The sequence below is a fragment of the Patiria miniata genome, unplaced genomic scaffold (genome assembly GCF_015706575.1).
Source record: "Patiria miniata isolate m_02_andy unplaced genomic scaffold, ASM1570657v1 HiC_scaffold_10, whole genome shotgun sequence".
NCBI lineage: Eukaryota > Metazoa > Echinodermata > Asteroidea > Valvatida > Asterinidae > Patiria > Patiria miniata.
In genome coordinates this window covers 8,266,917-8,329,477 of record NW_024037048.1, presented here as the reverse complement: position 1 = coordinate 8,329,477, position 62,561 = coordinate 8,266,917, and the positions used below count along the sequence as shown (strand labels likewise).

The 62,561-nt window shown below is 40.4% G+C and overlaps 5 protein-coding genes across 6 annotated transcripts; 2 read left to right on the top strand and 3 right to left on the bottom strand.

Annotated features, from left to right (window-relative positions):
• The first annotated feature begins 4,353 nt into the window (after positions 1 to 4,353).
• Positions 4,354 to 5,568, top strand: LOC119740548 (beta-3 adrenergic receptor-like). The gene has a single exon (XM_038215897.1). It carries the CDS (start codon positions 4,354 to 4,356, stop codon positions 5,566 to 5,568), a length of 1,215 nt encoding a protein of 404 aa, XP_038071825.1.
• A 9,781-nt stretch (positions 5,569 to 15,349) lies between these two features.
• Positions 15,350 to 23,393, bottom strand: LOC119736929 (transmembrane protein 87A-like). The gene is made up of 6 exons (XM_038210970.1): positions 23,272 to 23,393; positions 21,516 to 21,581; positions 19,844 to 20,011; positions 18,404 to 18,584; positions 17,425 to 17,545; positions 15,350 to 15,510 (listed from the first exon to the last, which is right to left on the bottom strand). Exons 1-6 carry the CDS (start codon positions 23,293 to 23,295, stop codon positions 15,456 to 15,458), a joined length of 615 nt encoding a protein of 204 aa, XP_038066898.1. The 5' UTR covers positions 23,296 to 23,393; the 3' UTR covers positions 15,350 to 15,455.
• A 2,634-nt stretch (positions 23,394 to 26,027) lies between these two features.
• Positions 26,028 to 36,096, bottom strand: LOC119736919 (transmembrane protein 87A-like). Of its 2 annotated transcripts, none has more exons than XM_038210957.1 (9): positions 35,903 to 36,096; positions 35,141 to 35,201; positions 33,044 to 33,117; positions 32,584 to 32,724; positions 31,604 to 31,774; positions 29,498 to 29,606; positions 29,224 to 29,285; positions 27,665 to 27,785; positions 26,028 to 26,295 (listed from the first exon to the last, which is right to left on the bottom strand). In XM_038210957.1, exons 1-9 carry the CDS (start codon positions 36,020 to 36,022, stop codon positions 26,108 to 26,110), a joined length of 1,047 nt encoding a protein of 348 aa, XP_038066885.1. In that variant the 5' UTR covers positions 36,023 to 36,096; the 3' UTR covers positions 26,028 to 26,107. The 2 variants fall into 2 exon arrangements, with proteins under 2 accessions (XP_038066885.1, XP_038066877.1); XM_038210949.1 differs by having other exon boundaries at positions 26,029 to 26,295; positions 33,044 to 33,120.
• Positions 36,097 to 36,279: 183 nt separating this feature from the next.
• Positions 36,280 to 43,693, top strand: LOC119736909 (26S proteasome non-ATPase regulatory subunit 8-like). Its single transcript, XM_038210938.1, has 7 exons — positions 36,280 to 36,432; positions 38,006 to 38,078; positions 39,056 to 39,158; positions 39,839 to 39,932; positions 41,135 to 41,233; positions 42,440 to 42,625; positions 43,417 to 43,693. Exons 1-7 carry the CDS (start codon positions 36,280 to 36,282, stop codon positions 43,546 to 43,548), a joined length of 840 nt encoding a protein of 279 aa, XP_038066866.1. The 3' UTR covers positions 43,549 to 43,693.
• Positions 43,694 to 46,426: 2,733 nt separating this feature from the next.
• On the bottom strand, positions 46,427 to 60,051 carry LOC119736900 (26S proteasome regulatory subunit 10B). Its single transcript, XM_038210926.1, has 12 exons — positions 59,927 to 60,051; positions 57,742 to 57,821; positions 57,040 to 57,079; positions 56,164 to 56,284; positions 54,908 to 55,022; positions 53,329 to 53,416; positions 53,096 to 53,157; positions 52,222 to 52,407; positions 50,588 to 50,708; positions 48,318 to 48,398; positions 47,683 to 47,754; positions 46,427 to 47,057 (listed from the first exon to the last, which is right to left on the bottom strand). Exons 1-12 carry the CDS (start codon positions 60,009 to 60,011, stop codon positions 46,939 to 46,941), a joined length of 1,170 nt encoding a protein of 389 aa, XP_038066854.1. The 5' UTR covers positions 60,012 to 60,051; the 3' UTR covers positions 46,427 to 46,938.
• Between the last annotated feature and the right edge of the window lie 2,510 nt (positions 60,052 to 62,561).

Below are 62,561 nucleotides of genomic sequence, written 5' to 3'. Positions count from 1 at the left end.
GACTTCTGAATCACTGAGAGGCAAACTAAACAAAAATGCTCCAACTTTTGGCTTCATATCAACCGATTGTATGTTCCTGAAGCATAACAGGCACCAAAATGTATAGCTGGAGTTCCAGAAGTTGGGACCTAAACTCTCCTTCAAAGCAAAACTATAGACGAAGCCAAATCCAGCCGAGTCGTTTCGAAAATGCTATTGTAAGTTTCTTGGTTTTGAATAGTGTCAGTGAGACGACCGCCTTGATTTTGGTTTTAAAATCAACGAAAATAAATAACAGAAAACGGAATCTCTTTGTTTAATGGGACACTGTTTGATGTGCACAACTCTCATTATACAACACTCGCGGAGTCGCGGGTACGGGTACGGTGGAGAGAGGTGCTATTGTATTTTTACGTATGTGTCTTGCCCAAGAACATTATAAGCATAACTTTTTTTATTCTCTAAAAATTCCGCAGATGCAGCGAATATTTTTTGGTTTAGCCTAATATTTTGGTGTGCAAGGAGCGGATCCAGGAATTTTTGCAAGGAGGGATCACTAACGGTTCCTAAACAAATTGAATGTTCGATTGTTGCGGACAGGCACCAGGAGGATATAATAACTTGTTTGTGTGTTAGAGCAGGGGTGTGGGCCCGTCTGAACCGGCGCCTGTGTGCCTTTCATTATTATGTATAAAGACATGAACTTTTGGACTTGAATTATTGTTAATCGTAAAAAGGTCACTAAAAAGGATCATTTTAAGCGAACATTTTACTATCAAAAAGCTTTACATCTGAATTAAAGATCAAACTGGTACTAAACACCCCGTGAAATGTAAAATCATCAAGAAATATGCTATGTGATTTCCAACGATGTTTTGTGATCATAAAGTTGTGCATGGTTTTCACTATTAGTTTAGTCGGAAAAGGGGGGTATCGTGCACCCTCGGAAATCAATTTCTAATCAACGTTTTTAGGTCAGAAAAAATGCGTAGAAAACGATTTGCTATGTTAAAAAATTCAAAAAATGTCCCACGTATTGTTTTTATGCAAATTAGTGCCGCCATTACCGAAAAATCTATTTTAAATTATATCTCAGCCAATATTGCAGATAACTGAACGAACTAGGTGTCTAAACCCATGTTTTCAAGGTCAGAGATCACAATAAAACTGTTCTGGAAGTAACCACATGTGTCTGTGGCATAGGAATATGCAAATTAGTGCCGCTAATACCGGATAATCATGTTTTTGGCATATCTCGGCCAATATAGCACATAACTACACCAGTAAGGTGTCTAAACCCATGTTTTGAGGGTCAAGTATCATTAGAAGACCATTCACGAAGTAACTATGTGTGTCTTTGGCATGAAAATATGTAAATTATAAAGTGTCGGTTTATCAGATATTTGATTTTTAGCCAATATCTCGGCCAATATTGCACTTAACTACACAAGTAAGGTGTCTAAACCCATGTTATGAGGGTCAGGTATCATTAGAAGACCATTTACGAAGTAACTATGTGTGTCTTTGGCATGAAAATATGTAAATTCTAAATTGCCGGTTTATCAAAAAATTGATTTTCAGCCAATATTATATTCAATTTCAGCCAATATTACAGTTTATTTTGAATATGATGGCTTAAAATAAACTTTGATCATTATTGCTTATCAAAAACCCTTCTGTCAACATTAGCAGCAATATTGGCCGAGATATTGGCTAAAAATCAAATTTCTGATAAATCGACAATTTAGAATTTACATATTTACCTGCCAAGGACACACATAGTTACTTCGTGAATGGTCTTCTTATGATACCTGACCCTCAAAACATGGGTTTAGACACCTTACTTGTGTAGTTATGTGCAATATTGGCCGAGATATTGGCTAAAAATCAAATATCTGATAAACCGACACTTTATAATTTACATATTTTCATGCCAAAGACACACATAGTTACTTCGTGAATGGTCTTCTAATGATACTTGACCCTCAAAACATGGGTTTAGACACCTTACTGGTGTAGTTATGTGCAATATTGGCCGAGATATGCCAAAAACATGACTTTCCGGTATTTGCGGCACTAATTTGCATATTCCTATGCCACAGACACATGTGGTCACTTCCAGAATAATTTTATTGCGATCTCTGACCTTGAAAACATGGGTTTAGACACCTAGTTTGTTCAGTTATCTGCAATATTGGCTGAGATATAATTAAAAATAGATTTTTCGGTAATGGCGGCACTAATTTGCATAAAAACAATACGTGGGACATTTTTTGAATTTTTTAACATAGCAAACCGTTTTCTACGCATTTTTTCTGACCTAGAAACGTTGATTAGAAATTGATTTCCGAGGGTGCACGATACCCCCCTTTTCCGACTGAACTATATTGTCTATTTGTAATATTAAGGTTGAGGCTGAGCTAGCTGAACCTTCATTAGGTTAGGTTTTGAGCCTTCTTTTGAGATTGAGCAGAGCCGTAGCCAGCGGGGGAGGGGGATTTACCCCCCCCCCCCATTACCCCCAAATATTTTGTAACGACTGCCCTTTTTTATTCGAGTCCCCTTTTTTCAACTGCTTCCCCCCCCCCCCCCTCCCCAATCGTCCGGTTTAAACAGCGCCCCCATTGGAAGATGGTTCCCCCACCTTTTTTTTTTAATAAGCTAGCTACGCCTCTGTTGAGTGGTGTTGTTATTGGGGAAAAAAAACTATTTTGGAACAAAATCATGAAGAGCAAATGATCCTGTATGCCTTTAGTGCGGTTGACGAACTTAATTTAAATGCATGATTTATTTCCTCGTCACATGCACGCAACACCAGCCGCCCGACCACCAAAACAATAAACATCAGGAACATGACTCTAAAAAAAGAATGTGCGATTTGCATTTAGAACGAAACGCGTAATACTTTGATACCCAGTGCTCATCTTCCAGGCGCGTCTAGTTTCACCGTCCCGATTTTCCTTCTATCGACTTTGCTGTTAAAGAGGTTGTGGAATACTCGAAGACATTTCCGTCATCTTCGGGTATATGTAGCCAAAGATGTGATGAAATAAAAACATGCCGTTGCAATCTGCCACTCGGAACAGTTTCGCGCAATCAAGGCTAACTCTATGTATAAATGTGCTGCATAGCAGTGCTTGTGGATATACGATGTACAAGTTCAAGCCCGGATTGGGCATGCACTGTCCCTAGGGCTTACGAAAAATTCGGTGGCCTACGAAAAATTGCCGAAAATAGCTGATTCAATTACTCCAAACTCGAAAATGATGTTTAAATGGTGATCTTTTTGGATAAAGAGTGGTCAGAAATTGCCCCAAGATCGCATTACAGAGCATCTACAATTCATTTTTTTTTTCGGGGCCCTCAAGCGCCCCGAATCCCATGCCGTACGTTAGGCTTCGCACTCGCATTAGTTCTGATCAAGATACACATGTAGGCAAGCGATTGACGCCCTTGGTGCCAACAGGCTTTTAGAGCTAGGACCTATACCAGTTTGCCCTCGCTTGATTTGTACAGTGCTTTGTACTTTAATAGCATGAATTTTGTGCCGGTGCCTATAGGGTGGAGTATAGGGCCTACGGAACACATGGTGCCTAGGGCCTAAGTAACATGACACTTAACCCGGGCCTGTACAAGTTATACTCTTTTGCAGTCATTTCAACTTCTTAATATCTTAAAACTTAATATCGCCCCACACTTTTTGACCGGGGGATGGGCAATTAAATCCCTCCCCCCCCCCCACACACACACACATACTTTTTCGTGATGAGAAACAAAAAGATTCGGATTTCGAGGTATTTCTCGAACTTCCCAACAACCAATGTAATCAATAGCTCTGAAAAATGGAGGGAAAAAGTTCAAAAGCTTAAACTGCGCGTACTGATGCAACCAGAGTAAGCTATATATGCATAAAGATGTACAAGTGTATCATGAGCAGCGCCCCCTAGTGTAATGCGGTGTCCACCCCCCCCCCCCCATCTCCGCTTTTGAATTTCCACGACCGGGCAATTGTTGGATTTTGATCACCCCCCCCCCCTAAGTCGCTGTCACAAACTTACGCCATAGTATCAAACGCCAAAGGGAAAAGAATAGCAGTCTAAATGACTGTGATTCGCGACGCTTCTTTTAGTCCCACTGCGATGATTGTGTTCCTCATTGCACTGTCCCTTCATTGGCGATTCCACCCACCTACCTTGTGATGATTCCAGGTCAAGTTGGATAACATGCAGTCCATCAATCGGGACGCTGTGCTAGCTGCTTCTTGATCATTCAACTTTTACCGATGGTGACTCTGCACGGACGAGGCTGGATCGAATTTTTACGCAGTTTATACCGCTCATCGCCCGAGTTGACAAAACTCCCTCTAAAGCCACGATGTCTGACGCTACTCCGACCGGCGAAGGTCTCTCGATTTCGTCTGTTTACGACAGTTATACGGAGAAGCAGTTGTTAGCAGCTTTGTACGGTCTGATCTTTGTCGCCGGTGTGCTAGGCAACAGCTCTGTCTTGCTGGCCGTGGTTCTCTCCCGTAAACCTCGCACAACCACCAACGTTTTCGTGGTCAACTTGGCCGTGGCGGACCTCATCACCTGCCTGAGTTTGCCCATTATGATCCTGGCAGTTCTGAGCGAGAACAGGGAGAAGCTGCTCGTTTCCAACAATCTCTGCTCTTTTCAGGGATTCGTTCTCATCGTCTGCATCGGCTGTAGCTTTAATAACATCGCGTCGATCGCCGTCTACCGCGCCATGATCACTCGTCAGAGGAATCGAAGCCGTCTAATCTGGTTGTTCAACCGTCGGTGTGTGGCTGCTATGGTCGCTATCAACTGGCTAATTCCCTTCGCCGTCGGCATCCTGCCCGTCGTATCCGAGTTTGGCTCGTATGAATACGATGATAAACTGAACACCTGTTCCTTCAACCCGACAGACCAGGGCTCCGGTACGTTCTCCATAATCCTGGTGGCCATCTTCTACCCTGTGCAGCTCTTGGCCACTTTCCTGAGTTATTCGTTCATCCTATTCACGGTGAAAAATTACTTCAGAAGAGTCAACGTCCTCTCTGATGAGCCGCCCTTGGCCGTCGTAGGTGGGGTCATGAGACCACCTTCACATTCACAACCAGGAACATCCCAACAGCATCATTTATCAGGCTCAGCCCGCGAAGCCTTTTCAGCAAGCAACCAGGAGTTGCCGTTAACTGCTCCAATACTTTGGGGAGGTAGACACAGATATTTACCCGCCAATCGTCCGCCTTCACACGCTGCCGCTGCCAGACAGCCAGCTCGAGCCAGGCCCCGATTTCGTCGCAACCTGGACGTCACCTTCAGTTTATTTCTCGTTGTCTTCTTCTTCATACTGTGCTGTACCCCCTACTCGGTACTGATCGCGCTTCTCGAGGACAAGTCTCAAAAGTATGTCCCCTTTCTGGGCGCGCTTCTTGTCAGCAATAGCTGCATAAACCCAGTGATTTATACGGCCCGGCACCCAGACTTCAAGGCAGTTATTCGCTGTATCATGCTCTGTAGATTCCCCAAGATACCCATGAAATCGGCCTTTCTCTTACGTTTGCTCCGGTTTCAGAGAAGGTGAGATCACGTAAAGGGAAAACGAAACACAATTTTCTCTCTCGAACTGGACGCCATGTGCGGGGGGGGGGGGGGGGGGGGGGATAGAGGACGTCAGCGAAAGAGATGAACAGGTGAGCTGCAACAGTACGATACTGAGTAATGCATTGACACCTCTACACAATTGTCCTCCATTGGAAGCTTATAAACGATTGAGCAAAATATCTATGTCTGTATAAAATAATAACACGAAACGGAACTACATAGAGTCCATGTGAATTTGGTTATACATTGCTGAATCGAATTCAAGGCACGGCCAGCAACAACATTTAATGCTCAATTGTTTCCCCCTCCTCCCCTCCTCGGGGCCCCCGGGCTGCCCCATCCAAGACGTGGGTGACAAATCCCCACCCCTCGGGCAAACTTTTAGTGAAAATCTCCGACAAACATAATTGGGGCGCACATGGTTGCCTTTTCATGTAGTGCGCCAATGTTAACAATGTTTTTGAATAAGCAAAATCAAAAATCCTTTACTTTAAAAACAATTATCAATGTTCCTTGCTTTTCATTAAGTGGAAATAAATTTAAATGAGTTTGAATTGTTTCAGCGCAACGTCCCTTTTCCACAGGGGCGGCGGAACCGGAGGGGGGCGGACACTTGCCCCCCCCCCCCATTTTCCCATACAGGCCAACAAAAGTGCCCCCCCCCCCCCGGAGGAAAACAAAACTGCCCCCCCCCAACTCAACGTATTCATATGATCGCGCTACTAATAAAAAAATTCTCCTCCCTTGCAATGCAAAACTGCCCCTCAACTTGAACACAAGTATACCCCTCTTGCATTAACAAGATTGTGGCCCTTCTACAGATGGAAAATCCTCGAAAGCACAAATACCCGTCTCGCAATAACAAAAATTGTGCCCCTCTCGGGATGGAGAATTGGCCATCAAAACAATAGTGCTGCACCTCCCGCGATAGCTTCTCGAAATGGAAAACGGCCCCTCAAAAGCACTCAATAGTGCCCCGCTCGCAACCGTGAAATTGTCCTCTCTCAAGATGGGAAACTGGCTCCTAAAAAAATAACAGTGCTCTTCACGCGAATGAAATGGTCACTGACCTGGCCATCAAAAGCAACAGTTCAATGTTCAAAGCCTAGTGATTAACGTTTCAGCTCAGCTCAGTGGACACGTTTCGACAAAAAAGTCAAAAACCATGCGCAACCTTTTCATCACGAAACACGATTTCGTCTACAGCACGTACTCTTTATTTGCAAGAATCAGTCAAAATGACTGATCGTTGGCAATCATCAAGTTGATTTCTGCTAAATTACACATTATGTCGCGCGATGTGTGACAAAGGGAACCCTTCTTTTTTAATTGGTCATTGTGTTACTAGAATCTCAGGAATTCTTTTGAGATTTCTAGGGGGATGTGTAAGGAAACAATAGTCTAGGGTGTGTACAGACCTTTATCATGCTGCCACCATTCCAGTCTTGTTCCCTGCATCCAATAACAGTACTGAATGATAATGTTTTTGTGCAAAAAGGAACCAGACTATTTTCCCGTCCAGCCTCGCTTTGGTTACGTTGATTTGAATGGGAAAAATCAAGATGGCCGCAACATGATAATGGTCTATAGGGCATAAGGAGATTTGGGGGTACACCTCTGCTATGTCCCAATCGTGCTAGGTATAAAATTACAGCAAGTGAGCTGAATTCACGTGGGTTTTTTGTTTAGTACCATACAGTCTTTGATCCAAGTAAATCTAGGTCACTTTTGGGATAAAATTGAATGCATGTAAATGATCCAATGCCTACAAAACATAACCTGTGGAGTTCATCTATTTAAACGACAACCCTTTAGTATCATAACATTTAATTAAGATGTATTTGATATTCCTTCCCATTAAGGGGTGGAGCTTAATAAGCCTATAATTTCGGATGGCCTGTAGAACCTTCACATCCAGCTGGTATGATTTTGTGGTGTTTTTGTTGTTTCAATATATACTGTAACAATTAATGCAAAATGGATCTACTCATTCTATCCTAAATGGAACCTTTGGGGTGTGCGTTTTGTTCCTCTAGGACTGCGCGTGAGTACGAGTAGATCTATTTTGCATTAATTGTTACAGTGTACATTAAAACAACAACAACACCTCGAAGATAATGACGTCACATCCTACAGATTACCACGAGCATCGGCATTTTGGGCGTCAAACTTACGTGACGCTCAGCTCGATAACAGCATAGTGTGAAGATCGGAGGGTGTGAGTTCGAAACCACGTTTTTCCGATTCCATTTTATTTTATTTTCTAATTTGCGGCTTGTGGAGGATTTATTTTAAAGGGAAATAAAGTCCGAAATTCATAACGTTCGAATTCATTTCTGTTTTTTTTCTTGTTTTACATATTCTCATGTTTAGGGAAGTAAAGAGTCCAAAACCTCATAGCGTAGGGCCCGACACCCCATTCGCTTATGTCGTTTGGGAAAAACAATTCGCGGCCAGGTTTAATGCAAAGGATCTGTACATGTATTTCAATTTCAGCACGTACTACGCACGTATAAACATTTGTATAATTTATGCCGAAGTGTACGATGTGAAATATCTGTCCCTGGCCCTTGCGTGATATATTAGCGTCGGAATACCCGGAAATGGTCTCAGTGTAGTGGAAAATCTAAAAAGAATCTGTTTACGAATACGACGCGGTAATGGACACGATCATTGACCAGGCCTCGGCGTCATTTTTAATGCCGGGTTGCAGACTGTTTAGTAATTAATTCCACGTATTTTTGGCGTGTGTATTGTGACATCGAGTATGCAGGAAATCGCTGTGGGAGTTTACGGCAAAAATCACTTCAACTGATTCGATGAAAACCTCTTTAGCTACTGTAAGTGAAGTTGTAATAGGATTTGGGCTTGATTACGTGCATGTCATGTATCCGGATCAACAATTATACACTCTCAGATCACGGAAGGCGCCCTATTATGCACTCTAATCATGCCGGAAGGCAACGGAAGATATATCTACAGGGCGAGTCCCAAAAAACAACCACCCAAATGTCGGGACTATTGTTTTAGTGAAGTTCTGCATGTAGCACTTTCAAAATCTAGGATACAAAAGCCCAATTTATAAGCTTTCTTTTGGTACAAGAATCATTCAAATCACTCGTGTACTTTTTAAGTTACGGGATTTTATAACACAGCCGCCGTTTTAAAGTTCTGTCCACGGATTACAAAAACGTGCGCGTTCTTTCAGCAAAACGAAAACAATTCACACACATCCCGATGTGATTTGTTTTAACTGAAATAACACTTATGCCTTTTTGTGATCCGTGGACAGAACTTTAAAACGGTGGTTATGTTAAAATCCTGTAACTTGAAAATTATGATTTGAATGATTCTTGTACTAAAAGAAAGCTCAATAGGAATTGGACGTTCATATCCTAGATTTTGAAAGTGCTACATGCAAGACTTCAGTAAAACAATAGCAGTCGGATTTTTACTCACCCTGTACTCTGTAACTCTTTCCTTTCTTCTTTGTCGACTTATCTTTTTGTATAAGAGAAAAACGGGCTTTCAAATAATTGACCTGGAATTCTCATATTTCCAACGTGTCATATTATACTGCCGATGTTTCTCAGTTTGTACAAACATAATAAGAGGTCCGATGCCTCATAGCTCCGACGCCTCGTAGGTCCAACAAATTAAACGCCTCGTTTTTCCGACGTCGGACTTATGAGGCGTCTGACTTATGAGGCGTCGGACCTATGAGGCGGAATAAATAAATTTTATGTCTCATTAGTCCGACGCCTCATAAGTCCAAAATGTCGGACTTATAAGGCGTCGGACCTATGAGGCGTCGGACTTATGATACGGCCCCGTGGCAAGGATACTTGACGATGAAGTCTATTAAAAGTCTTTTGTTCTAATTTGAACTGAGCGGCTCTCCATCGGCGACTTTAGTTTGAAAAAAATAAATAAAATGCTTTAGATCGACTCTTAGGATTTTTGAAAACTTAATTTCACTGGCCGATTTAGTGTGCTGTGTCTCATTTGAAAGTTTGTAAAACAAGTATCTAATGAGGCATTTCAACGATTTTGTGCTAATCTCCTCATACGGAAATTGGTGCGCGCCGACGGGGGCGCGTACTGCGCGAAGTGGTGCAGAACGCAGCGGTGTTAATACCGGCGGTTTGAGTAATTTTTCTTCCCAGGATGAATAATTCAGTAGTTTCGATCGGGCCATGTGTTTATTCATGAGAACAGAACAGCGATATCAAGAGCGTTGTTGTTATTTCGTCAATCAGTTACGTTAAATCATTTTAGTCGCCTAGTGGATAGCGTGATGAGCTGTGGATTCAAAGATCCCTGGTTCGAATCCACGTCGTCGCTGCTCACTTTCACCGTTTATTTTTCTTCTCTAAATTGATCGTTGAGATCATTTTAATTTAAGGGAAAAAAGAGAACGAGAACCTAAGTGTCTTGCAATGATTCAAAGGAAAAACTGAATTATGCATGACATCACCCCCAACCCTCCTAGGACAAAAAAAAATCGCCGGTGGTTTATAATGTGACGGGCTCTCAGCTAATTGATTAGAATGGGTGAACTGTATCAGGTATTTATGAATGATTAAAAATATAAAAGCTTTAAGAGACGTTAACATTGCGGTCATTTGATTAAACAAAAGCAGTCTAGTTCCGGTTATGATGTTTAGCATAAATTTGCCTTTAATATAAAACCCAGAATCAATTACCATCAGGCTATATAAGCATTTTGTTTGTTACAAAGTTTTCTCTCTTTTCATAATAGCTCATAATTATTAAAAAACAAGTGAAAATAAAATTAAAACAAGTTGGTACAGCTGTCCAACTATTTCAATTTGCCGATCATGCCCCAATTCCTGACATGCACCAATGAGTATCACCCGTTATCCACGGAGCCAAGTCTCCTGTATAACGTCAGATAATGTCAAAGCATGCAGGTTTATGCGATCTCGCGCCTCAGAAAATCGATTTTACTAAATGGTGACGTCATTTCATTCCCAAATCCGGACTAAACGTATGATAGGTCAATTAGAATGCAGTGTTTTGTAATACAACAACAGCTGGGCGCGTATCGCGTAATAATGCAGAGCGCGTGATGTCTAAAGGGTATTTTTTTATCCATGTCTATGACGGACAACGGTGAATGACCAAAGACCCGATATAGAAAGCGCCCGCTGATTGGTCAAAATCTAGAGGCCAAGATGCGGTTGTCTTGCAGCGGATCAGCGGATCTGCATGCTCAAATGTTATAAACCATGGCTTAATAGACTACCATTTATATTGTTACTGACCAATGGCACCTTGCATTGAAACGTATTTCTTGTGAAAATAGTTGATTTAGGCTTTCAGTAGTGAAATGGATAAACGGCGTCGGGACCGAACAACGGCTCTTAAAAAGTGTTCTAGAATTTCGGTCAATTTTTGATGACCAGTTGCTGATAAAATAGGCCTAGGCCTATGCAAAACACGTCTTGGCAATCATCGGTATAGTGCCCACGCACTCCCTGTGCACGAGATCAGTCACAATAGTCCCACTGTTGACTACAAAAGGTACTAATGCATAATTATACAAAATGCACTTATGCATAATTATAGGGCCTTCAATTTGACATTTCCGTTCAAACAGTCTTTTGTGTGATACAGCTTTCAACTAAATCCACACGGGATTCGCTATGGCGCCCGATGATGTGGCAATGTGATCTTATCACTTCAACATCCAAGCCAGCCACTTATAAGTAGATTCATCGATTGTATTCGACCATTCCAAATTTAAATTGAACCTGCAGGGCCTGTAACTGCAATATAGTAAGGCTGATGTTCGCTGGTCAAGAAAAACGACTTGAATTTTTGAAGTCATTATTTTGCCTCTTTGATTAAAGTGATACAGATCCGGGAGGGGGGGGGGGGGGTTCGCCCCCCCCCATGCTCTGACACCAAAAATTTAATAATAATTATAACAACAAGTGCACATCAGTAATGTGCTGCATGACATATATGTCCGCCTGTCCGCAAAAATCGGACGTATACAAAAATCAGACCGGCCCGACACCTAGTCCAAGTATCACCCGTTATCCAAGGAACCAAGTCTCCTGTATAACGTCTGATATGTCTAAACATGCAGATATATGCAAGCCGCGCGCCAGCCAATCGGAGTCGACTTTACTAAATTGTGACGTCATTTCATTCCCAAATCAGGACTAAATGGTTTGATTGGTCAATTCGAATGCAGTGTTTTGTAATACAACAGCCGGGAGCATATCGCGTAACATGATACAGAGTGCGTGACACAGTTTTTTTTTATCCATGTCTATGATGCGCAACGGGTGAATGACCGAAGACCCGATATAGAAAGCGCCCACTGATTGGTCAAGATCTAGAGGTAAGGATTCGGTTGTCTTGCATATTTCGCCATGGTCTATTGCATAGACTACCTGACACCCCCCGCCCCTGCAAAATTTCCTGGATCCGTCCCTGTAATACTGTTAAACGATACTGCAAAATGATCAATCGCAGTGCACTATGATCATGAATTCATGAATTTATTAACAGCAATCTCATATTTCAGTTTTTTTTCTGCATACATTAAGAGTCTAAAATACATACTATAAATTCTAGCTTAACGCACGTTATGGTTAGATCAATGTTTCAGAATTCCTATTTACATTAATGGACAAGTTATGAATACAATCCATGAAATGTGACCAGACTGTAACTAACTTGAAAGTACGTGGGATGATAATTTTTTTGGGGTGCGTTTTGTATGTTTGAAGTAACAGACAAAATTGCTTTAAAAAACCTGACTCCATCTTCAGCTTTAATAAAAAAAATGCGAGACGTTATTTGAAGTTCCCCTTACCCAAACCTTTTAAATCAGTTACAATCTTAAACACCAAATTTTGGTAAGCTCTGGGCCGTGTGTACCATTAAGGTTCTTAGGATGTTGAGTCACACAACAGCATACGCAGACGCCCAACTTGTAGTGATAGCGAGTACCGTGTAATGAGACTGTTATAATACAAGTTATGGGGGTTGAGACAAAAACAATTTGTTGAAAAGTAGCCAGGAATTATTTTACGGTCAGTCAGCCGTCACAAAATCTAGAACTTGGGGGGGGGGGGGGTAGTACTGGATACGATCTTACTAAGGCTGTAAAGGCCGACTGAGAGAAAATATTGGGGAGAGGGAAGAGGTGGTATCCAGTGAGAAATCCAAGGCTGAAGGTTTTGCACCATATTCCCTGAAATCCACAAATCTAGCCATAGCTGGCATCAACTAATAAACGTCTATTTTTGGCCCAAAACTTCCTGAAATTTGGTCAAACGTTCAGAAAAGGTGCACAGAGGCCAGGAATGAATCCCCTCAAATAACATTTGAAGGTTTGCATGGTGAAGGTAGCAATAACATGAAGACTTACGCTGGCACCATGTGACAAATCTCTTTTGTGGGTTTGTGGGGTTCTGAAAAGATCCGGTGGGAAAACTCAACGTTTTAGACAGTATACTCTGATCTTCTGACGACGGGCAGAGCATATACCCGAAGTTTTGAGTCCCGCCCCCGGTCGTTTTCACATCCTCACAACTCATAAAAGAGATTTGTCACACGGTGCTACCGTAAATCTGCATCTTATTGAACCCCCTCAAGATTTCGGCTCAATACGGTGGGTATCCACCGAGACTGAAGGTTTTGTAATACATGCACTGAAATCCAAAATTTTCGCCATAGCCGGCGTCATCCAAAAAAGTCAATTTTTTGGCGCCGTCTGGCTTCGCCCCTGGAAGTGGTTGTCAAACTAAAATCAACATCTTGTGACCGGACAAAACACATTTACTGGTACACTTTTCAAGCGAATAGCATTTTTTTTTTTTTACAAATTTGCACAATGAAAATCAATACAGTGAACCCCTCCACCCATATAATATATCTGTATCATTAAGATACAAAACTGAGTAAAACGTATCAAACAAAAAATGACGGGCAGTATATGGTATTTATATGCATACAGGGCGCATAAAAAAAGGGATCCGGAGTAAATAATTTTTTTCTCAAAAGCAATATGTCTTAAAAAGGAGCATGTTTGTCCACTCATATGGGAAAAAAAGGATGACTGAAATTGATCCAAGCCATCAGAAGTTATGCATGTTTTACTAAAAGAACCCATTTTGACAGCTGTCCATGGAACGCCATTAAATTGGAAGCTAGTGCAGATGCAGATTACACACAAGCATTCAAATACGTATTTTAATAATTGAAATCTAGACTGAAACATTATTTTTACAGTCAGATTTGTGTTTTGAGTTATGAGGAACAAGTCAAGTATTTTTCTGAAATATTCATGACAATTTTTGTATGTTTTCCTTTGCAACTTCTCGTTCGTTCATCGAGGTGGGAAAACGTCCATGTTTCATTGTACTCAATGGGTATTCATTAGTTGTAGAACAGTAAATGATGGACAGCCGAGTTTGTGATCTTTTTATTGAAATAGACATAACTTGGGAATACAGTAGGCAATTTACGTGAAATTTTCACAGTTACAAGTCAATAATAAGTACTTTATCCCTTGTTTTTTCTATGCAATGGAGCAAGCCAAATATTTTAAAAATATTTTTCAGATTCAGTCACTTTCTTTTTGACTCGCCCTGTATAAGCGCTTTTGCTGCATAAGTACATTCATCAATAACCAAAACAATAACAACATTGTCGGATTTAATCCTTTCGATATAAAAAGGCACAGGAAAGATTTCCATATACGAAGTTCACTCAACACCCTGTGTACAAACCCTATGAGATTGGACTGACATTTTTTTAAGTGTTTTCTAAAAAAATGCTTGTATTTTCTCACTGCTCAAATTGACTTTGATGACATGAAATTGCTATCTGGGGGCTTGTTAGTCAATACAGAGGAAAATTAGTGAACTTCGCATATGGAAATCTTTCCAAGGCACAAAACATAATACAACTGACAAACTGACCACAATAAAATGTTAAAACTGAATAACATGAAATGAAAGAGTATGCTCTTTTGACTGCATATGATCATATCTGAAATACTAAACAAATCACTATAAAAATATAATTCTTAAAGTTGCCGTTTTTGATTTTCATCTCGAAAAAATAGATTTCTTTTCTAAATTGCTATTTTTCTAGCAACACAAACCTTATTCAATTTTGAACGACCGAACAAAAATCGGCCCACGTTTAGTTATTGAATGATTACTTTACAATTTGGAATTATTGGCTGCCAGACAATAATTCCATTCTCGTGGGGGAGGCTGGTTCCCGCCCCACAATCAGCATCGATATTGTATGGACCGGGAGCCAGTCTGCCCACTAAGCGGTCAGTTTGCGCCAAAAACAAGAAGGTTGCAAATGTCAAAAAAGGGGGAGAAAAACACGGAGGTTTTCTTTTTGAATAAAACATACAACTTAAAACTTTATTAATAGAAAAAAAAATCAGATTTGTTAAAGAAGTTGTATAATGCTCGAAGACATTTCCGTCATTTTTCGGGTATATGTAGCCTAAGGTGTGATGAAATAAAAACGACTATTGTGTCTGTCATGAAATGAGTACAAAAGGTACTTTTGAGAGCTGTTTTTCAGGTCCTGTTCCGACCTGAACGTGCAATTTGTGTAAAAGTTGTCGTTGGGGGCAGCAAACAAAACATAGTAAATCGTGACGTAATAAACGGGACTCGTTTATACCACGCTGCATCGGGAGTCCTGTTTATTACGTCACGATTTACTATGTTTTGTTTGCTGCCCCCAACGACGACTTTTACACAAATTGCACGTTCGGGTCGAAACAGGACCTGAAAAACAGAATCTTTCATAATTTAATCTGACAAGAAAGACCTTTCTCCATTTTCTACCCAGCTAGAGGGATAAGGAGTAGCCAAGATCATCGTCCTCACCTTTATCTACCAAGACACTGGAATTAATGAAAGAAAAGCATTCTGCTTGGTCACTGACAATCACTGACTATTCGTAAGATGGAATCTGTGTGGGGGTGATATTAATTCAATATGGGTTTTTACCCAGCACTTACGCATTTTATACACTGTATACTCAGTGTCTATCCTTATGAAAATGTGTAAGTTTGGTTGCGGTACCCGCTGCAATATCAAATTCGAACCAGCCAGCCGAGACTGGCAAGGTCGGTGGTCAAGTGGTCAGACATCTGCACTAGTAAGCAGGAGGTCGTGGGTTCGAGTCCCACCCGAGTGGTTTGTGAATTTCATTTCTCACAAGCCGTCAGACAACACCGAGTATATACAGTGTTTATAAAATATGTGAATATAAACCTATTTTGAAAACTACACGTGTGTTTGTAGGTATTAACACAGAGCTGATCTGATACACCGTGCCCTCTGGAGACACGCACACAATAGGGAACAAAAGATTGTACACATCTCCACAGGGCAATTTCTATAGATGAATACGTCTCCACAAGGTTTTCACGAAATAGATATATGGATTTTACTCGAAAACTAGGAATTTCCAAGGTGGGTTGATCCGTTGCAAATGGAAGAGTTTTAGAAAAGGAATATTAAGTCCGAATTTCAGCCAAGGAAATTGATTCTGGTTAAAATAAGAGCATTTTGAAACTACACTTTCAAACTCGAAAACTTTACTACACGAGAACAAAGAAATGTCTCCACAAGGATACAAATTTCAGTATGTGTGTGGTTCCGTAGATACTGGACTGTGTAAAACTGCAAATCTAATTGGTACGTGATGACATTATCCTAGGGCTTCGAAAAAATGCATCTTTAATGCGATGTCACATGACACATGATGACGTCATTGTGACGGTACTTCAATTTTCAACTATAGCTCGTCCCAGTACACAATTGAACTGGTAGTTTTGGAGATATATGGCTTTGAATTATGCACCTTCAATGCTTTTTAAGACGTCTTGATGACATCCAACATTTTTCCAAAATTTTGTGTGAATTTCTAGGACCTTTCAAACCTATTACAAAAAGAATAATAAAATAAGGAATGTTTTTGTTTGCAAGATTTTATTGATCAAAGCTTATAAAAAAAATTCATAAAATTTAAACGATGACATCATCATTGTGATGTCACTTAAATTTCATTTATTATTATAACATGTCCCTGTCTATGTACATACCAAGTTTCAATCCAATCTGATTTGTACTTACGAAGATGTAGGCTTTGAATAATGCAACATTAACGTTTGGTTCTGGTTCCAACCTTGTGCTTCTTCCTCATAAAAACAAGTTTTATGATTTTAGCCTCGACTTCTTTTTTTTTCTCATGATACGTTTAAAGGAAATATACAACATTTTGCTTTTGCTGCAATTTTTCTGAAATAAATGGATTTGGAGGATTAGTATGCTATAGAAAATATTGTTAAACTGTCTTGTATCATTTTGGGTTCGGAGATGCTGGAAAATCTAAGAAAACCAACCATGTTCTTGTGTTCTGGTTCCCTGACCCACTTAAAATTATAGACTTTAGGGGATTGTCAGGTCAGAGAATCAGTCTGGCAGGCTTGTACCCCTTCGCAGATGTGTAATCAATTGCAAAGAAAATGTGGAATTACTAAATATGAAAAAATAGGAGCATTTAAAAAAAAAAGAAGCCGGTTTTCTCCAACGATGGTCGGCTGACCAGCGTTGGAAAAATACAGCAGAAAATGTCAGCACACCAGGATCCACAATTTTACAGGATGCTTTAGACTGTCTTTCACTAACAATCCAGTAAGATATTTCGTTATAATTTAATCATCTTGTTTTTTGATGTTTGCAAATGTTGTATTCTCCCTCTAACTATGTCCTACGTAAATAAATAAATGAACTTCTCAAATGGGACTTACGTGTCAGCAAGTTTGGCATACAGAGTCGTTTCCTCGTCCTCAGCGTTATCTCTGTAATCCTTGTCAATCATCTGGCTCTCCTGATTGCCGTTATCACCCACGTTGCGCATTTTCATCCCCTCTGTGGACAGGTAGCAAAATTTGTCAAAAGATGATCGGTTGAAGTTATCGAATTCAAGATACTTGAGGAGGAAAACTTCCTGTCTCTCATTTGACATAAGTGTACAATTGACATATAGTCAGGCAGATTGGTGCACAATATGATGGAATTGTAATTAAAGAGGTTGTGGAATGCTCGAGGACATTTCCGTCATTCTTCGGGTATATGTAGCCTAAGGTGTGATGAAATAAAAACGACTATTGTTTCTGTCATAAAATGAGTACAAAATGTACTTTTGAGAGCTGTTTTTCAAGTCCTGTCATGCCTGTTTCGACCCGAACGTGCAATTTGTGTAAAAGTCGTCGTTGCGGGCAGCAAACAAAACACAGTAAATCGTGACGTAATAAACAGGACTCCCGATGCAGAGTAGCATAAACGAGTCCTGTTTATTACGTCACGATTTACTGTGTTTTGTTTGCTGCCCGCAACGACGACTTTTACACAAATTGCACGTTCGGGTCGAAACAGGACCTGAAAAATAGCTCTCAAAAGTACCCTTTGTACTCATTTCATGACAGAAACAATAGTCGTTTTTATTTCATCACACCTTAGGCTACATATACCCAAAAAATGACGGAAATGTTTTCGAGCATTCCACAACCTCTTTAAAGTTCAGGCACAAAAAGGGGATACAGTTGCCCAAGCCAGATATTCATTTTTCTTCCAGGTCGGTTCAGTTTCGTTTCGGTTCGGGTCGGGTTTGGCTTGATTTTTGTCGGGTCGGGTCGGTCAGATTAGGGGAGTTCCATTCGGTCGGTTCAGACTCGGTTTATATCTATATTGTTTCGGGTCGGTTTGGCCTGGTCAACCACATCTTACCAAAGGCTTCATTGAGCATGGGCTGTTTGCTTTGGTCCTCCTCCCTGGTTCGGTTGGTCACGAAGGAGAGAACATGGTGCTGATTGAAAGCAGTTGGGCGGAACAGAACGGCAATGAATGTCAGCAAAAGAAAAAATTCAATTTCCCAGAAGGAGACATTCAGCCACAGGGTTTGCCACGCCTACAAAGATCAAGAGGGCACAGATTGTTATATTTAATAATGGGCTAAAGATGGGTTATTATCAACCTCGTCCCCAGGGTGTCGAGCAGTACGCGCCCACCACTACCTGCTCTCTCACCCTGGTATTGGATCATTTGCATGTGCAAGATTTTTGCACACGTATGCAAATGAGGAACAGTCTGGTGCCTGGATATGCGTTACACATTAGCGTTTGTTTTTGTATGCGGTGTCTGGGGTAAAAACAGAGTCAATTCGTAGCAGCGCGAGCACGGCGTGAGTTACACGATAAAAATCCATTACTAGCCAATTGCGGTATCCAATCAGGATACAGGAAGAAAGTTTCCTATCCAGGGTTTACTATCGGAAACGCGGTTGGAAATAAAGTAAGCACTGGGGACGAGGTTGGGGTTATTATTTATTGTTAACACCTGATCATAATCTACATGTCTGGAAAGTTTTATAAAATTCGGCGGACCAGATCGCCAATCTCGAAAACTAAAGCGTTTTCGGCCTCTCGTCCCACGGACTAAAATACTTCGAACAGTGAAACATTTTACTGTAAGCCTACTGTGCAATTATACATCATTTGTGCAATGTCTTTAATATTTTGACATATTTATGATGCTGAAAGGGTTTAAAACAGGAGTAAAAAAGGATGAAATACCTGTTCAGGTGGACAATAAAAGGTATTTCCATCAAATTAATTTGTACTCTTGTCATTTTATGTGCTGTGTTGTTTGTAACAGCAAGGATTAGGACATGCACGAAACAGTTACAGTGAAAATCCCTTACTGTGGTATTTTGTGTGTGTACAGAATGAAAAATAATTACTTTTACATAATTAACATTTTCTCAGCAAAAGTGTTATATTCATGATTGTTTCAGTATTTTATAAGAAAAGCTCTTAGATTCAATCTGATACCGAAAACATAAAAATGCACTTATCTGTTGTTTTTTTTAAAAGGCAAATGTTTTAGAGTTGATTTATTTTGGGGTCACCCTGTTTATGTCTATGAAAGTTGTTTGTCCAATGTCAGCGAGGATCCCATCAAGTGGCTGTTTCACACTTGGTGTGAACGTGAACGTGAATACAAATTCGTGATGTCAATGCAGGTATTCACGCTTCTGATTTGCAAAACTTGAACACAAGTCAACACAGGCAAATTTTTGCAGCGAACGTTTCTCCGACGTCAACTTTGCTTTGCATTTGCATCCGCGTCAACTTAAACTTAAAATGGGAGCTGAGCATTTGTAATCACCTTGTCGCAGTCAGTCCCACGATGAACGGCCATTAACCACGTGCCAAATATCAAACTGGCAACAATACAGACCACGAGACCGACGGTGAAGAGTTGGTACAGAGAGAGTTTGACCGTGTTGCCACTCTCACGTAGTTTCTTTGTGGTCCGACGTAGACTTCTGAAAATGTGCAGGCTTTGTTAAGAAAAAAAAACAACACTTTATCACAGCTCAAAGTGAGTATTAATTGTGTCATCAAAATCTTTTAAAATTTCTGATTCAAAGTTGTATCCTCTCTCAGTGATCCTGTTTGCCGTTTTGCAGGTTTGCTGCACTACTAATGTTGCTAGCATCCAGTGTTGTAGGACTTGAGTCCAGGAGTCGGATTCGAGTAACATTTTTCGTGACTCGGACTCGACTCGAGTCACATTGGAAAATGACTCGGACTCAGACTCGACCAACATCAAATGTCCACCCTCAAACCATGTTATATTCGTATACTAGTCCTCTTTGTACTTGACTGGCTGACTCCATTGACCCACTGCCTGACTACATGTAGCCTGGTTGTTGGCTGGTGAAGAAAGCCTGACGCGGATTTCTTTTCCATACCTGTGGGTGGAATGCTCCAAAGTCACAAATAATTCAATAGTTTCAATTGGGCCAGTATTCTTATTCATAAAACAGAACCATATATCAAGAGTATTGTTGTTATTTAGCCAACAATGTAGCATTTTAAAGTACGGACGTCGTTGAGCTACCACACAGTAGCCTTGTAAATAGCGTGATGAGCTATGGATACAAAGATCCCTGGCTCGAATCCACATCGGCGCTGCTGATTTTCATCGACTATTATTCTGCTGTGAATTTATCATTGAGATTTATTTATTGTTGAGTTTTATTTTAAAGCTATAGTCCATCATTTGCAGCCATCCGAGAAGTAACTGGCGTAATTATTGTTGAAAAACAAACTTGGTTGAAAGATAGTAAGGGGACTAAACTCCCTGTGAAATTATTCTTTCTGGGAAGCTGTCATTTTGAAGTAATCAACAAAAGAAGGCATTTCCAACGGTGATTCTTAAGAAGCACCGTAGGAAAATTTAAATTAGTAGTTCGTTTTGTTATTCAGCGCAGCGCGCACAAGGTTTGGAACGACGCACACGCACGCGCGGTTGCTATAATTCGTCAGATCAGTGCGCTACGTCGTGTATAGCTGCAATTCAAAACAATTCAAAACATGATTCAGTAACTTTTGATTTGAAATTGAGATCTTAGAATGCTGTTTTTCTCGGAATATACAGCTGAAGCTTAGCTGAAACTTCATCAGGTTAGTTGCTCAGTATCCTTCATTAGATTTTGAACTCTTTTGTTGCTTCAAACGAACAAAATGCACAAATTACAAATGATGGACTATAGCTTTAAGGGAAAAGAGAATGAGAACCTATAAGTATCTTGCAACGATTCAAAGGAAAACTGATTTATGCATGACATTTGAGGAAGTCAACTACGGAAGAAAAAAAAATCACGAGCCGGGCAGTGACCCTGTAATAGGTTAAATCCTTACGAGATGTGTACAAAAAGATGTATGACAAAAACAAAACGAATTTCCAGCGAGTAGCCATTATGGATCAACTGAATAGAATTGTGTGTGCACACTCTGGGATTAGCTACATGCATAGGTTTGTTAAAGGATATATAAAAGCAGATGACTGCATCTAGCACAGATATCAGGAGAACTGCAATCATTTCGTACTGCTTATTCTGCAAATAGAAATATAAGAGGCAAATATCTAGGTTTAACAAATACAGAAAAATAATACAGGGTTCGCCCTCAACTTTTTGAAACAGACTCATGGGCCTTTAGCCCGCATGTGTTTTAATTCGTTCAATAGAAGTTTTACATTTTTGCACAAGAAAGCAACACCAATGTGCATTGTGCATAAACGCATAACGTGGATCCTAAGGCAATCTTTAATTTATACGCTAGCAACATCGGCACAGGATTCCGCAGTGCCACGGCATGAAACAAGCCGACTGCGCGTCAGTATCAGATTTATTTTTTTTCTACGACTGGCTTTTCTAAAAAAAAAAACCGCGGAAATTTCAACAATTTTTATTAGCCAGCTGAACAACTTAGGGAATGGTTTGGACTAATCTGCCACTGTTTTTACTCGCATTTGGCAGGCGGACTACCGCTAAGGTCGAACCCTGACATGTAAATGCATATAAAAACAACCAATAGATTGACATTTGTGACATTTAGTACATGTACAGAGCATATTGTCTGTTGCGAAAGTTTAATGGTACCAGTGAAATCTGATTTTTGACCATTACCACTGCATGATATCGAATCTGACTCTAATTAGGAGCGAATTTCATGGGTAACTTGTCACCAGAGAAGTTACGATGTCTAGAACGGTGCATTTCTCAGACCTACCAAGTGTCACGCATCTGGCATGTGATACACGCGCTATGAGTCAATTCACGCGCTCACATGTCGGACAATCGTAATCACACACCTCACGCTAAATTGTTCTAAATATATATATATTTGGGGGTTGTTTTCGTGTTTGGGTTAAGCGTTTTGGCAACTTCGGTTCTGCTCAAAGATCGCATAGCGCCGCGCAGCGTGGTTCTGCATGAATGACAGTGGTGGTTCAATAAAACATGTTTCTGGTTATGGTCGCAAAAGTCTTGTCAAGGTATCCATTTCTTATTAAAATCAAATTGCGGAAAAAAGTTTTAAATGAACTAAAGAAGTAGGTTTATTCACTTAAGTGGACGTCGTAACCACAGTGTAACATTAAACTGGTGTGCTGTGATGTTTATAAGAGTAAACAAAAATAGCATTTTTATAAACATTTGGCAATAGAAACATCTAAATTAATTGTTCTTTTCAAGTAATCTTTTAGATATTATCAAGATGCCTGCAGTTTATGAAAAAAATTAGATCAAGTTTAATGTTAGTTACGGCGTCCACTTAACGTTAGTTATGGCGTCTACGTTAGTTCAATGTCCACTTATTAGTGAATAACCTACTCCTCCTCGGGAAGTTTTTTTTCCGCAATTTGATTTTAATCAGAAATGGATACCTTGACAAGACTAAAAGAAGCCCACAATTGCCTTGTTTGATAAGAGAAAACTAACAACATGCAGCTTTCATCTTGCTTCAGATCTCTAACGAACCACTGATTGCCAGTATTGTGTCCTTAAACATAATTGACTATACAAACACGCCAATTCAATTTTACATATACCAGGCACGAGCCTTAGTGAATGCACTGGCAAGAAATTACCAGTTGGGTTGCCAATCAGGATGTACGTGCGCCTGTTGAAAATTGACTATGGGCCAATTAAAATATTATCAACATCATATATATGCATTTTTTTTTCTCCAATTGAGGTAGCTGACTAGCCAATGTTTGATGAAATTAGAGCTAATAGTCCTTACATAATCTTCTTGGAGTCCAATCATAGATAATACCACGCCCAGGCAAAAGTTTGCAATCCCAAGTCCCAAAACCAGGCGAATATCTTTGCCAAGGTTGGGTCTGTTGCAAACAAAAGGGGAAAACAAATCAAAGAAATGAAAATACAAAAATCAGAAAATTGAAAGCATAACAATTTGAGATTTAAATGTTTTTTTAACCACTTTTCGCGATATTGACAGGTGCGGATCCGGGGGGTGGTTTGGGGGACAATGTACTATACAAAGGTAAAGCCCTCTGAAACTACATGTATCGTCTCCCCTACCCGTGCTGAAATCAACAAGTGTCCATCGTATGCATAACCCAGTCCCAATGCATACATTGAACCGTTCACTCAATCACAGGTGTGTACACAGGGCGGCTGTAGATTTGGGATTTTCTACCCGGGTTGAGCCACCCAAACCTAGTCTGGACCAAGATTGCATTATACCTGTTTACCGTAATTTCCTGCGGATAAGACGCGTCTTATCTGACTTTCTAGACCACAAAAACATCGCTGCGCCTTATCTACAGGTGCGCCTTATCTGGTGTCGCTTGAGTTCAAAGTGACGGTCTTTGTGTGAAGAATTCTTTCAATGCCGCAATCAATAATGCGGTCAACCAAGGCTCAACTCTCCAGACATTGTGACCATATTTTCATTCCAACAATGCCGCGATGTGTTGATCCACCATGATCGTGCTTTCATTCCAACAATGCCGCAATGCGTTGATCCCCCTTAGTGATCGTGCTTTCGTTCCAACAATGCCGTCATACAAACGTTTTTCTTTGTGGCCGTTTTTTCATTCCGAAAATGCTGCAATCAGAATTACTTAAACGTTTGGAAATCGCATTCACTCAAGTTCTATTGTGTGAACGTTGAGGGTGTTTATTGTACAGGATATCTTCGAAGTCTGCAAGCCTGAAGATCAAGATGAAAACAGTGCGAGTCGGTAAAAGCGGCTCAGGAAAGTGTACTTCCGGCCCGAGCGCCATGTTATGCATACAGAGACCGCACGAACCTCAGTGCACGTGTGGCCGAACATTTTGTAGAAACACGCTGCGGTGTATCATCAAGTCCGAGCGGTAAAATCTCGTTAAAATATATATTTCAACGGACAAATACATACACAGAGAAGAGAGATCACGTTCTGAGAATTAATTTGCGGAAATTCTCTTTCTCCACCGATGTATGTTATTTTCTACGATCCAAATTCGTCCTGATACGCTACTGTAGTCATGCACGGAACATCATGGTCCGGTACCGTACGTAGGCCGTAGTCACTGGTTCCTGGCCCACATCATAGCTTCGATTCTGTATAGTAAGCATGCGATGGGAACCAACGAATACTGATGGCACTGCTGCCGCACGGAACATCGTACAGCGGCATGCCTTTGACGACGTGCATCACAAATGCGTCAGAATTACAGGCCTTTTCGTCAAGATTTAGCGTGTCAAGATGAAATAATATCGTGTAAACGATTATGTTGTGCATGCAAATGGCGTGTGTAATATTACTGTGCGTATCGGCGGCTGAAAATGTGATCGGCAATTTGTTTTCTGTGTACGGTGAGTAATTATACTGACACTGTGACAGCTCGGTTACTTCTCCCACGCGGTCTGGGTAAATTTTCCCGTGTCGAAAGTCCAAGTGCGGACAGTGGTCACATTTGACCATTTCTCATTTTACTATCGTCTCGGTAAAACCTTCCAAAAAAAAAGTCCAGTGCGGACACGGCTTAATTCATCCTCCGAATAGTGTGATCATTCTAAGGCAACACAATGGCCCCTTTGTGGCGATGTACCGACACCGGGTGACGCCTGGTGTTCTTCTGTGTGCGGTCAAACATGCGTCTTATGCGGCGGTGCGCCTTATCTGTTGGCGTTTGAATTTTTTTTGGGTGATTTTAGGGACCTGCGCCTTATCCGCCGCGCGCCTTATCCGCAGGAAATTACGGTATATAACTGACATACAGATGCTTGTCATTTGATTGGTGGAACTCACATCACATGACATTCGTTATTGCTCCCACTCACACCGGGACTCAAAAAGTCCCACTCACCCATGGGGAATGGGAAATGGTCTTCAACAGTTAGGATCATGACGCGTTATTTGTGTGCAAATGCATGCTGGTTCGCGCGTTCAGCATTGCGCGTTGCACGTATTGTTTCAAATAGCCACTAGCCAGCGCTACAGAGTTGGGTTCAAACATTTTCGCAAAGGGGTGGTTTGGAAGAGAGAAAGACATTTTTCACTAATTTTGTATTGAACTAGAAGTTCACATTATATCATATGAAAATTATCGATATTCATGTCAGTTTATAAAACAAATATTGAGTGGCTTCAAATTGTAAGATGGGAGGAATATTATCGCTCGGTAAAACCTGGACTTTTCCAGGTTACTCGGGTTCGCCTCGTGAAATGGAAAAGTCCAGATTTTACGTTGCAATAATATTCTTCCCATTTCACTCTGAGCCACTCAATATTTGTATAATAGAATGCTAGACCTGCGTAGAAGCCGTGTTGAATCCTTGCTAGTGTGAAAGAGGTTCCCTGAAATCTCTTGTGTTGGATCTACAATCCTGGCCAAATCTCGCTCGGCCCCCAACCCCTCGGCCCCAACCCCTCGAATGTTGTCATTCATTGCGCAGTGTGTGCTCCATCAGCTGGAGAGAACAACATTGACCAGGGGAGCGGGGGAGCGGGGGAGCGGGGGAGCAGGAGAACGGGTGACCGTGGCAGGCTCAGGAAGTGTCCCAACCATTTTGGCTGGGACTGTAGGTTCAACACAGATTTTTCTGGATAGAGGGAAAGCACCCATTATAGTTCTGCAATGCCAGCTTGCCTTGTGACTCCGTGTCCCAGACTGACGCTGAGAGTGAGCATTCTAGCCACAGAACGCTTGGAGCAGGAGATGAGCTCAGCCACTACGGCAGCTCCCGGCATGGCCACACCGTAATCGTCGACAGTCTTGAACAAGGCACAAGATATGGCCATCACCAGCAGGCCTGCAGTATTCAACAAAGGAACTTCGTGTTTTTGTATGTCAAAATATGGACTTCGTATGGGACTAGTAGATGGTGCTTTAAATCTGTGGCCACTGGTGAGAGCTACATGTGTGCTTATACTACACCATGCGTGCTTAACCCGGGGGGCGGAATCCACCTCCCCCCCTCAACTTTTTCCGCGATAGCCTTGAGAAAAATTTTTGTTCGCGACCCGAGCAGTTCTGACTTTTTAGCCCTCGAGCCTTGCGCATCTTTTGATACCAAAAACATACAAATCGGACCACAGGTTGCCGCGCACCGAACATTTTTCCGGCGCACACGTGAAAACTGAATTTCCCCATAAACGTAGTGTACACAGAGCAGAATTACCATTCGTGCATATGAATAATTAATTAGCCATAATTCCAAAACCCTTCGACCTATAGTCATGAAATTTCTTGGGTATGTTCATGATAAGTTGTTCTATACATGCACCGAGTTTCAAAATTTTTCGTCAATGATGGCCGAGATCTGGGGGGGGGGGGGGTGGATTCCCCCCTCCTCCCCCGGCTGAGAGATGGTCAAAATAACCCGACCCTTTTAGGGTTACTGGCACAGTGAATTTGTTTTGGAATTAGGGAAAAACCTGTGGAATCTGTGGACTTCTGGCATCTGGCATTCAACAGAGGAACTTTTGCTCTTTGTAAAATGTCAAAGTATGGTCTCTGTGTGGGACCAGTACATGTAGATGAAGCTTGGTGACCACTGATGGACAAGCATTACATTCACTGTGTGGACTTCCGAACAAAAGTTGTCCACATATATTTTCAGATACATGGGCCGTATTCACGAGTCGGCCATATTGGATTGAGAGTGAGGTAAAATCTTGATTTTTGGAACTTGTGAAGAGAAATGAAAGCAAGTTAATCTCTAATTAATTCCAGTCTGCTTCAATGAATAATTTAAAATTTGTAATTAAGCATTCCCTAATGTTTAAAGCCAAATTAAAAAAAAAATGACAGTAAAATAAGGCTGCTTTGTGCCTGCATAAATAGTCTGGCGCCATCCCATTCAGCAGTTAACAATTCATGAAATACATTCAGGGAACTCGACAAAAATGGCCAACTCGTGAATAAGGCCCATTGTGGGGACTTGCCCACGTCCACACAACTCTCTAAGAATTGAGACAGGCTCTAATTCGCTCTTTTCACGCTCCGCCATTGGGTATGCAGAGCCCCGATCTGGCAAGTTTACGCAATGACGACACGGGAATCACTGAACCGGCTATTTTCATTGTGTAAACTTGCCAGATCGAGGCTGTGCATGCCCATGGCGGAAGCGTGAAAAGAGCAAATAAAGGCTCCGCAGAAAACACAATTGTTTTGCTTACCAAGAAGCATGACCCCACCAATCCAGAACTGAATCCCCAACAAGTTCTGCCATTGAAGTGACAAGAGGACAAGCCAGATGATCAGAAGGACAGAGTAGAAACCACACATCACAGCATAGAACTGCAAATAATATAGCGATGGAAGCCTTTGTTTTATTGTACCTAATTACATCAATGGGACTGCGGATCCCATTAAATAATTCTTCCGATCATTTTCGTTTTCCATATGCATTCACAAAAATAGCATGCTTGGATAAATAGAGGTGTGCATCGTAACCGGGTACCTGGGTACCAGACCATTGATGTTAGGATTCGGAACCAGATTATGGAAAACGGGTATCCGTAACCAACTTTTACAAATTAGTGCATTAATTTGAAGACAAATGACAAAGAATTAAAGTTTTGAATGCCATTTGATGGGCAATTTTCAAAATGAAAACCGGCCACATCATGGAAAACAAAAACAGTCGACACTCGCTAAAGTTGCTGTTTACGCCGCAAAAAAACCCCAACCCTTCAGACAACTTCTGGGATGTGAATTTCGGGGTTGATTTTTTTTTTACAGGAATACGACGGGTGTACCTGGGTATCTGTGTTTTACTTCAATAGGGTACCTGGTTCCTGTAACTACTCATAAATGCACACCACTACTTGGATCTTCATTTTCATTTATCACATATGCACCTTGACAGTTTGATAATTATGCACATTGTGTATGAGAAAATGTTGAGTGACAGCAACAAAGGCAAATGGTCCTGTTTATTCATTTGCTAATATTTTCCAAAATGGTCAACTCAAATGGTGAATGTTATGCTCCTGTCGGAGGATAAATATGAAGCGTTCTAGCAAAATGAGACAGAACTTGGCAGAGGTCGAAATGAGGGGTTTTTGGTATGAGAAAGAGAATAAAATTCTCCTTACAATACTGTTCTGTTTGTTGCACTACAAGCAGACATTCCATTGACAGGTTATGGCTGTTTAAAGTTTGCATTTATCATTATGTCAAAAAAAGTAATATACTGAGAATAAGGCCTTTACGTACAGTTTTGAGTTTTGATAATGAAAGATGCCAATTTTTTTTCTTCTTAAAACCACTTTTATTCCATGATTTGTATACTATTTCTGTAAATATGTATATTAGACATAAGCCTATCAAATATTACAAGTAGCAATAAATATGAAAATCAGAACAACAATACAATACAATTATTCTCCACTCCAGCCAACGTACAATGTAGGCCCAGTTCCGTTTCATTTTGCCAGAACCCCTTTTAATACAAATGTTATTTTTTTATTTACATCAAATTCTCAAAGTAATTCCACACAAAAAAATATCACTAGAAAAATGTCACTGTCACAATTTGTCTAGGATTTTAAAAGTTGCTAGCCAAACAGCATTACTTGTAGCACTGGAGACTGCCATTTTGAGGGCAGTTTTAAGATGACATCTTTTCATTGGGGTTCGGACCTTCGCAGGGGTGTTGCTAACATTTGTCACACATTACAACATACATGTACAATAAAAATGGGGTTTTACCAATCATTTTTTTCATACTTACAGGAAGTAGTGGAGCTTGGAAGGCAGACAAGTAGCCACTTGGGTTTCTCATGTTTATGGTGACTAACAAAAAATGTCAAAAAAAAAGTAATTTACACACCACTGACTTTCATAAAGCATACTGCAGAACATTGTAAGTGATACTTTGTATTGATTGAACGTGTTGATTTTTGCGGAGCCGAGAACCTTGAGAAAAACTCTCGTGGCACAGTTGCATGTCTGAACAGAACCATGGCCGGGAAACAAAGGACAAGACTTGAAACATGAATACTCACGAGTAACTTGCAGCTTGGTGGGAAGCAGCGGACGTGGTGTGAGGCGTACGACAACCCAGTAACGGCCAGGTTGAGGGATCCTTGTTACTCTGCCGTTTGGTAGCTCCGTCTGTACATTGACAAAGCACAGCAGAACAATGTGTAAGTAGTTGTGATGACTAATTCCAGGCTTTTAAGCAGACCCAGGTGAAAAAGTAGGAAACCAGTAGGACCAAATTTTAAAGGAAATCAACATGTTTTGCATTTTTCTCTTTTCGGCCTGTGCCCAGTTCTGTCTCATTTTGCCAATTTCCTGGCAACATACCCCAAAAGTTAAAACAAATTTTCCCATTCAGCAGATTTATGGCTTCCTATCAGGTCGACCTGCGATTTGCTTGCCCCGCGACAGAACCGTCAGCATCAAACAGAAAAGTGATGCTCAGGTCATGCAACTTTTATTCTGGTGGAACAAGCGACATCTCGACACAAAACAATCGCAACTATGCTCATGTCACCCTTGACGTAGATGTGATCATGCGACGTCAAAATAGCAATGCTCATGTTGATAACAATCAAACGATCTCCCACGGCCACATCTGTTCATTTATGATCCAGAAGATTTTTACCGCAAGCTGATAGGCTACACAATGAAGAATTATGATCCGGATGCATGCACGACATCGTAACATCACACAGATCGACCGTGATTGATTCCCGCCTGTCGGGAACTGTATTGGGGCGCAGAAGTTGACATTTTTCTACTCTTGCATCTGTTGATGTTTTTAAGCGCCCACTGATGCCGATCATCTTGATATCGTTGCAGTTAACACTCGGGTTGCAAAAAAATCGGTGACTGCTATTTTTGTATAGTCGTATCTCTGGCGCAACTTGATCCCGAAAAGTCAGTCATCGACTGCTTTTTGTCGTCGCAAGGTCAACCTGAGGGCGGCTTATTATGTGGCTTGCATTTCACAAGAGGAATGATTGTCCCATAAGGGTTCACACATTGTCTTACCATCAAACAAAGTTTAAGCCAAATTAATATCAACAACTTCTGGCTAAAGACCAAAACAGCAATGGGAAATAGTTGGCGACAGTACAGTTGGAATTCACAGGAGGTTGAACTTTTTTTAATGCTTTTTAATGCAAATTGCCCATCACAAGGCCAAAGGCCACTCGAGGTGTGGGTTTCAGAGGAAAGTGTGGAAGAACCAGCCCCTCACCCTGAAACAAGACAAGATCATCTAATCTCCTCACAGTATGAATAGGGTTGGGATGGGTAACTACCTGTAGTCCACTGCTAGGCGTTATTTCTACCCGTATAAGGTGTAGAAGTATCATAGCCCATGCTGGGCTCTAACCCACAACCTGCAGAATTACCCGCAGACCACAAATTCAACGCCCCAGACCACTAGGCACTATGGCACTCCGCAAAACCAAGTGTCCTTGTGGTTTCGGAGCCAGGATGTATTTTTGATCCATTACAAGTCCATGTACATGGTACCTCTACAACATCACTGTACATTTGTAGGTGCGTCACTCAGATTTTGGGCTACATGAATACCTGCACTCCAAGAAATACAAAATGGTGTTGCACACCAAATTCATAGCACAAGCATTACATTCACTGTGTGGACTTCTGGACAAAGGATGTCCACATAAACCAGTTGTCAGATACGTTATGTGGACTTGCCCAAGGCTTCCCCCTCTCTGAAAAAAACAGGTTTAGAGGCATTTTTGGGATAGGTTTATCCGTCGCAAAATGAAGAGAAACACTCAAGGGAGTCATAGGGAAAAAAATAGGTTGAAAGAGTTTCACAGTGTGAGTAAAATGATTTTTGGAAAAAATGTTGCAACCTGACGTCACTTTTTTCTTTATATCATCTCAATGAAGGTCATTCATTGCAAAAATGATAAGACATGAATCCGGGACTGAGAAATATTTCCAATTTTGTTAGGGAATACTTTTTTAGACTCTCCATAGACTTTGTACACAATCGCGGAAGTGGCGTCAGGTTGCATTTTTTCCTGATTTTTTTTTTACAGGTTTTTCTTAACTACACGAAAACGAAGGAATGTCCACACTAGGTATATGTAATGTAAACATGCATGACTTCAACTACTCACCGGTGTTTCGGTTGGGGGTTCAGAGGTCAATTCATCCGGAGATCTCTTGAGCAGTGGTTTCGTGAGTTGTGTATTCGGTTTTGTTTTGAGTGTTGGTGATCCCCCTTGGAATTTACAATGTTCAACATCATTCTTGGGGTAGCAAGTAAAGCTATCAGGGCCCGATTCATCCTTTTCAAGCACACAAGAAAACAAAAATTAAATGAAAAATATAAAACAAAAAGCAAGGGTTGTTACAATGGTGGAATTGACAAAATAGTAACTCAAAGATGATAGGTTCATATCGTCAGTTGCACCACGAACCCACGTAACACATTTTGTTGTGTTTTGAAAAAAAAATGATTGGTCATTATTTTGTAGGATCATTCCATATACTCCCTGTGTAAGAATTCAAAGTGTTTCGTTTTTGCTAGTAAATTATTGATTAAACTTTATTGTACGCAATCCGTGTGCATCTGAGTTGCTTAGTTTTTGAGAAATTTAGTTCCCAAGATACACTTTACTTCGTGAAACAGATTTTTATCATGTTTATCGTATTTCATACAACGGGCGTAATAGTGGCTGTGCGCCAAATACAGAGATACCCCGGTTCGTGACACGCTAAATTCACACTTTTCATGTCGACGCTCCTTGGTGACGTCATAGCAATATGGGACTTAGCGTGTAAAGCAATTAAAACTCAGATCGGAATAAAACTTTCTGAGAATGAGCACTTTGATAAAATAATAACGTTAATGACAAAAACTCAATTTGACAAAAAATTGAGATACGCCGGTTCGTGGTGCAACCTTTCTTACCGTTGAGGGGGTACTTGTGCACGGAGCAGATTTTTTTCTCTCAAAATCCTAGAATTTGATCCACTTTTAAGGACACCTGTGCCTTTTCAAAGGAATATGCAAACGATGCATTGGGTGTGGGGACATCTACGCTGTGCACAACACTAAACTGACGGGTTAGACCAGCCCTTATAAAATCCCCACCTGCAGATATTGCAGATCATGTTGGCAGTCCATTTCGTTGGATGCGTTGCTCCTCTGCACAAGAATGTAGTCCTCCTCATTAGTTATCTCAAAATTTCCACCACTATCAAAGAGTCTTTCAAGGTACTGTGTTTCATTTGCCTGTAAACAGAACAGAAAAAAAAAACGCTGTTGATGAGGCACTTACATGTACGTTTCATGGAATGATTATAAGATTCTACTTCCCTTAAATGAGAACATACCCACTCGACTTGGGACTGTATTTTATTGACTGGATCAAATGCAATAACAGAAAAGAAAGTCCCATTTTTGGGAGAAAAAAAAGAAGAGATCGTCCATGTCCACATAGAGCAGCCTTAACCACAGACAAAGTTTTCGTTCGGTAGGGCACAACCAAATACTGACTTTGTATCTCCCCGACAAAATTTCCATCCCATAAATAGACTGAAGTCTGACTCACAAAGTGCAGTACGTTGCATTCTGTGTAGCCAACTATCCACTCTATCGTGTACTTTCCTTCACCAACACAATCAACTACTGTATAAAGAAGAAAGTGATCACAAATCATTACATGTGTTAGGCCAAAAAACAAAGTCTCCGGTTTTTGGTATGCGCGCGCGTCACCGTAGCCATGCGCGTCGGCAAAATGAACAAGTTTTTTTTTTCAATGAAAGATGATGTCTCAAAACGGCCAAACTCACTGGTTTGATTGGTATCCTGCTGCTGCACAATTTTAACGTGTTTCTAGATTGGGTTATGGTCGAGAATAAGCTTTATGTGGCCTCTCTGGTCTCACATAATATTTGCACTAAGTTTAGTCGGGCACCATTTGCAGTCATCAGCCGACATTTGAAGCAAAAAAAACAGGGGAAAAAAAAAAAAAGCCGCCTCGCCGCACCACTTTTTGGGCAAGCTCCATACCAGAAACCGGAGACTTTTTTTTTTGGCCTTATTAGGTAATTTTTGTATTGGTCTTTCTACACAATTTAGGGCCCAAAGTGTGACATTATCCCCGTCCCTCTACTAAACATTAGAACTTTGCAATTCGTTTCGATTTTCAACTCCTGATATATACAGCCAAATGCCACAAATACGGATTCGCAAGAGTGATTTCAACACTATTTGTACGATATTTCTTGCCGAAACTTCATATGTTCCAGGGTGTGCGCTGGAGTGAAATTGTAGAACAATAGGCCAGGCACAACAGCCAACTCAAGTTCAACACGTGCCTCCAAAGACTTCACAGACTTTGAGTGTGTGTGTGCAAAAGGCACGAGGGATTAGCGTGTTTTGACATCACCTGGAGGCCGGTCTGTGTTTGTTTTGTGTAGTTTGCTATTCATGATCACTCTCGGAGGATGACTGGATTAAGGAGTGCATCAGAATGATAAAATGTTGGATGTAACAGGGACAGGAAAAAAGTGGACCCCAAATTTATAGAATGACCCGCAAAGATTGACAGTGTAACTTGACTTTACAAAACTTCACTGTAAACTTTGTCGTGTGAAAGGCTGTACAGTGTGTCCCAAAAAAAAATGTCCCTCTGATAGACTGCTTAATTAATTCCAAAATCAAGTATTATTCTCAATTTAGTGTTCAGATTAAGAAAGCCCATTTAATTTTGTAACTTCTGTGAAAATTTCATTGGCCTCGCTTCATTAGTTTTGAATACACAGTCTATTATGTAACAGCAGTGCTTTTCAGCCCATTCCAAGTTTGCAGGTGGAAGGATGTGCAGGAGGACAATAAAGGTTTACAAGCTGGACATTGAAGAACAAACCATAAGTGGAACACACCCTGTGAAAGCACACACGACCAGTGGAACTGAACTTTGATTAGTTTTCATTTAAAAAAGGTAAATGAACTTGCCTTTAGTTACTTAATAACAAAAACAAGAACACAGTTGTTGAAATAAAAGTGAAGCATGGAATAAGGTATGGTATGTCTGTAGCGTGCATTTCTTTTAATCAAACTTGGAATGGGCCGGAAAGCACTGCTGTTACATAAAAGCCTGTGTATTCAAAACCAATGAAGCGAGACCTTTGAAATTTTCACAGGAACTATAAAATTAAGTGGGCTTTCTAAATATGTAAACTAAATTGAGTATAAAACTTGATTTTGGTAATTATTCTGTGGTCTATGAGAGGGACATTTTTTTTGGGACACGCTATATTGACAGTCGCTTTTAAACACTGACCCATATCCATCCCAATCCATCTTTCTACCAGCTTTCTACGTGTGCTTTATTCACTGATGGATTTCAAAATTTCAACATTATTTAGCTAATTACTTTACAAGGGATATATCTTTGTTTCCTCATGCACTAATGGATTTTTAAGGGAATAAATATGAGCTTGGCTGGTTTTAAAGTTGGTAAAGTTGACCTTACTGCAAGCTGACACCAAAAAGTTCAGACAAATCTCAACTACTAGACCTGATACCGATTTTGGCCCATAGCCTCCCCCCCCCCCCTGTCACTTATGTGCAACAGAGAGGGACCAAAGACAATACTATATAAATTTCTAAAAAAAGGGGGTTTCTTCTTGGCCGATATTACCTGTGATGGCTATATCAGTTTCATTCGCCAGGTTTTTGGTAACAACACCAAAACGATTCGCCTGATTCAAGAAAACACACAAACAATGAGGTCAATCAATGTACATGTGCAGGGTCAGTAAAAAAAAAAAGCACATCCCAAATGGCAGGGCAAAATTTTTGAATGAAAGTTTGCCTGTAGCACTTTCAAAATGTAGGATACGAAAGCCCAGTCATTAAGAATCATTCAAATTACTCATGTACTTTTCAAATTACAGCATTTTAAACACAAACACCGTTTTATAGTTCATCCTTCCTACGGATCACAAAAAAGGAAGTGTTCTTTCTGCAACTGTAAACCGCGCAGGAAAATTGCAATTTCTGCCCAAGAAACTGTTCCAAAAAGGAAAGAATTTTCAACCTGACGCAGCTTTTTTTCTTCATATATCATCTCAATGAAGGTCAGTCATCACTGGTCATTGCAAAAATGATGATAAGATAAGACATGAATCGGGGACTGAGAATGTGAGATACATTTCCAGTTTCTGAGAAACAAAATTGTCTTGACAGTGCAGTGACACTCCATAGACTTTGTACACAACTGCTGAAGTAACGTCAGGTGGCATCATTCTTTCCAAAACACCATTATCGAAACTAAAGCTACACTCGCCGTACTCGTAGCTTGAGTAACTCCAGCTCTAATGCGATAGGCATTAGAGCCGAGTTACTCAAGCTACCGTACCCAGCTCAGTGCCTAAGTTCAATTCAAACTTGCGAGGCCTACCTCATTCAACATGTTCAAAGTAATGTTAAAAATTCCCGGTTCAAGTCTTTCGCAGCAACAAAAGTTGCAGTTGATCAGTAACGTCAGAGACCAAACAAGGTACAGAGCTTCCATGATCATGATGATGAATAAATTTAGTACTCAATTACAAGAAAATACAGAGACTCATCCGCCTACTTCCGTGACTTGTGCAGTTTGTTTTTATGAACAGCGACCTCTTCAGCTTCCATGGTGCACGTGGCCGCGCCGCGGCTCGGATAGACCGTTTTCTAAACTCCGGCCTCCCACCGGTAACCTCCAGTTCCCTTGCCAAACTGTACGAGTGACATCAGACGGTATGCAGCCGGAGTTTAGAAAATGGTCCGTCCGGTATGCCAATGAAACCAAAAGAGGGCGCTATTTCAATTTATTACTACAACATGGCGACTACGTTGAAAGAAGCTGTGTCGATGTACCAGAAACTAAACAGGGAATGGAGCAAGAAGCCTCCAAATCTGAACAAGTGTGGTGATATTCTTGGACAGCTAAAGGTATAATGTACCTATATTTTTTAGAATGAACCGATTTTTCAGTTTTGGCTTTGTTGTAACACCGGTTTTATTTCGGACTTATTTTGCTGATTCATTTGCAATGCATTGCGCTGCTTCCATGGCCATGGCAGGCTGCCGGGAGTGCCGTACCGGTTGCTGGAATGCTGGTTGCGCGAATATTTGAAATGCGCGAATTCGGGGTACTCTACGTACGATACCCCAAATTCGCATTTTACAAGTACCCCAAATTCGTGCTTAATAAAAGTTATATTCGCGCAACCAACTTTCTCGACACATGTTGTTCTTCACATAATATTAATAAGCAACCGACTTTCAGTTTCATCTTCGTTCAGTTACGTGGAAAAGGTTTGGAGTAATTGCAGAATACCCAGCCACTGGAAAAGAAACAATTCAAGTCCATGCCAGCTACGCGGATACTGAGTGGGGGTCCATTATTTGAGAACGAAGCAACCCAAAATGAATGGGAGTTGCTGAAAAAAATTCTAAGTCCAAACCAACCACCCTGTTGGCGGCTACGAGGCTACGGAGTGGGAGTCCCCTTGAATATGCTTGAGAACGAAGCAACAAAAAAGGAATGGGAGTTGCTGAAAAAATTCTAAGTCCAAACCAACTACCCTGTTGGCGGCTACGCGGTCATACGAAGTGGGAGTGCAATGGAGCATGACGCATACTCGGCATAGTACATACAAGTAGCGCTGAGAATGTTTATTGAGGTCAATTAGCCGTGACCTCGTAGCCGGCTACGAGGTGGATAGATCGAGTGGCGGGGTATTCTGCAATTGTGCCTCCATTATTTGAGAACGAAGCAACACAAAAGGAATGGGAGTTGCTGAAAAAAAGTCTAAGTCCAAACCAACCACCCTGTTGGCGGCTACGCGGATACGGAGTGGGAGTCCCCTTGAATATGCTTGAGAACGAAGCAACACAAAAGGAATGGGAGTTGCTGAAAAAATTATAAGTCCAAACCAACTACCCTGTTGGCGGCTACGCGGGTACGAAGTGGGAGTGCAATGGAGCATGACGCATAGTACATACAAGTAGCGCTGAGAAGGTTTATTGAGGTCAACCAACCGTGACCTCGTAGCCGGCTACGAGGTAATAGATCGAGTGGCGGGGTATTCTGCAATTGTGCCTAGGCCTATACAGATTAAAAACAAGTTTTTACATTTTTGAATGGCCCAGAAAAACAATCATTAGTTCCTGATCAGTCTCGCCATCCAATGTTAAAGCAAACGTTGGCATGTTGTCCAATATAGTTCTGGAATTCTAGGAATTGACCTGGTCACATCAAAGCAAATACAACAATGATTGTGACAATTGTGAAAAAGTCACTATTTACATGTAGGCCTATTCATGATTAAAACTAAATCTTCAGAATGACATTGTCAATGTCAAAACTGCAATTCATTAATCACCCGTTTGATCTAAACTTCATAGAAATAAGCCATCTCAAACCTAACTTGAAGAAAGAATTTAAAAATGAAACATACCGAATAAGTTTGGAAAATGAATATTCAAGTGACTTTACCCATTTGTACTTTTGTTCTTGCAGATTGCCCTGTTGAATCTCTCATTCCTACCCATAGCTGGCAGCAAACCATCCAAACAAGAACTCATCATAGCACGTGAGTAGTCTTCCAGATAGAACAAAGGATTTATATTATGAGATGAAAAGATAAGCAAACTGACCACATACCATTTCAGCAATTCTAGCTGTAACCTCCCCAGATTACAGAAATACAAATAAGCTCAGTTTGAAACTCATGCTTGGATTGCTGTCACAAGGTTTTAATTCACAATTCACAGTGGTGTCTCAAGTAGCAAGTATGTGTACAGTAGGGTGTGGCAAACAATCAGGTTGCAAGTAGTAGTAAGCAAGTAGCAAGCAAGCAAGCAAGCAAGCAAGCAAGCAAGCAAGCAAGCAAGCAAGCAAGGTTCAACTATAAGAATAAAGAAAAACAAAAACTAATTTTGAGTCAAGTGCTCAATAAATCTATCCATGGTAAGTATAAATAACAACACTTTTCATCTTACAATGTCTTTCAATCATATAAAAGGGCTCAATGACAAACAAGGAGTGGCTCACATGGTTCAATTTGACTGGCTAAATAATCCAAATTTACACACAAATTTCCTTTTCAATTATGAAAATAAATCTCTAATCACAATCATAAATAAGTAAATAAATGTCAGTAAACTTACTTTTGCTGAGCTTCCAAAGGGATGTCACATAAATGGCAAATTACACAGTGATGTCAATCAAAGCATGTCTGCTTACATGTACAATGTAGGTGTCTCCATAGGTGCGTACATGTACATGTACATACACATGTACATATGGTCATGCATGTCCAAGGAGCTGACCACACCCAATCCAACAGCGCCCTCAGGCAACAAAAATGCCAGAGCTTTTATGCATAATTATGCAAATAAGGAAAGTTTACTAGACTTGTTTACAAGTGTCAAATTCTGTCTGTAACACTAGCAAAAATGAAATTTTAAATATATCCATAAAAACATTGGACAGCCTGCCGGGAAACCAGGGCATGAAAAATATCACTCGTCTTCATTGAATGAGGACAATTGTTTTTTTCGTTGTTAGGCGACATTCTGGAGATTGGCGTACAATGGAGCGTTTTAAAGGGAGAGATCCAGTCATTTGAACGCTACATGGCACAACTAAAGCCCTACTACTTCGACTACAGGTGAGTGTCAGTTTCAGGAGAGAAGGTTGTATTGAGAAGAATTATGTAATTCTTATAATTCTTGGCTTTGCCATTCATCAACGTAGCTTTTGTGAGCATTGTGTACTCAGTCCTGTCCCAGAACCTCTGAGAAAAAGAAAATCCTCCAGCAATCACTGTCAATATGTTGAGTCAGTGCCAGTGACATCCTGGAGCAGTGCGGAGGGGTTTCAAGTATAATCGAGGTCTACATTTATGCAGGGCTAAAGCATTTACAACATAAGGTACAGCCTAAGACCTTGCCACAACGCATCTTCCAAAATCAAGTGACACATTTTTGCCAAACATCCTCAATCCTTTGAAAACCTCCACTTATGCAAAGAGAATTCAGGATGACTAGGGTTAATCATTTGGAATACGCAGTTCATGTCTTTTTCTCCTTCCCTAATCACAGTCTGTGGATTAGGATTAGTAATTTTTTTTCAAATTAAAATGAAACAGATTGTTTAACAGATTTGCAGTTAAAGAGCTTGTCGTAAAGCATTTGAGTTTAGAGACCCTTCAAATTCAGGCCCAACAAACTATTTGTTTGGGGGCAAAATTGCTGCACAATTTGGCCCACTATAATAACATTGGCTTGAGACCCGCTGCATCAGTCCCGCCATTATAATTCATGGGATGACTTCATTTGTTTATTGCAGGGAAGAGCTGCCGGAGTCGTCCTACAAGTTTCAGCTTCTAGGTTTGAATCTACTCAGATTACTCGCACAGAACAGACTCGCCGAGTTCCACACGGTGAGTAGTTTTTAAGCGGAAAACCAAAAAGTGTGTCATTGGTTTTTGTTCTCGCATTGGTTGGATTTAAAGGGAACATACAACATATGGAAACATAAAACAACGAAATGATGAAATTATTATAAAAAACCTTACTGGACTGTTAAGGAATGACAGTCTCAAGCATCCGATAAAATCGTGGCACCTGGTGTGCTGACCTTTTCAATAAAAATTTTTCCAACACTGGTCGGCCAACCAGCGTTGGAGAAAGTGGGCTTTTTTTCAAAAACTGCTGCTAAGTTTTAATATTTAGTTAATCCGCATTTTCTTTGCATTATTGAGTAAGCACCTGTGAAGGGGTACAAGCCTGCTAGACTGATTCTCTGACTTTACAATTCCCCAAAGTCTATAAATTGCTCCATTTAATCTTAAGTGGGGTCAGGGAACCAGACTACAAGAACATGATTGGTTTTCTTGGTTTTTCCAGCATCTACAAACCCAAAACGTGAAACAAGTCAGTTTAACAATATTTGCTTTGTAAACCCTATTATAAGTACACTATTATAAGATGGAATTTTGTGTCGGGGTGATATAAATCAAATTAGGTTTTGCCCTTCACCGACGTTTTTTAACACTGTATACTCAGTGTGTTACCTCCTGGAAAAAATCACATGGGTGGGACTCGAACCCACGACCTCCTGCTTTCTAGTGCAGATGTCTTACCACTCGACCACCGAGCTAACGGGATCGGTTGGCCGGTTCGAATCTGATGTACATAGCAGCGGGTACCGCATAAACTATTATAAGATGGAATTTTGCGTCGGGGTGATAGAAATCAAATTAGGTTTTGCCCTTCACCGACGTTTTTTAACACTGTATACTCAGTGTGTTTCCTCCCGAGTGAAAGTTGGAAAAAATCACTTGGGTGGGACTCAAACCCACGACCTCCTGCTTTCTAGTGCAGATGTCTTTCCACTCGACCACCGAGCTAACGGGATTGGTCGGCTGATTCGAATGTGATGTACATAGCAGCGGGTACTCAAGAGGTAACACACTGAGTATACAGTGTTAAAAAACGTCGGTGAAGGGCAAAACCTAATTTGATATAAGTACACTATTTTCTCAACTAAATGCAAGTTACATTCTCCACCCTTTTTCACAAGCCTGACGGCCTAGGAATCTTTGTTTCAAGGTTGCATTAACGTGTGTTTTTTTTTTCACAGGAATTAGAACTGTTACCGGCCAAAGAAATCCAGAACAATATTTACATCAAGCACCCTGTGTCTATGGAGCAGTACCTCATGGAAGGCAGCTACAACAAGGTTTGCTCAATTTTCTCGATCGAGAAGCGTGTACATGTTTTTGTGTGTAATAATCACGGGTGCCACTTTTCCGGCTATAGACAAAATTTCTGCTTTTTCCTGTCTTGGGGGAAAAACCTGCACAAGCTTTTGATCACGAAACACGATTTCACCTACATTTCTTGATTTCTTCTAAATGACAGCAAGCCAGACAGAACAATTTCACAAGGTGTTTAGTGCCATTGCAATCTTTAATCGAAGTACAGTAAACTCCAGCTAAACCGGCACTCTCAGGACCCGAGAATTTGTGATGACTTTCGCAAATGCCGATATATGCTGGAAGTCGTCATTTTGCCGACTTACATGAATGGTCTTTTGCACACATGATTCATTGCACTAATTGGCTTCGATTTACCCAGGATTATCTCCTTAATGCTTGAGTTGAATCCAGCAAATTAATCCTCGAATTGTATCATCACGTTTTGGATGTTGATAGTGGAGACCACGATACATATGTACGTGCACAGTGCGTGCGTGGTCCGGTATATACCACGCACGCATTGACTGCAGCAGTAGTCATTCAATAAGACCACCCCTAAAATGGACAGAGCGCATGCGTACAGCCTAGAGGGGGTGCTGGTATTGATATGCTCACAATGCATATGCGATGTATGCAGCAAAGATCCTATAGCGCCGCGTAGTGGTATGCAGTAGGACACCCTTTTTCGACACCGATGTGTGCAGCGATCACGGGCCGTGCGAAACCACTTTTCACTCGACACTTTGCCAACCGCAGTACAGGAAGTCGATACCAATGCGTGATTTGTTGAATGCCGACTTACACAAAGGATTTTGTAATGCTTTTTATGGAAAGGGGACCGAGAGTAACACGACGACTTGAGCAAAATGGCGACTTACAAAAGCTGACTTAGAAATAAAAAAATTCAATGGAAATGCATTACGGACAATCGGGACTTTAGTCAGACGGCCGACTTGAGCAATTTGACGAGTTGTACTATGTCGTTTTAGCCGGAGTTTCCTGTATGAAGTTTTTTGATAAAATAATTCAGTAGGTTACTTTTTGGATAAATGCAAGCATTTCTAAGCATTCCTATGTGCCTTTAATGTTTATTCAGCATTTTTTTCTTTAAAAATTACTGGGAAAAACTGCTTTTACTTCTGAATGTTGTACTTTTTAAGTAAATCCACAATACCACTCTTCTGCAGGTATTTCTTGCCAGGGGTAACGTCCCCGCCGAGAGCTACAACTTCTTCATCGACATTCTCCTGCTGACAATCAGAGACGAAATCGCGGCCTGCGTGGACAAGGCCTACGAGAGAATAGCCTTCAACGAGGCCGCCAGAATGCTGTTCTTCACCAAGCCACAGGAGATGAAGGCCTACGGCGAAAAGGTAGGCGGAAAATTCAACTGACCATTTTTCATAAAAATACCTGGAGCGTTTACCAGTTCATTGGGCAAGAGCCCGGCAGTGACAGATGATGGGATTTTCATAAACAAGAATTTAACTTCGCCAAATATTTTTTCAGCAAAGCACACTTGTTCCTTTCAGAGAGGCTGCAAGCAAGACGATTATTTTTAGCTGCAGAAAGCAGCTCAAGAAATCATCCTGTCTTTCTGTTGGTTGGTTGGTTAGTGACAAATGTCAGCACATACCATTTTTGGCAATCAATCACCTTGTCCCTTAGGCCCTCGCAAGAACACGTGCTTCGGGTCTCCACTGACCGGTACCAATTTATTGCAGTCGTGGAAAATTGGGTCACGAGGCCACTCATTTCGCATTGGGGCTAGCACTGTACTGCACACAATGTTCCCACATGCTATAAAATGCTCCATACACCAACTGACGTTCTACAAAACAATGGGAATCCTTTTCAATTGACAGTCGCGACCACCTGAGTAGTTGTGCATTTATAAGAACAGACTTTTACATCATGTACGTGACTAACATTATAAGCTACGGCAGGTCTCAAGTTGGGCCGCAGCTTCCGAAATTATTTCAAGTTTGTTATATGTGACTTCACTCGTAATTTGACTAACTTGAGATTTGATTTGTGATGGGATTAACAATATGACTAAAAAATTTCAAATTTTCAAATTTTCAAATTTTGAAGCCTTACGATTACTTTCGAAGATCGCAATTAATCCTCAGCCCTTTTTTTTCCCATTGTCTTTCATTTTCAGCGTGGTTGGGAGCTGGGCAAGGATAACTACTTCGTATTCCACACAGACAAGAAAGCAGAGGAGAGCATACCGTCACACGAACTGGCCTTGCAGGCCATCGAGTATGCAAGAGAACTTGAAATGATCGTGTAGTACCTCCAGTGTGTTTTAAATCCAGTGTACATGTATGTAGTCTAGACCTTATGCGTTGCAGGTAGGGGCGTGTGGCCAAGTGGTTAGGGTGTGTGACTCATGATCAGCGGGTCAGGGGTTTGAATCCTGCTGCTGGTCGTATGTTGTGTCCTCAGGCAAGCCACTTTATCCCCACTTGCCTCTCTCCACCCAGGAGTATAAATGTGTGCCGGCATTAGCTGGGGAGTAACTTGCAATGGACTGGCATCCCATCCAGGGGGAATAGAAATACTCTCAGTCGTTTCAATGCCGAGAAAACTGGAGATAAGTGCCGGCCTGATGAGTGTTCTTTTCTTATTTTGATATAGTTAAAATGAATACACACACTCATGCCTATCCCAGCGATACAAAACCATTGCCCTTTGATCTGCCTGAGCACATAACGTCTGTTGTAGAAACAATGTACAGTCGACTCTCGTTAGTACAAACTCTGTTAATACAAAATTCTGGTTATAACAAACATAAGGCCTTGGTCCCGACTGCATTTATATGCACAATGAATGGGACTGATGTTCCTCTTAATACGAAATTCTGATATAACAAACAAGTTGGCTAGGTCCAAACGAGTTTGTATTAACGAGACTCGACTGTAGAATGGTTTTGCTTTAAATTTAGTAAGGTGTCAGTTTTTCACCTCAAAGATTTAAGGCCTTTCAGTATTAAAATGAAGTAGTTGAACATAGTGTATTTGAATCAGGTATACTTATTTTAAAATGTGGTACATACAGTTGTGTGGAGACAAATCCTGAAACAATTTGGAGATGCGTGAGGGCGCCCCACTATTATGGAATTTCAGGTCCATGTGTTCCAACTGCCGGATAGAATATACAGAAGTCCACACTTTTGGAGTTTTGTCCCCATTTCTTGAATTATATTCTGTAATATTAGTTTATCCAAGGACACGAAATAATGCAGTGCGTCTGTGTCCCATATGCCACGAGTGCGAGTGGTATAACAAATTGATCTTCAAGAAAACTTGACACACAGTCAAAGTTGAAACACTCGCGCTGTACATGAACTTTTTGTTGAAGGTTTTGCTGAGAGGCTACTGTACTTTGCGAAAATGGAGAAAACATATTGCACAATGTTTTGGGTCTCATAACTGGATTCCACTGCTAATGCACATACAAAACAATTGTGCAAGTGGGCACCCAATTTTGAAACAACGTTCAATTGTTTTTTTTTTTTCACACCAGTTCAGGCGGAATGATTTCACAGGGTATTTGATATCAGTCCCATCTTCACTTTGAGTGAGGTTTCCGTCATGCTAAGTTCTGCATTTTCTCCATTATTGAATCCATTAACCATACGGTGCTGGAAGCCTGGATTAATAAATGCGTTAATAAATATGCAAAATTACAATCTGGTTTTCAGTGACCATTGATGTCTTTTATTTTGTGTCTCCTGTCTGAGGTTCCAATAATAAATGCTGGATGACATGAATTGACACTCGAGCAATATTTCTGTCTCTTATTTTGTCTAGCAAACTAAAGGTACAATAAAAAGAAGGCTTTAATACATAAGATCAAAAAGAAAACGAGCTGAGATATTCAATATTTTTGAGACATTTTTGCGAAGTCTAACAAAAAATGAACAAATATATGTGTGACAGTTCCTTTTTTTTTCAGTGTATGAAAAAAAAACTATATGGGCCTATAAATTCACGAGTAGCTCTAGCAACTTCGGACTCTCTTTAGGATTGGTCACATTTTGAGAAACATTCAATCAGACTCGGACTTCAACTGTACCAAGTTATACACAAGACATGTACACGACATTAACTTAAATGATTGCCGGCCCTCTCGGTTCCAACATCAAGATTTTTTTTTTAGCTTGGAAGAAAATTGTTTTCCAGTAAAAAAAAAACAGGACGGTCACAAACAACTCCAAACAAAATGGCATGCTCAGCATTGGAATTGAGCTGCTTAAACTCTGTGAAGTATGGAATTCATTGCCTTAATATTTACATGGAATTTTAGTAGCATCCCATGACATTTGGGTCAATATACGTCCATTCACCAAGAAATGAGCATAAAGTCGGACATTTAATAAAGCATTGATATATTTCTACAGAAGAGCTTTCTGAGATTAACATTAATAAGTAATGTTTATGAATATGGCATTTACAAATACCGCTGTTGTATTACAGTGAATGCACAGTCAACTAATACTAGGATGAAACTAGGTTTTAATGATGTTCGTTTGCTAAAAAAGGAACTGGCAAAGGTTGAACAGGACTTAAAGATTAAGGCTCTCCTGAAAACAAAAATTGACCACCCTTCCATATTTTGGCTGTGCCCCACCATGGCCCCACTGTGCTGCCAAATGACAATTTCTGAATTGATGCTCATTTCGTGACGACAGGACACATATTGGCCCAACAGGCAACTCGTAGGCTCACTGTATGCAAAGAGTTATATTACCATGTTTGAACCAAGAGACGGACAAGCCTTAGGCCAAAAAAAATAAGTCTCCGGTTTCTGGTATGCGCGCGCGTCGCCGTAGCCATGCGCGTCGGCAAAATGAAAAAGTTTTTTTTCAATGAAAGATGATGTCTCAAAACCACCAAACTCACTGGTTTGACTGGAATCCTGCTGCTGCACAATTTTAACGTGTTTTTAGATGGGGTTATGATCGAGAATAAGCTTTATGTGGCCTCTCTGGACTCCCATATATTTGCACTAAGTTTAGGTTTTGCATTTGAAGCAAAAAAAAACAGGTAAAAAAAAAAAAAAAAAAGCCGCGTCGCCGCACCACTTTTTGGGCAAGCTCCATACAAGAAACCGGAGACTTTTTTTTTTTGGCCTTACATAACTATATTAAAAAAAATCTTAAGGAATGGGAATAATAAGGTTATTGACCAGTCTTGCAAGAGTTATTACCCCTGTGTTAACAATGTAAACAATTCTTTATTGTCGCAAGGTACACACACACACACACAAATGGTTAATAACAATGTGTGTAACTTTATAACTCCGACATTTTCAATTTTCAAAATATATATTTCACTGGTCGCACCACAAACTGACATATCGTGTGAAGTCCATAGACAATGCGTCACTTCACGGTGAACCTGATGATTTGTTCCCTCTTAGTCAAACCCAAAAATCCTTTCCATAAAGGATTAATATTTGTGGTTCTGTCTGTCTGTGTGAAATTTAGAATCCCACCGATAATAACTTAAAGTCCCTTTCAAAACTAAAGAGTTCATTTTACCAAGGTGGCGAAGCTTATATATCTGTTAACAAATGAAGACTGGTCAATCACCTTTTAAGCTTTGTTTCATTTATTTATTTATTCATTTTTTTTGTGGGGGGGGGGGGGGGGGGAACGAGGCGGTGTGTTTGTAAATTAGACTGGCTTGTAGTCCAGCTTGGTCTCCAGTTTCTTGCCCTCTGACACCTTCCTGACAGCTTTCATGAAATCCTCGTCTAGTACGTACTCTCGCTCAGCACGGATCGCAAACATACCTATATGAAAACAACCAAGTATTGACACATTAAGTGCTGTGTTTTCTTTCTCTTGCACCGAGTTGAATGAAATTTCTAGCAGTATGAATGTATCTGGAAATATACCACCACTTCAGTTGTCAAATTAGGTTTTGCCCTTCACCGACGTTTAAACACTGTATACTCAGTGTGTTACCTCCCGAGTGAAAGTTGGAAAAAATCACTCGAAGGGACTCGAACCCACGACCTCCTGCTTTCTAGTGCAGATATCTTACCACTCGACCACCGAGCTAACGGGATCGGTTGGCTGGTTCGAATCTGATGTACATCATATTATAAGATGGAATTTTGCGCCGGGGTGATATAAATCAAATTAGGTTTTGCCCTTCCAACTTTCACTCGGGAGGTAACACACTGAGTATACAGTGTTTAAACGTCGGTGAAGGGCAAAACCTAATTTGATTTATATCAACCCGGCGCAAAATTCCATCTTATAATAACACTTAAGTTGTGGACAGCTTGTGCATAACACAAGACAACCCAAAGCATTGTTATTTCAAAAACAATTCCAAACAGAGATATTACTTAATAGATCACGTTGTTAAAAGAATTCACGGGGGAAAAATAAAGATTTTCGTCCACATACCCGCCTCTGTGCAAACGTTTCTAAGATCTGCGCCATTGAAACCGTCCGATAACTTGACAACTGCTTCAAAGTCTGAGAAGAAAAAGGGCATTACAATGTTAATCAAGAAAGAAAGAAAGGTATTGGATATTAAACAAGAGTTCTTGGTAAACATTTTCATTTGGGGATTTTCATGTTTTATATTGTTTGCTAGCCATATTTTCGAAGGTGTGGACCAAAGGATATCCTGCATGTTATGCTTTACATTTGTTTGTTTAAAGCCATCAAATTTTTGTGCAAATCTGTAAACATACAATGTAAGACTGGCACCTCATAAAATGCACATCACAAGTCACTGCGTGATATCGGGTCCCACACTAGTTTCAGACTTTCACACATGGTGCTACTAGCAAGCGTGCACGTATAAGGCAACTGTTTGAATGGAAATATTGTGTAACTGGAATTACAACAAGCACTCCCAACGGCTCAATTTTTACACGGAAAACAGCTTAGTTTTAAGAAATGGTTGCCAACGTCATGTTCTTCTTTAGAATGATCTTTCCAACAAATAAATATCATTTCGTGGTTAACACGTTTTCGAGTATAAATGGACGCATTTTCCCAAAAGTGCTTCCTTAATGTGCTTCATCTCTTACCAATATCTCCATGCTTGGTGATGGGCGCCGCGTGGATCTTTAAAATATCAAGACGAGCCTGCTCATTCGGCAGGGGGATTTCTAAAGGAAAAAACACATAACAAAATAAATAACAACCAGAATAAAAGAGTTGATCTATTCGTCTGGCTGTACCAAAACCAATAATTTGGATAAAAATACTCTTCTCCAACGGGTTAAAGATGTACTGTCTATGCTATAGGCAAATTCAGTCCCAAACCAAACTCTTTATAAATTACTACTTTTTTAAGCAAAACAACAGTTGTTCACGTTTAAATGATACTATGAAAACAAGCTGCCCATGCTTGGTTATGGAACAATTACTTTATAAATTGGAAAACATTTGCCGCCTGACAATAACTGAGCTCTCGCACGGTAGACTGGTTACAGACCCTATAAGAATCAATAGTGGAGGAACCAGACTATTCACAGCGCAGATCTGTTTCTGCGCAAAAGCAGATTAAAATTTTTTTTTTTTTAGACTGTTGCATATGCCAGAAAAAGAAACCAGTATTTTTTCTTGTTAAATGAAACATAAAGAGGTGTAAATTCGTCAGGAAAAATAAGTTGAAGAGTGCAGACAATACACCCTTACAGGGCCCATGCAATGTAATTCATTTGATGCAGTCCTTAGAAGTGCACCTTTGTGTCCCATTTAAGCTTATTTAAAATTTTCATTTACCAATTTCTAGGGTATTTCAGGCCTTATTGGTCTTTATTCTAAAGAAAAATTCCATATTCATGAGCAAATGTGTGATGTCATTTCAGACAGAAACCTCAATGTTACAGCTGTTTTAGCACCAAAAGTAGCCAGAATTTTGGATATCTTGCCGTCGTGCATTTTCTTTTCGTTGATGTGTCAGTACATGACAGTAAGCCAATGAGCAAACTTTTCTCGTAAATATTTTTAACGAGCAAATTTTAGAAAACTCCTAAACTGAACAGTGTCTTCCTGAAATGACATCACAGCAACAGCGCCTTCAGTTGTTCAGAAAAGCATTAAAGGGGCACTAGGTCCTGAAATCCCAGAAAAATTTCATGTTTTGGATTGTTTTATACTTATACTACTTCAAACATCTAGTTGAAAGGAAACCAACCTAATGTCTTACCGTTCCCGACAAAAGACGAAAAAAACCCTGGTTGTTTACATCGGACATGACGGAGTACGAATACGCTTTTCCTGTCGTTTTCAATGTACGATATACATGTTGTGTGTGTCTATTATAACGTACGTATACAGCACCGAGCTTATGAACAGCGGTGACCAATCACCAATGCACAAAATATGGTTTCTTACACGTCCGCAAAAGGTGAACACTTTACCGATGAAATCACAACTAGCAGCCAAACAGCTCAACATTTTGGGGTCGCAAAAGTGGACCCTGAAAGTCCTTGTCGCACGCATAATACAGGAAGAACACAAAAACGCCCAGTTTTGAAAGGATAGTTGTGTGGATGTTTATCTCCTACTTTTAAAAGTTCTTTCAGATTAACATCATTTCGTTCAAGGCGCGTTTTCTAGCCCAGTTGGGCTGTTCAGGACGCAGTGTCCCTTTAAATGCTTAAAGAAGTCCACTTTTCAATAACATTTTCCAAAAAGGGATGTCAAATAGTTTTCATTCATTTAAAGGGAATATACAACATTTGCAAACATCACAAAATAAAACTACCAAGATTGTATGAAATACCCTACTAGGATGTTGGTAAATGACAGTCTAAAGCATCCTGTAAAATTATGGCACCTGGTGTCAAGTCATTTTCAAGAAAATGGTATTTTTGTATACATTTCCAACGGTGGTCGGCCGACCACCGTTGGAAAAATCTAACTATTTTGCAACTACTGCTCCAAATTTACAATTTTTTCCGTCCAAATTTTGTTTGCTATTGGTTACATGTTCATGAATGGGTGCAGGCCAGCTAGGCTGGTTCCCTTACCTTACAATTTTCCGACATCTATAAATTGATCCATTTTATCTTTAGTGGAGTCAGGGAACCAGACTACTTAAACAATTTTTGTTTTTCTTGGTTTTTCAAGCATTTTCAAACACAAAACTTCAAACATGTCACTTAAACAATATTTGATCTATTATACTAACCCCTCAAATAGTTCATTTCTGAAAATTACAGCAACAGCCAATGATGTACATTCCCTTTAAGAGGAGTAGAAAGTTGAACAAAATATGTTTCTAATAAAATTTCACTTCATGAACCCTTTGATAAGTGACGATTAGCGATGGACCTGTTGCGCTTACCTATCTTCCTATCTAGCCTTCCGGGTCTAAGCAGTGCGGGGTCTAACGTGTCGGGTCTGTTAGTAGCCATGATGATCTTCACTTTCCCTAACGTGTCAAAGCCGTCCATCTGATTCAACAACTGAAGAAAAAAAATATGAACATTTTATGGAAATGTTTATATCAATGACAATAACATGAACAATTTTGACACTGAATAGTGACAAAAAAGTCATGAGCATCAACTACTAAGGGGCCATTCCAGAAGAGTCATGTTAAAAAATTTGATTTCTTTTTTTTCCCGAAATTGTGCATGGGTGGGTCAAAGGAAATAACTGAAAATCGAATTTCAATTTTCAATTAAAGTAATAGAAACAAAATAATACAAGGAAAAAACAATTTGGTTTCCATTGTTTTTTTTTCTCAGTACAACGAGCGCAGGCCAATACATCCTAACAAGAGCAGCACTGACACGTTTTTTTTGTTTTTTTGGGATAAACATGGTCGCCATCACGCTTTTATGTTTGGGCCAGATCCCGCAGATCTAGAACACTTTTGGACACAGCAAAAGCTTATCATAACGAAGCCGAAATCACCCTTTTTTGTTTTTAAATATAATGTCTTAGAAAACTGATTACATTGTACAAAGTTTTGTGTGCTTGGCAATTTCCGTCTGTTTCAACTACAAAGTTGCATGCTGGAAGCCTGGAAAAGCCATTGAAAACTCGTGAGTTGGGACGGCATTGACCTAAAATATCTGCTTCATTTGAAGCATTACTTTGTTCTTCAGTGTATAGGATACATTGAATAGTCATTCAACATTTAAAAACCGAAATTTGGGGTGGGTGGGTAGGTCAAAACAATTTCGAAAAAATATCGAAATTTTTAACATTGACTAATCTGATTCGCCCCTTGTGCACTAGAAACCCAAGTTATCCTTTTGATTTGTTAAGAAGGATTCAACCGGAATTACAAATATATAGCCTCACGGTTATCTGGCTGTGCCTATGAATATCTCTCAAAATCTGACAGGTGTTTGAGGATGTTGCACAACTGGAAAAAAAATGACAGCCAATCCAACAAAACATTAAATTTAATGTTATTAACCCTAACCCACCTCACTCCTCCAAAATCCTCCTGGCGGTTTTGGAGGATTCTAGAGGATTGAGGATGAATGGTGATTGAATCAAATGAGGATTCTGGAGGATTGAGGATGAATGGTGATTGAAGCACATGAGGATTTTGGAGGATTGACGATGAATGGTGATTGAAGCACAAGAGGATTTTGGAGGATTGAGGATGAATGCATTTTGAGGCAGGACTGTCTGATGATATTGAAGGATTTGGCATTGGCTATCCTTCATTTAAACACGAGTGCAAAGTTTTGGGATGAGGAGGATTCTGGAGGATTGAGGATGAATGCATTTTAAGGCAGGACTGTCTGACAATTTTTAAAAATTTAGGCGGAGTTGCAACATTTTGGAAAATTTTGGAGGATTTTGGAGGATTGAGGATGGTTGTAAGCAACAAGGGCCTAGGGGGTTAGGGTTAAGGCTTAACGGCATAGGATCATTTGCTTTTCACACATTTTATTCGTTTCCAATAATAACACCACTCAAAACAATTCAAAATTACATCATCTTCGATCAACTTACCTCCATAAGTGTTCTCTGGATTTCCCTGTCGGCCGACGTCCCTTCTGAGAACCGCCGTCCTCCGATGGCGTCAATCTCATCCATGAAGATGACGCAGGGCTGGTGGTCTCTGGCGTAGGCAAACATCTCGCGGATCAGTCGGGCACTCTCACCGATGTATTTGTCTACGATGGCGCTAGACACAACCTGCGGGCAATGGGTGTCGGAAAGAGAGGGTTATAAGACTGTTGTATTGTGCATTCATACCTTGGGACAGTTTAGCTATATGTAATCCTCTTGGTCGAGAGCCAGTCATGTGGGTGTTTGGACCTGCCATTTAAACAGTGTATAAATGCAAGTTCAAACCGGTTGCGAGACCATGCTTCACAGCGCGCCCGCTGACTACAACTGAGAGTTTGAGAACAGTAGCGCACCCAGGATTTAGCTTTTGAGGAGGGGGGGGGGGCCTCAGTTATTTGTTCATTTTTTTTGTAAGAACTTTGACATTTTCAAAAAGTGTTGCCCAAAATGTTTGGCCGCAGAAAAATGTTTTGTTTTTTTTCGAGGGGGGGGGGGGGGGGGGACTATTCTGACGTTGGTTGCGCCATTTACACCCCTATTATACTACTCGAAAATATGCCACATATTTATCACCACAGTCAAATCGTGGGACAAAAAAAATTCAAAAATTGACAAAAAAAAAAAAAAACACCTGATCCCCCCCTCCCCCCCCCCCCCCCCCCCTAGTTGTGCCAACGGATGCTGAGCACACACATGGTGCGCCAAACATGGAGTAAAACGTTTGACAACAATCGTTGGTCTTTGGCAGTTGCCATATGGCACTCTTTCTGAACAAGAGCTGAATGACAGAGAAACTCAACGATGAAATTCTCACCTTTAAGAAATTAGCATCCAGCTGACTAGCTACTGCTCTGGCTAGAAGTGTCTTGCCAGTACCTAGAGAAAAGAAAGTCACTTCACATTTACATCTATGTGAACATGTCTAACATTTTTCTACTTCTAAAAAATACAACGTGTTGCTGTAAACACAACTATTCAATATTTTGCTTTCCCCAAACTGATCAGAGTTGATTCAGTCAAATACATGTTAAACCACTAAATCCCCACCTGGTGCTCCATACAGTAGACAGCCTTTCGGAGGGGTGATGCCCACTCGTTGGAACAGCTCCGGGTTCAAGAGAGGCAGCTCAATGACCTGAAAAGAACGGAGTGGCCACGAAAAAGGAAATTGGGTACGTGCATGAATCACATTTAAAAGTTCCAAGTACTTAGAACTCATATATTTCAAAACGTGCACACTTTTCTTACAATGTTCTGAAAAAAAGAAGAGCAAAAGATATCTTGTGAAAAGATGACTCGGTGTCAATAAAACTGATTCTGCCCTGATTTTGTTTCAGACCAGATTGGCAGCAAACATTAGCATATTCCACGCACACTCCAGAGGAATGGCAGGATCACTTCTTAAAGTCCCAAGAGATTTTGTGATAGGAGCCTTCTATTTACTTTCTAGAGACACCAAGCCCCATGTAAAGAAATAGTGGCTAGACAAACTTCTCCAAAACCTCCACGTGTGTTTTGAATGATTTTGAAGAGCAAGGTTCTCACAGAAATCTTAAGATGAAATTCCATGAATTTTGCAGGACAAAATTAGGGCTTTCTGTGACCAATTACAGTCGACTCTCATTATAAAGAGCACTTTTATAAAGAGGTTCTGCTTATAAAGAGCAAATTCTGAGGTCCCAAATCTCAGGTTTTCTTTGTGTTTCTTTGTTTCCCTGTCCTTTTATAACAACATTCCTGTTATAAAGAGGTAATTTGGCTAGTCCCATTGACCTTGTTATAACGAGAGTCGACTGTACTACGTGGTTTTGGCATCTTAGGAGCCCATTTACAACACACTGGCCTGTGAGGCAAGTGACACCACTCCCTGTCAGCATTCCAGTTTGGCACAAGACCACTGAGCACCACAAAAGCATCACAATAGTGCATACACATAAAACATGCAAAAAGTACAGAGTTAGTATGCATAAAGAAGAAGTATAGTACACTGGATGCAAACTGGAAGACTGTCATAGCCAAATATTACCCATCATCATATGCGGGTTGTGCGGGATTCAATGACTGTTTCCTGACTTTGTTTTTGTCGGAATATGTGACCTGTTCTGTCAAAATCAGACTTTTTTGGGCATTAGGTCAAAAATGAGATTTTTGCATATTGTTAAAAAATGTTCCTTTTCCTTTTAATAGGTGGTTTAGTTTTTGAAACTGGTCATTCCTGGGCAGAGTTATGCTATTTTGAAGTTCATTGTGTCGAAAAGTAGAAAACGGAGAAAATGGCCACGAATGTCACAAAACAGTAATTTCTTTAACTGATTTACCTTAACAAATCATCAAAAATACTATATTTAGAGTTCAAATTAGGGTTTCAAACTTTTATAGTATATTTTAGACATGTTCGGGATTACAAATATGCAAAAATTTGAAAATCGAAAAAATCATCCCCACAGCGTTTTTTGGCCCTATCTCAATTTCAACCTCTGCCCAGAAGCATCTGCTTTTGACAGAACAGGTCACATATACAGTTTCCATGACTCTTTGTAAAATGACAAAGTTCCATGACTTTTCCCAAGACTCTCCATGACAGTTTTACATTCCCGGATTTTTCCCGGATTTTTCCAATTCTTACCTCTCTAAGTTCTCTGATCTGCTCGGACAAACCACCAATGGCCGAGTAGGATATGTTGCCTGGATCTTCATGGGACATGTTGTACACCATCGGATCAACTTCTCTAGGCAGATATCTGAAATACGAGGGGAAAAAAATACAAAAATCAAGTTTGAAACAAATATGTCAAATTGTCAACATTTGTTGCAGTATGCAAACTGAAATGGTACAATACCAACCCGAGACCCCTGAAAACACTTTGCTGTCTGAACAGTCACAGACAGTCCAAAAATCAATCCCTTTCCCCTGCCATGCCTTTATACACAGGCTCGTTATCTACAAGATCATATTTCTTGTAAGCACTGTGACTCGTCAAATTCTATCAACAGACAAAAGCAGACAAGTGGTAGGCACAAATGGCTTATCAATCACCTACAGTCAAAGCATAGCTGTATCAAGTTACATAAACAGTCACAGCCAGTCAATCCTACATTTTCTAGGCAGGGTGCTCTTAACTGTTAAAAACAGTCACTTGATTGATTTTGACTGTTGGGCTAGCCTTGTTTAATTTGCCATGCAGAGAAGGAGGGTGACGAATAGCGACAAAAATCAAACATACATGACATGTACATCCACATGTACAATGTAGTTGCTGGGTTTGTGGAATACAGTTAACCCTAACCCCCTAGGCCCTTGTTGCTTACAACCATCCTCAATCCTCTTAAATCCTCAAAAAATTTTCAACTCCGCCTAAATTTTTCAAAATTGTCAGACAGTCCTGCCTCAAAATGCATTCATCCTCAATCCTCCAAAATCCTCTTGTGCTTCATTCACCATTCATCCTCAATCCTCCAAAATCCTCATGTGCTTCAATCACCATTCATCCTCAATCCTCCAGAATCCTCATTTGATTCAATCACCATTCATCATCAATCCTCTAGAATCCTCCAAAACCGCCAGGAGGATTTTGGAGGAGTGAGGTGGGTTAGGATTAAACATCGATATTAGGAATCCACCAAAAGAATTTGTGCTAAAATGGTCGTCTGTTACAGTGACTTTCGGAAGCCAGCGCTCAATATAATTGAACACAAAATTTGGGAGGCAAAAGGGGTGTTCATCGCAGCAAATTATACAGTATAAAGGTGTTTTCTATGACCATATTTGGGTTAGTTTGCATATATTATGTTCTTATCATAAAAAAATGAGGAAATAGAGTTTAAGAGAAATTTGAGTTGTTAGGATTTTGAGAGGGTACATGTAGATGTTTATATTCTGACCTCATGATTGTTAGTGTCGTCATGTCCAGGGCTACCCTCGTGCCTTGCTTCAATTTGATCTTGTCGATGCCTCGCCGACATCCCACGACATAGCGGGGACCGTTGGTGGCCTTCACGATAACTGGAAGAAGGGGGAAAGAAAATAACGTTTGCTGCTCAACAAAGGGATGTGATTCCTAGAGAACTTTTTTGCATGTTTTGTGCATTTTGAATATTTTGAATCACATCAATGATTGAAAGGGGTACAGAAGAGAAAATAGACCAAAATCATTAACCCTAACTCCCTAGGCCTTTTTGCTAGGATGTAGCCTCAATCCTGCAAAATCCTCCAATTGGCCTCATGGAAAATAGCATATCTATAGCCTCAATCCTGCAAATTCCTCAGTTATTTCTTGAATATGGTCTATGGAGGGGTGACCACTGCCTGAATCCTGCAAAATCCTCCGGCTATGACTGTCAATAGGCTGAGGCAGAGGCAGTGACATCCTGGAGCAGTGCGGAGGATGTCAAGCATAATCAAGGACTAAATTTATGCACGGCTGAGCATAAACAACACAAGGTCCGGCCCAAGACCTTGACACAGTGCGTACTCCGAAATCAGCAACACACTTTTGCTATGTAACCTCAATCCTGCAAATTCCTCCAATTTGCAAAAAGGATTTTGGACGATTTAGGGCAGTTAGGGTTAATAAAAAGAAATACATGTGCCTACTAAACAACTGTCACAAGAAATAATTTTTCATTAACATTCACATGTAAATAAAACAATGATGTAGACAGTCAGATGACAAAAAAATCCATTTAATTGTAGAAGTTTTCTTCCACTGATTAAAGAATTGAAACTTTTCTGCAAATGGTTTGTTGGTATTCACTTACACTTTTCTTCTGTCAGTTGTTTAAGAACCTCTCCAACAATCTGGGGGAAAAATGTACAAACTATATCATCCCTAACGCAACAAAAATGTAGTATGACTACAAATAGCAATAGTTTGGCGTCACGTGGTCCGTCAATAGATAAGAATGTTGGTGTGTATTGATGTGTGTACATCCAGACGATCCATTTTATTGAATTTTATTTTAGGTATAAACTTTCTAGTGTCAAAGACTGTTACATGTAATTTATCCTGTAACAATTTATCTGTCAAAATTACTAATTTCAGCATTTTCTATATTTGTAGGCCTGAGTTAGGCGAAGTAAAAAAAAAACAACATGTTTCTCGTCCCCGCCCGCTTCCTTTTTGGAGGCCGCCTGGATTTTTATTATTTTTTTATTTTTGAAAATGCAGTAAAAAAAACACAGAAAAAGTCCACAAATTCATCGGAAAATAAATTGTCGACCAATACAAGTCGAAATGACACTGTAAATATGTTCAGTTCTCTTGTCCAACTTATCTTTCATTTAAAAAGTGTCTCTGAACAGTGGAAACACCAACAATTGCAGGAAATTTTTAAATGGCGGCCATCTTGAAACAAATAAAAAATTAAAAGCCCCGCTTCCTCCTGTTTTTCAAAAACCCGGACGAGAAACATGGTTGTTTTTTTTATTCGGCCTTATTTGTATTCTATATTAAGCCCTACCTGGCCAACACTCTGCAGTGCCTTCAAATCGTTCTCTGACTTGTCATAATTCTTGGTCAGCTCTTTACATTGCTCACGCACTGTGGAGAAAAACAAAAAGCATAATACACGATAAGTCTTAGGGGCTGTCTCAGGATGCAACTGCTACATTCAGAAAATAAACTACATTGAAACAATGAGTTTTACTGCCAAACAGTTTCGCAGGTTAAGTGAAGACAAATAAAACGCATTTTATAATTGAAATAAACCACAATGGTAGGGCCTAACTGGCAACATGCATTAATTTTTTTTCAGAACCAACCTGAATGAATAGGACTACTTCTTCGTGTGGCGGCTATCAGTATGGCAGCCATAACACGATTTTCACTACTGCGAATCTACATCACATTTATAAGAATACAGGTCAACTCGTACGCGAGCCAACTCGTACGCAACAAACTCGTACGCAACAAACTCGTACGCAGGACAACTCGTACGCGGACCAACTCGTATGCGAGGCAACTCGTACGCGGATAACTGGTACGCGGGCCAACTCGTACGCGAGCCAACTCGTACGCGTGAGTATAGACTAGCAGCCGTAGCACAAGGGATTTTACTGAAACCGTAGGTTCGGGCATATTCAAGGGGACTAGTTCCCACTCCGTATCCGTAGCCGCCAACAGGGTGGTTGGTTTGGACTTCGAATTTTGTTCAGCAACTCCCATTCCTTAGTTTTGTGCTGCTTCGTTCTCAAGTAATGGACCCCCACTCAGTATCTGCGTAGCTGGCATGGACTTGAATTGTTTCTTTTCGCTGTACGACAAGATAATGCCACGTAGTGAGAATTTAAATCGTACAATGTCCGCTGCATTTGTAGACTTCCAACAATACACTGCTATGGTGGCCCCGCGCTATGTGTAAATAAAATCGTTGTATGTCTTGACAAATTCTCCACACTAGCTGCGTAGTCGGAAGTGCATGCCGCAGCATTGCACTACACATCGGTCGGAAAATGGATCATGTTTTTTTTTTAAATTTATCTTTGAAACTTTTGAACTTGTACATCGTTGCTATGGAATTTAAATTGTTGAAAATACATATGGATACAATCACAGTCATTCAGTCATACATGTACAATCGGACAGTGATAAATCGTTAACTTTGGCGTCTGTTTTGGGGTAAACTTTTGGCGATCGTAAACATCGTTCAATTTCTTTACATTTGCTAATTTCGGTCCGCGTACGAGTTGGCTGGCGTACGAGTTGGTTCGCGTACGAGTTGGCCCGCGTACGAGTTGTCCTGCGTACGAGTTGGCTGGCGTACGAGTTGTCTCGCGTACGAGTTGACCAATCCGCGTACGAGTTGACCAATCCGCGTACGAGTTGTCTCGCTTACGAGTTGGTCCGCGTACGAGTTGTCCTGTTTCCATTTATAACTGCAGGGTGATCACGGTATCACCAGGGTCTAACCATGATATATGCCCTCTGCAGTGAAGCGCGCCCTCTTGTGTGCGCTCTTCATCCGCGGTCGCGTATTGCATCCGGGCACTTCACAGACATTTTGGAATGACAGGCAACAGCCGCGGTGCGCTTTGCCAAAGATGACGCACGCTCAGTAGATCTGGTTCCTTGACCCCTTTGGCCATTTTGACTATTATTAGGGTGGCCGGGAAACAGTCTGGTAAATAGCAGAGACGCCATGCTTGTTCAAAACCGTCTGCATTCTTTGACGAATTACCATGATTTTTGGATAACTAGACCTCTGAAGGTACCAAATTTAATGATTTTGTGCTATTTAGCAGTCATACTATAGCTGGGTTGATTTTCTGCTGACAAAATAATTTCGATCAAATTAATTAATTTTTGGCTCCCTTTCTGGAAGTAATGAGATACATACACCATTGTACATGTGTAACACTATTAATATATATATTACTGTTTAAATAATTAATTACAGAAAATTTCTAACAACACAACACGCATTCATAAAGAAAAACAAAATTTACGAAATAGATGCAGTACCTTTTCCGCTTGCCGTGTTGCTCATGTTTTTCTATTGAGACAATGGCAATGCAATCTGACTCAGCAAACTTTTTACAAAAAGGGCATATTTCAACGCAAAATAACTACATTTTTCGTTTAAATTTACTAACAAGATTTATTTTACTTCAATCAATATTAACCCTGCTGTCATTTCACATACTTACTTTCTTTCAAACGAGCATCTAACTCTTTGTGTTCGAGTAATTTTTTACGATAATCTTGGATCGCTTTCTCCCGTGCGTCCGCCATGATGACCAAGTTTGACGACGATGGCTGAGGGCGCCCTACATCGATGCGCCGGCACGCACGCGCACGCGGCCGGCCGGCGGGCTGCGGATTATGGAAAACTTTCTCGTATAATCATAAACATCAAAATGTTGCAAAAATTGTTAGAATTTATCAGAGAACATCCAAACGTGAAGGAAAAAACCCATAAAATGATTCTGTCTAATTGTTTAAAACCATGACATTACAAATTCATGCAGAACTATCATTAAAAAGCCAGCAGCTAGAGTAGACAAATTTGAGAAGACAAGTTGATACCTCCCGCCCCCCACTCATGCTCAGAATTATATAAACCGCACGATACAACCTGTTTTGTGCTAAATAGGCCAACAAAAGCGTTTTCAAAACGTGTTACAGTTTACAGGCCTATTTGGTGAATAGCCATTGACTAACTTTTCACTAAATTATAATCTTCAAGAAATTAGGACTTGAGTTAAGATAGTTTCTAGAGGTCCCCCCCCCCTTCCCCCCAAAAATATATTCCTTACCATTATTGGGAATAAAGGTGGAGGGGAAGGGCGGTATGAAAGAGAAATTTGTCCCTAAAGAATTATGCGGTGCATTTATCAAAGAGGTTTCAGTTCCGGAGTTATTGTGCTTTACATGCAAGGTTTTAAATGTACATGCATCTGCAAACATACGCCACAATTGTATTCACCACCAATCAGGTTCTTCTATAGTCCAAAAAAAAACCCCTCCGCCATTATTCATTCAAAAAACTCCTAAATTTGCTTTTTTTTTAATCCTCACACTGGGCTTTCAAAAAGTTGATGCTGTGAAGTTCGAGTGCAGATATGTGTACCATCATGATATTTTTCTTTGATGACCAAATGCATCTTCTTCACTTTTACTTAGGCCTGGGCCTAAACTACAGTGGTTCAAAAGGGTAATTTTTTTTTTCAAAAACAATGTTGGCCTCTGGAAAGTAATGATGTCACAATGTTTACACAAACTGCTTTCTTATGGGATCCAGTTCAGGATGCTATCCAATAAGAAAGTAAAACAAACGTGTGACGATCATCTAATCCAACTTAGTGCTGAGACAAGATACATAAACACTCGCGAAATAATATCGGGGTTTTCCTGGCCAATTTCCTGAAACGTTATTCACTTCTGAAAATCGGTCATTCCTTTTCGTCTGAATTTGAACGCATGTCTTTAATCCCATTACAATTCAACGAAAGTTCAATCGTTTTTATTGTCCGTGCATTCGGTTTTGAGAAACAGACGGCCAATTACGTTACCCGTGCATTCATTTACGCAAGCATACGTTTTCGCGTAGAGTTCTGGAATACAATTTCGTGAATGTGCAATCAAAATTACGTTTTTCTCATTCAAAATAGCAGATTACATCACAGAACATTAAACTAAAAGTGAAATAGAATGGACAATGTTTGAAATCGCCCTCTAAAAGCGAAAAAGAAGTCTTACAAAGGAATCTGAATGAACATAATTTAAACGAAAGGTGCTGCCCAATCACTTAACTGATTGAACTGACATGCAATCGAATGCTCTGGTAGCGAAAATGAAAAGCATGTTCAGAGCGATTCTCAAATTCAGACAAAAACTAGAGGTTGTATGAACAACCACACGGTGTTGGGCCATGGATTACCGCAGACTTTGCCACACACATCAACTCAAAATATGCATGTTTAAATCCATGTTTGAATTTTTCAACATGCCGCCAGAGGGCGCTCTAACATTTGATGACGTCACCTGTAAAATGTTTGTACAGTACTACCTAGGCAGACACTCACATCGTTGAAAGCAAGTTCGCATCTTCTGCCAATTTCAAATAATAAGGCACTTCCGGTTTCGACCGGAAGGAAGGGTCACGTGATTTTGCACTTAATACCAAAAATGAAGACCCTGCAATATTGTATCGATTGCCATAAAAAACAAAATCAAATCTGTAGCAGTTGATTTTATATTGATTTTCAAAGATCAAATCTAGAAATCTTTGATTGCTTGTAATATGATACTTGATGACGTCATTGTGACGTCATTACCAGAAAGTTCAAGAGCTATTTTAACTGTGCTATATACAGCCAAATCTTGATTATATCTATCACGGTTGATTTTTTAGCAATTTTTGAAGGTTTAAAGATCTTTTTATTGTAACTTCCGGTCTGATGACGTAATCAATTTTTTTTCGCACACAGGTGTTGTCTGCATTATGGTCATCATGTACAATAATTTTGAAGCGATTACCGCAAACTTCGCCACAGACATCAAGTGAAAATGCGTTTTTCGCGTTTTTTAACCTGCCGCTAGAGGGCGCTCCAACTCTTCATGACGTCACCAATTTTTTTTTTTTTGAAAGGTCGATCCAGGCAGACATCAACACCGTTGAAAGCAAGTTCATATCTTTTTCCACTTTCAAATTATTAGGCACTTCGGGTTTCGACCGGAAGGAAGGGTTACGTGATTTTACACGCACAAGATAAAATGAAGATCATATATTATCATGTCGATTCTTGCAAAATTCAAGTTGCGGTCTCTGACGGTTGATTT

What these genes read in the sequence shown, in the direction of transcription:
- LOC119740548 (XM_038215897.1), top strand. Translation starts at nt 4,354, where the DNA reads ATGTCTGACGCTACTCCGACCGGCGAAGGTCTCTCGATTTCGTCTGTT.
- LOC119736929 (XM_038210970.1), bottom strand. Translation starts at nt 23,295, where the DNA reads ATGATTGGACTCCAAGAAGATTAT. An exon ending in GTGGGACTGACTGCGACAAG is followed by an intron (nt 18,585 to 19,843) that starts GTGATTACAAAT and finishes TGATCTTTGTAG; the next exon opens with GCGTGGCAAACCCTGTGGCT. An exon ending in CATGCTCAATGAAGCCTTTG is followed by an intron (nt 17,546 to 18,403) that starts GTAAGATGTGGT and finishes ACCTGTCCACAG; the next exon opens with AGGGGATGAAAATGCGCAAC.
- LOC119736919 (XM_038210949.1), bottom strand. Translation starts at nt 36,022, where the DNA reads ATGATCATGGAAGCTCTGTACCTTGTTTGGTCTCTGACGTTACTGATC. An exon ending in ATGATCTGCAATATCTGCAG is followed by an intron (nt 31,775 to 32,583) that starts GTGGGGATTTTA and finishes GTGCTTGAAAAG; the next exon opens with GATGAATCGGGCCCTGATAG. An exon ending in TCCAAGCTCCACTACTTCCT is followed by an intron (nt 27,786 to 29,223) that starts GTAAGTATGAAA and finishes TATTATTTGCAG; the next exon opens with TTCTATGCTGTGATGTGTGG.
- LOC119736909 (XM_038210938.1), top strand. Translation starts at nt 36,280, where the DNA reads ATGAAACCAAAAGAGGGCGCTATTTCAATTTATTACTACAACATGGCG. An exon ending in GACTCGCCGAGTTCCACACG is followed by an intron (nt 39,933 to 41,134) that starts GTGAGTAGTTTT and finishes TTTTTTTCACAG; the next exon opens with GAATTAGAACTGTTACCGGC. An exon ending in TGAAGGCCTACGGCGAAAAG is followed by an intron (nt 42,626 to 43,416) that starts GTAGGCGGAAAA and finishes TTTCATTTTCAG; the next exon opens with CGTGGTTGGGAGCTGGGCAA.
- LOC119736900 (XM_038210926.1), bottom strand. Translation starts at nt 60,011, where the DNA reads ATGGCGGACGCACGGGAGAAAGCGATCCAAGATTATCGTAAAAAATTA. An exon ending in AGATGCTCGTTTGAAAGAAA is followed by an intron (nt 57,822 to 59,926) that starts GTAAGTATGTGA and finishes TTTTCTCCACAG; the next exon opens with TGCGTGAGCAATGTAAAGAG. An exon ending in CACTGCAGAGTGTTGGCCAG is followed by an intron (nt 57,080 to 57,741) that starts GTAGGGCTTAAT and finishes TTTTTCCCCCAG; the next exon opens with ATTGTTGGAGAGGTTCTTAA.